This window comes from Chelon labrosus (assembly GCF_963514085.1).
Source record: "Chelon labrosus genome assembly, chromosome: 18".
Classification (NCBI taxonomy): domain Eukaryota; kingdom Metazoa; phylum Chordata; class Actinopteri; order Mugiliformes; family Mugilidae; genus Chelon; species Chelon labrosus.
In genome coordinates, this window is record NC_140351.1 from 8,375,606 (window position 1) to 8,427,303 (window position 51,698).

Genomic DNA, 51,698 nt, shown 5'->3' on the forward strand with positions numbered 1-51,698 from the left:
CCATCAAGGAGTGTCATTGCTATGGGGTGGGGGTGCCTGGTCTGGTCCAGGTGGGTGCTACATGTCTAAGTAACATCCACACGAATGAATGCCAGGTCTAAAAGTTTGAATTAGTCATTGACACCTCATGAGCTTAAGAAACCACAAATTCACATGTCCTGATTAACACAAGATAAGCAGGAAGTCATGTGAGATGTTGTCGCTGTACAACCAAACCAACTGTTCTCACAGTCTTAATATATAACGTCCGCCTTCTTTCAAAGTAGGTTTAACAGGGAAGTTGTTACTTGGTCTCTTTCTGATCTGCTCAAGCTCAAAACCACTGATATCAAAACGTTCTACAGTCTTTGTTTCACCTGCAGACTCATCTGGTAAGAAACATGTCACTGCTTTTTATATTTTAATGTTTTAACCTACAGGTTTGTTATTTTAACGCTTTTCTGCAACTCTTGTAAACGTGTGCTGTGGTTGGTTCAGATTGCGTAAGCCAACATTTTATTTCAAATATAGTGTAAATCATCACGTAATTATGTCAATTTCTATTTAACTGCAACTCTGCTGATGTTGTCAGATACAATTAATGATGTAGGACAGTCTGGTTGTTCATGAAGAGTTGAACATGCAAATTTCTGGAACCTCTTTGTTCTTTTTAAACAACATTAAACAACCTTTCAACTTAAATGAAAGCCCCTAAATGATGCCTTTATGGAAGCGTCTTTATCCATTTTAGCCTTTTGTCCCTGATTTAGATACATGTACACACACTTTTAGTCTGAGGCTGACAAAGCTGACAAGAGGATAGTCTTATATATGTTGGCTTTGCTTTGATATGTTTTCAGTGACAGGTGGGGGTCCCCTGGGGGGTCTCCTACAACTATTACGTAAAATAATTTCCACGAGAATCACATTAATTTATGTTTGCTAGCAGAGCAGTGAGCCCAGCTCTGTTGTCCGTTGATCAAGTCTGGAGGAGAAATGAACCAATTAACTCCAGAATCACCTCTGAAAACACAGATAAGAAAAGTATTTTGTTGTATTTAGGCGCAAGTGTCATCTTTAAGTCTCGGCTGGCACTGCAAAGAAAACAGAAAAAGTCACTAAATTAATAAACATCAATGAGTGAGAGATTTAATTAAAATGGTTAGGAGCTTGGTGCTGCTCATTATCTCCTCTGCAGAACACTTTCTGACCATCAACAGCTGCAGGAAGAAGAAGCTACCCATCTGTGAGCCACCCTGTGGTGAACAGTTTGCACAACTTCTTTACAATAAATAGTGCAAGTCATGTTTCCTGAACAATCTGTTTCTTACAACCCAATAAATATCTTTAAAATCCTCCTCCTCATCTTTAAAATAAGGTCAGCGTTAAAGCATACCTTCATGAGGGAACTCCTGTGTCCATAAACTCTGACTAAGACAATAATAATCTCCACATGTGTGTCTGCCAGTGAAAGGGAGACTGTGGTGGTGGCAGGATGAGACTGAAAGGCGCCAATCAAAAGAGAAAATCCAAGAATAATTTACAGAAAATGTCTCTATGTGTGACGACACTGACTGAAGGGAAGTTGAACACAGTTTACTTCTCCACATATAGCTGCCCTCAGTCGCTGCTGTTCCAACATGACTTCAGCTAAATATACAGGAAACTAAAATGTTATGATGGACTGGCAAATAGATATAATGCTTTGTAAAAGCATAAGGATAATACAAATAAAAATTAAAATAATAGAACATGTACCGATCAGCCAAAATATTATGACAGGTATTCAAATGTGTGGATCTTGTGAGAATGGAATATTCTGCTGGGAAACATTTGGACTTGGTATTCAAATGTGTGGATGTTACTTAGACATGTAGCACCCACCTAGACCAGACCAGGCACCCCAAGCCCATAGCAATGACACTCCTTGATGGCAGCAGCCATCCCCAGCAGGATGCAGCCTGACACAGACACACACACAAAAACAGTTTAGGAACAACTAAAAAAAAAAAAAATACGAAGAACAACACAAGATGTCAACCTGGCCTCCAAATTCACTAGATTCCAAACTGATCAAGTATCTGGGATGATCCACAGAGGACCCTCCCCTCAACATATATCAATAAAACAAACAACAGTGTAACTTGCCATAATTGCTGTTGTTAATGTATTGTGCAATTTCAAGAAACTATAAATAACTACAGGTCTGTTCACAGAGTCAAACAGGTGAAGAGATCTTGAATTATCAGAGGAAGACGTCCTGCATGAAGACGTCCACTTCTCTCAACAGAGACCTGAACCTTGCCCTGTCTCAGTGCAGGACAGAAAACAGCTTCACACAGACTGTTGATGGTCCTACACTCAAGTAAAGAAACACTTTTCACACCTTTACTGTGAGCTCATACAAGATGTTAGTTCATGTTAAAAGACACAGAGGCCTGGACGAGAATATGTTGCTTTTACTGATCACAGTTCAATGACAGGAAACTTAATTCTCCACATCCTGCAGCTCATATGTTTTTTCTCAGCCATGATGTTATCAAAGTTCTTCTTTGTGTTCTGCCTTATAAGTATATCATTGCTTCTACAGTAGATATAAATATTGAAAAGCTGTGATCGACAGTAAGTGACAGTTATGCGACAGTGAACGTAATCGGAAATGAATAAACCAATCACACCCTCATCAGCTCAAAATGACCATAAAAGGTGACTTCCTCATTCACAGTGATGAAGCAGGAAGGATGAAGAATTCTTGTATTTTTGCATTTATTCAGTGATAACTAGCAGAGGTAATGAAAAAAATAAGTCAAGTCTGGATGTTTCCTTTTACACCACGACAACTAAGCAGAGAAGTTGGTTATTTGATCTGCTGCTGATCAACTGAAATTCACAAATTACTGAATATTAAAACCATATTGTTTCTTTATTTTAACTGCAGATTTATTTGGTAAAAAAAAAAAATGTTACTGTTTTTTAAATTTAAATATTTTAACCTGAGAGGAATCACATGATATATTTTGGTTTTTGTCTTTGTTTCCAGTCTAGGAGATGAGTGTCATGGCAGCCCTGTGTGTGAACGTGGTGACAGTCAACATGTTACTGAGTGTCTTCTTTCTTTCAGGTCAGCTGTTTGTTCAGTCTCTTTTATTTGGAGACATTACTTGAATCATTTCTAGTTTGAAATATTTTCTACTGACATTGTTCAAAGGGTCTACATGTAACATGCTGCAGATGAACTGGAGTTTGTGTCTCGTCAACTTTCTCTTCAGGCAGATTTTCATCCACATGATGTTCATCATTAGTCTGGTTTTACAGGTGTTTGGGCTGATTGTCGTGAAAATTCAGCCCTCTTTATTACTGCACCAAAGAAGATGGAAGCACTGAGTGGATCTTGTTTGAAAATCCCATGTAACTATAGTGAGAAACCAGGAAAAGGGTTTAACAGCAGCAGAGAAACCTTCGGAGTGTGGATCAAAAATGACTCGAGATTTGGCCTAAATCCAAATAATGTAATCTTCAACAGTAGTGGGTCAGTTAACATCTATCCAATGAATATTACTGGAGACCTGAGACAGAAAAACTGCACCACTCTGTTTTTTAATTTAAACACAAGTCATTCAGACACATACTACTTCAGAATTGAGAACGGGCCGTTCCTGGCGACAGCTGATTGTGATCCTCTTCAAATAACAGTTAAAGGTAAGACAGGTTTATATTTTTGAATTTATAATATTATTGTTGAGACTGAAAAGTTTCACTTTACTTGTAAAAAATGTAGAGCACTTGTAGCTTAGTCCATAAACTCTGTGATGCCTCTGTACATTTGTTATGCTCAATAAGAAGGAAGAAAAATGAAAACAACAACAACAACAAAACTAATGTTAAATATTGCACAAAACCACAGATTCTCCTTGGAGACCCAGAATTAAAATCTCAGGTGATCTGAAGGAGAAGGAGTCTGTCACTATAACCTGCTCAGCTTTCACTCCCTGTCCACACTCCCCTCCTCAACTCACCTGGAATCTCCAACAAGACCCTCACAACAAAATAAAGAAAAACACAGATGGAACCTTTACAACTAAAATCAAGGAGACCATCACTCTGTCAGACACACATGATGGAAACAACATCAGCTGTTCTGTCAGATATCCTGTGAATGAAGGAAAAGACGTCAAGACAGCAGAGACACAAGAGACTCTCAGTGTTTCATGTAAGACAACCAGAGTTTTTTGATGGATCCTGTCAGCACATGATGATTCATGGGACGTCAGCTGTTTGTGATGAATAAAGTGTATCTCTCTCACATTTTCCTCAGATGCTCCTAAAGACACCTCTGCATCCATCAGTCCATCAGGTTTGGTGTCAGCAGGTAGCTGGGTGAACCTGACCTGCTCCAGCAGAGCCAAGCCTCCCGTCAGACGCTTCACCTGGTTCAAGAACAGCAAAGATGGACCCATGAATGTATCTGAAGGACACTTCTGCAGTTTCAATGTGACTGATGGAGGAGTTTATTACTGTGTGGCCTCAAATCAACTTGGTAACCAGACGTCACCATGGATTTATCTGAATGTTGAAGGTAAATATCATTCAGTATTCATTTTTCTGAATCCACTCAAACACAGTAAGAGTTATATCTGGTTTCATTATATCAATACGTCCACATTAAATCATGTCTTGTTTTAGGCTTCTCACACTGGGAACCAGTTCTTGGAGGAATCATTGGGATCATCGTACTCATCTGCTTGATCATCTTTGTTTTGTAAGTATCACATATCAAAGCAGCAAACATGACTCAGTTACTCTCGCTGACATTTTAGCTGCACATCCAAAAAGATCTGTTTCCCATCAGTCTTAACATTTTACTGTCAAATATATTGACCCTAAAACACAGTATAGTTCATCTAACAGCCTCTGATGTTTTCCAGGTGGTTAAAGTCAAGGCATCAAACTCAACAACAGACTCAGGTTCGTAATGACTAAACTTCTCTGTAGTCTACCTGACTCAGTGTTTAGTTACTTTATATATTACCTCTATCAGAGCAGTCTACTCAACGTATTCAAAAAGTAAAAGTAATGATTTAATAAGGAAGGATTCAGGTGAAGATCTTCCTCACTAAACATCACATGTGGTTCATTTCTTATAGAGTCAAAAAGGTGAAGATCTGGTTGTTGAAGAACCTGCAGGTGAAACAGAAGAAGAAGAAAACATCCATTATGGAGAGATCAACTTCTCCAAGCAGAGACGTGACCTGTCCTCTGTCTCAGTGCAGGACAGTGGACAGCAGCAGGACACGGTGTACGCACAGGTCAACATCAAGAAACCAGCTAAGAGATTAACACAGACTGCTAAGGACACAGATTATCTCTATGCTGAAGTCAAGAAAAAATGAGAAGTGTGTTTTGTTTGTGTCGACACTCATATTTAATGTGCTGCAAGTTTTATTCATGCAACTCATTTAAGAAGAAAAAAAGACAGGAAAATGTCTTTTGCCTTCCTGATTGTTGTTCAAATATTTCCAGCTTCTCGCTTTAATTCACTCCTGTTTCTGATAACATGTTAGGATTCATCTTTTCTTCTTATTGCTCAGTTTTATTCTGTGATGAATTTCACTCTAATCTTCATGGACATATTTTGTTGTTTGAGTTTTTTTTATAATAGAGGTAACGTCCAAAGGGTGTGAACCTGCAGTGAAGAAAAGGGAAGTTGAGGTATTTCCAAGTTGAACTACAAGTCCTCTGTCGTCCATTTCTGCACATACAGATGAATACAGCCTCTGACTGTGTTAACCAGCATGTCTTCATTCATTAAAATAGTGTTGAGATTATGTCTGGTTCATTTCTGTGTGAATGCATCTACTTCCTGTGTGAGAGCTCTGACTAACCAACTAACCTAAACCATAATAAATAATAAAACATGGAGCAGGAACAGAGCTTAGATCAGATGACGTAGTTAAAGTTCATTCAACAAGCTGTACAGAAACATAAACTTAACTGATAGACTGTAGACCCTGGTAGTAGTGGAGGAGGAGTGAAGAACGAGGAGGTGTGGATGCTGAGACATCAGTGAGGTGGAGGAGGGCTGAATGGATCTGACAGTGAAATGAGAACTGAGAGCAGCAGAGAAAGGAGGAGTTTTAAAATGACAGCAGACAAAACGATTGGCCCACATTTTTCAGGATGGTGAGCTCCCCCTTGTGGTGAGAGAAGGTGCAGCACAGACAGACAGTGCTAAGGTGCTGCTCAAACACCCTACAGTCATGTATTTATGTTCCTCAGAGGGTTACACCTCACATGTCTTCATTTTATTTCCTTGATTATTATACAAGTTTGACTGATTCAGAAAAGCTGCAGTGTTGAATTTCAGTTTCTATTTTGCCAATAACTCTTACAAAAGGATTTAGAAAAACACTTGCACACGTAACCAGTTTGAATCAGATGTTTCCAGGAAGCTTAATATAATAATAGTTGATCAACTATAAATGACCACTCATTTCAGACCTAAAACTTCTTGTAGAGTCCAAAGAACACGACCTACATTTTCTTTATCTTCAGGTTTACGTCCTTGAAACAATTCACCTGTTGACCTCAGGGGAGCCATGTCTACATGAAACTTCCTCTAAAGCAACAAACTCTACTCCATTAGACAATGAGGTTAACGCGAGTGTGGCTGAAGAACCACAGTGAGGTTTCCAGAGAGCAGTGGTGTGAGGTGAACAAAGAAACTGAAGTAAACTTTGTTCAAACAACAGAGAAAGAGGGAAGGACGTTAAACAAGTGACAGACTTCCTGATGTTCTCAGTTAGTTTGAGTCAGTCTGGTGTCAGGATGATCTTAAATCATCCTTCACTGTCTCGTTACTTTTAATCATTGAGGTGGACAAAAATAAAAAATAATATGTCCAAAACATGAAACATGGGCCTTCTGAGGGTGTCCTGTGGTGTCTGGCAACAGGATGTTGTTAATGGGGTCCTTTGGGTCCAGTGGGTTGAGGGGAGGGTCCTCTGTGGATCATCCCACAGACACTTGATCAGTTTGGGATCTAGTGAATTTGGAGGCCAGGTCAACATTGTGCTGTTTTTTTTAAGTTGTTCCTAAAGAGTTTTTGTGTGTGTGCCTGTGTCAGGCTGCATCCTGCTGGGGATGGCTGCTGCCATCAAGGAGTGTCATCGCTATGGGGTGGGGGTGTCTGGTCTGGTCTAGGTGGGTGGTACAAGTAACAAGTAGTGTCTAAGTAACATCCACATGAATGAATGCCAGGTCCAAAAGTTTGAATTAGTCATTGACACCTGAGGAGCTTCAGAGACCACAGATTCATATGTCCTAAATAACACAAAATAAGCAGGAAGTCATGTGATATGTTGTGGCTGTACAACCAAACCAACTGTTCTCACAGTCTTAATATATAACGTCCGCCTTCTTTCAAAGTAGGTTTAAAAGGGAAGTTGTTACTTGGTCTCTTTCTGATCTGCTCAAGTTCAAAACCACTGATATCAAAACGTTCCACAGTCTTTGTTTCACCTGCAGACTCATCTGGTAAGAAACATGTCACTACTTTTTATATTTTAATGTTTTAACCTACAGGTTTGTTATTTTACTGCTTTTCTGCAAGTCTTGGAAACGTGCGTTGCGATTGGTTTTGACTGCGATAGTCATCTTTTTATTTCAAATATAGTGTAAATCATCTCGTAATTGTGCCAATTTCATATTTAAATGCAACTCTGTTGATGTTGTCAGATACTATTTATGATGTAGGACAGTCTGGTTGTTCATGAAGAGTTGAACATGTGAATTTAAGGAACAACTTTGTTCTTTTAAAACAACATTAAACATCCTTTCAACTTAAATGAAAGCTCTAAATGATGCCTTTATGGAAAATGTAAAAAAAAAAAAAAAAAAAAAAGCTTCTTTTTTATCCATTTTAGCCTTTTAAACCTCTGTCCCCATAGAGATACATGTACACACACATTTAGTCTGAGGCTGACGAAGTCGACAAGAGGATAGTCATAGATATGTTGGCTTTGCTTTGATATGTTTTCAGTGACAGGTGGGGATCCCATGTAACTATAGAGAGACAACAGGAAACAAGTTTGACAGCAGCAGAGAAACCTTCGGAGTGTGGATTAAAAATGACTCGAGATTTGGACAAAATTCAGATAATGTAGTCTTCAACAGTAGTAAGTCAGTTAACATCTATTCAATGAATATTATTGGAAACCTGAGTCAAAAAAACTGCACCACCCTGTTTTCTAATTTAAAGACAAGTCATTCAGACACATACTACTTCAGAATTGAGAACGGGCCGTTCAAGGCAACAGCTGCTTGTGATCCTCTTCAAATAACAATTAAAGGTAGGACAGATTTTGTCATTTCACTTTACTTGAATAAAATGTGAAAGCAGTTGTAGCTTGGTCCATGAACTCTGTAACACTAAACATTCTCATTGAATTTGTTATGCTCAATACGTAGGAGGAAAAATGAAAACAACTAAAATTGATGTTCAATTTTGCACAAAATCACAGATTCTCCTTGGAGACCCAGAATTAATGTCTCAGGTGATCTGAAGGCGAAGGAGTCTGTCACTATAACCTGCTCAGCTTTCACTCCCTGTCCACACTCCCCTCCTCAACTCACCTGGAATCTCCAACAAGACCCTCACAACAAAATAGAGGAAAACAAAGATGGGACCTTCACAATTAAAATCCAGGAGACCATCACTCTGTCAGACACACATGATGGATACAACATCATCTGTTCTGTCAGATATCCTGTGAATGAAGGAAAAGACGTCAAGACAGCAGAGACACAAGAGACTCTTAGTGTTTCATGTAAGACAACCAGAGTTTGTTGTTGGATCCTGTCAGCACATGATGATTCATGGGATGCCAGCTGTTTGTGATGAATAAAGTGAATCTCTGTCACAATTTCCTCAGATGCTCCTAAAGACACCTCAGCATCCATCAGTCCATCAGGTTTGGTGTCAGCAGGTAGCTGGGTGAACCTGACCTGCTCCAGCAGAGCCAAGCCTCCCGTCAGACGCTTCACCTGGTTCAAGAACAGCACAGATGGACCCATGAACGTATCTGAAGGACACTTCTTCAGCTTCAATGTGACTGATGGAGGAGTTTATTACTGTGTGGCCTCAAATCAACTTGGTTACCAGACGTCACCATGGATTCATCTGAATGTTGAAGGTAAATGAAGAAATGAAGTCAGTCTGCTGTCGTCTTTTTTCACTCTTGTTTCTTTTCTGATGTTCTATGTCTACTTTAGTTTCACTTGGTTTTATTTTCTATGAACAGAGAGCTCGCAGATTTCAGTTACTGGGATTAATCTGACTGTTGAAGGTAAATATCATTCAGTATTTATTTTTCTGAATCCACTCAAACACAGTAAGAGTTATTTCTGGTTTCATTATATCAATACGTCCACATTAAATCATGTCTTGTTTTAGGCTCCTCACACTGGAAACCAGTTCTTGGAGGAATCATTGGGATCATCGTACTCATCTGCTTGATCATCTTTGTTTGGTAAGTATCACATATCAAAGCAGCAAACATGACTCAGTTACTGTCGCTGACATTTTAGCTGCACATCCAAAAATATCTGTTTCCCATCAGTCTTAACATTTTACTGTCAAATATATTGACCCTAAAACACAGTATAGTTCATCTAACAGCCTCTGATGTTTTCCAGGTGGTTAAAGTCAAGGCATCAAACTCAACAACAGACTCAGGTTTGCAATGACTAAACTTCTCTGTAGTCTACCTGACTCAGTGTTTAGTTACTTTATATATTACCTCTATCAGAGCAGTCTACTCAATGTATTCAAAAAGTAAAAGTAATGATTTAATAAGGAAGGATTCAGGTGAAGATCTTCCTCACTAAACGTCACATGTGGTTCATTTCTTATAGAGTCAAAGAGGTGAAGATCTGGTTGTTGAAGAAGCTGCAGGTGAAACACAAGAAGGAAAAAACATCCATTATGGAGAGATCAGTTTCTCCAAGCAGAGACGTGACCCGTCCTCTGTCTCAGTGCAGGACAGTGGACAGCAGCAGGACACGGTGTACGCACAGGTCAACATCAAGAAACCAGCAAGGAGATTAACACAGACTGCTAACGACACAGATTATCTCTATGCTGAAGTCAAGAAGAAATGAGAAGTTAGTTTTGTTTGTGTAGAGACTCATATTTAATGTGCTGCAAGTTTTTATTCATGCAACTCATTTAACAAAGAAAAAAAGACAGGAAAATGTCTTTTGCCTTCCTGATTGTTGTTCATATATTTCCAGCTTCTCGCTTTAATTCACTCCTGTTGTTAGGGCCAATTTAATCTTTATTTTTTATTTCATTGAAATTTACCTCCCCCTGCTGGCACTTTTATTTTGCCCAACGACACCACCAGGAACTGCTTATAGGTAGACAGGAAGTGAGGCCTGTGAGGTGACGACATGAGGAAAACGCGAGCCACAGTCGGGAGCGATATAGTTTTTTGACCACATATAATCACATATAACCACACACACATAGAGATAACTTTAGAACACGAAATACATTAGAAATTAGAAGCTTTTTGTTTACATTTACATTGATACACGCATACATCGTTTGAGATATTTCAGTTCAATTTTGAAGGATAGAAATCCTATTTTGGTTGGAATTATTTTAAGTTTGAACGTGCGTCCGAAATCCCCCCGCCTTGGCTCGCGCGGCGGCTTGATGGTAAGAGATGTTCACAAAGACAAGTTGCTGAAACACCTGTTTCTGATAACATGTTAAGATTCATCTTTTCTTCTTATTGCTCAGTTTTATTCTGTGATGAATTTGGCTCATCTTCATGGACATATTTTGTTGTTTGAGTTTTTTTCATAATAGAGGTAACATCTTGGAAAGTTCAAAGTGTGTGTACCTGCAGTAAAAAAAATATTTGTAAGTTGAACTACAATTCCTCTGTTGTCCATTTCTGCATATACAGATGAATACAGCCTCTTACTGTGTTAACCAGCATGTCTGCATTCATTAAAATAGTGCTGAGATTATGTCTGGTTCATTTCTGTGTGAATGCATCTACTTCCTGTGTGAGAGCTCTGACTAACCAACTAACCTAAACCATAATAAATAATAAAACATGGAGCAGGAACAGAGCTTAGATCAGCTGATGTTGTTAAAGTTCATTCAACAAGCTGTACAGAAACATAAACTTAACTGACAGAGTGTAGACCCTGGTAGTAGTGGAGGAGGAGTGAAGAACGAGGAGGTGTGGATGCTGAGACATCAGTGAGGTGGAGGAGGGCTGAATGGATCTGACAGTGAAATGAGAACTGAGAGCAGCAGAGAAAGGAGGAGTTTTTAAAATGACAGCGGACAAAATGATTGGCCCACAGACAGAGGTTGTGATTGGTTAAAGTGAGGAAGGAACACCATACTGTACATGTAAATAGTGTGATGTATATTTCAGGACGGTGAGCTCCCCCTTGTGGTGAGAGAAGGTGCAGCACAGACAGACAGTGCTAAGGTGCTGCTCAAACATCCTACAGTCATGTATTTATGTTCCTCAGGGGGGTTTACCTCACATGTCTTCTTTTTATTTCTTTGATTATTCTACAAATTTGATGTCATCTGAATGTTAGGTAAATGCAGAAGCGAACTGAGTCTCCTCTTGTCTTTTTTCTTTCATTTCGTTTCTGATGGTCTCTGTCTACCTTAGTGCCACTTGATTTTATTTTCTATGAACAGAGAGCTCTTAGCAGACTTCAGGTACTGCAGTGATCATTGTCATCGTTCTCTTCTGCCTGGACATCTCTGTTACAGATTTTTTTTTCTTATGCACATCACTCAAAGTTTGTTTTATTACTTTAACCTTTAACAGTTCTCTAATGTCTTCCAGATGTTTTAAGACGAAACATCTAACTGCACGATATACAGAGGTGGGAATATACTAATCTTTCTTTGTGTGTGCGTGTGTGTGTGTGTGCGGGGGGGCTTTGTCACTTATACTATCATAGTTCCTCTTCATGTGTTATTTGCTGTGTCAAAAGTTATCTACATATCACACACTGCTGAGAGGAAATCATAAAGGCCACAAATCTACATCCATTTGTGATTTTCAGTTCATACTTATTGAAAATAAATGGATGAATCATGACATTTTAATTCACTGACTGGTTGGTTCCAAGACATAAAATAGACTACCCAGACAGTACCTTTTTTCCACGTTACATTTTAAAGGGAACTACTATTGTTGGGGAAGCAGCACACAGTTCTGGTGGGACAACAACATCCATACAGAAATTGATGTCGTCAGTGGTGCATCCAGTGATCCCCTTCAGAGCTGCCTCTGCGTCAGGCGACCATTTCCTGAAGAAGCGTTTTGTGGTGGGTTTCCTTGCAACCAATGGCTTGTAGTGAAGTTGTAGCAGGATCAGATTGTGGTCTGATTTCACCAGAGGTGATTCCCACCAAGCTATTAAAAAGTGGACTCATGTTAGAAGACAGATTATAGAAAGTTAATTTCTACAATCCCTAACTAACTGCAGTTGATATGTCTGACCTGTTGCTGTTGAGGTGTTGTAACGTTGTCTAAAAGTCCTGATAGTGTCACTGCAGACAGCAGAGAGAAATGGTTTAGACACAGGTCAAAGAGTCTTAGCCAGAAAACAGCTTCACACAGACTGCTGACAGTACACTCAAGTGAAGAAAAAATGAGTTCACACCTTTACTGTGTGCTCATACAACATGAAACTGCATGTTAAAAGACACAGAGGCCTGGACAAAAATACTGTATGTGGTGTTTACTGACAGGAAACTGCCTGCAGCTCTCATAGTTTTCTCAGCTCTTCTCAGGTTTTCACTAAGCACCAAGACACTGGCAGCAGATCAGAGGTGGGACTTGCTCACTTCTGATAAAAAAACGTACCATCCCAACTTTGGACAGGCACCGATAATATTGTAAGACATTATTTAATGACAGTTCAGTTGTTTAATTTACAGATAACTGGTTAATATATTTTGTTTTATTTAGTGCTCATGCATTATGTACACGTATGTGGCTAAAGTTCAGAGAAGAAGAGCGACCTCCGTTTGTTTTGTTTTGGGGGCGGAACCCGGAAGGAGAGGAGGTTTTTTTCGGTTTTGGGCTTGGTTGTTTGGTTTTGGATGAAAATGGTCGGCACTAAAAAAAAGTTATGAGAAAGAGCTCCTGTGTCTGTCTTTCCTAAAGAGTACATGCTATACCCACGACGCTTACAATATAATCAATACTGTCCACTTTGCCCTGTCAGTAATTTTAATATGGTTTTAATTTTAATATATGTTTGTGTCTGATGGAGAAGAGTGAGTGTAACAGTGAGTAGTGGTGTGATGTCAAAAAGTTCTCACTCAACCACTCTTATTAAAATATTCTCAACTTATTAAACGTGTAAATATTCAAACTATTGTTCAGAGTCACGCCCTCATGAGGTCAAGCTGCTAAGACTTTATTCCTCTTTCTCAGGTCAAAGCAGGAAGGATGAAGTCTTTTTAAAACAGCTTCTGAACAGAGACGTTGGTTATTTGATCTGCTGATGATCAACTGAAATTCACAACTTACTGGATTTTAAAACTGTATTTTTTCTCTGTTGCAGATTCATTTGGTAAGATCAATGTTTGTTCTTTTATATATTTTTAAATTTTCACTTTTTAACCTGAGAGAAAACACATGGCATGTTTTATGAGTTGGTTTTGATGAAACCAGTCAGAAAGAAATGAGAACATGAAGTCTTGTTGTATTATTTAGATTTTATCTTCAACATGTTTTCAAAGTGGGTGGCAAAGTGGCGTAGTGGTTAGCACTGCTGCCTCACAGCAAGAAGGTTCCGGGTTCAAATCCATGGGCCTTTCTGTGTAGTTTGCATGTTCTCCCTATGTCTTCGTGGGTTCTCTAAGGGTACTCCGACTTCCTAAGACATGCTCTTTAGGTTAATTGGTGGTTCTAAATTGGCCGTAGGTGTGAGTGTGAATGGTTGTCTGTCTCTCTGTGTTAGCCCTGTGATAGACTGGAGACCACTCCAGGGTGTACCTCGCCTCTCACACAATGACAGCTGGCATAAGCTCCAACCCTTTAAAAATGGGCTTTAAAAATGTACACTGTGTTAAAAAGGCTGTTTTGATTTAAATATGTAAAAGCAACATACGGTAGTTTTTGTCTTTGTTTCCAGTCTAGGAGATGAGTGTCATGGCAGCCCTGTGTGTGAACGTGGTGACAGTCAACATGTTACTGAGTGTCTTCTTTCTTTCAGGTCAGCTGTTTGTTCAGTCTCTTTTATTTGGAGACATTACTTGAATCATTTCTAGTCTGAAATATTTTCTACTGACATTGTTCAAAGAGTCTACATGTAACATGCTGCAGATGAACTGGAATTTGTGTCTCATCAACTTTCTCTTCAGGCAGATTTTGATGCACATGATGTTCATCATTAGTCTGGTTTTACAGGTGTTTGGGCTGATTGTCATTCAGTCCTCTTCATTACTGCACCAAAGAACATGGAAGCACTGAGTGGATCTTGTTTGAATATCCCATGTAACTATAGAGAGAAACCAGGAAACAAGTTTGACAGCAGCAGAGAAACCTTCGGAGTGTGGATTAAAAATGACTCGAGATTTGGACAAAATTCAGATAATGTAGTCTTCAACAGTAGTAAGTCAGTTAACATCTATCCAATGAATATTATTGGAGACCTGAGTCAGAAAAACTGCACCACTGTGTTTTCTAATTTAAAGACAAGTCATTCAGACACATACTACTTCAGAATTGAGAACTGGTCGTTCAATGGAACAGCTTCTTGTGATCCTCTTCAAATAACAGTTAAAGGTAAGACAGGTTTTGATATTTGTTATTTTTATTCATTTAATCTTTTCAGATTATTTAAATATGAAGTCTGTTTCAGCTTCAGGAAACCAACTCTCCAACTCTAACCTTCTCTGTAAAACATATTATCTACATTACATAAAAGTGGAAAGATTCAATACAACAGTAAAAACTGAGCCGTACTAACAATAAAGTAAATTTTGTAGTTCAATGCAATAATGTCTGTTTGATGTTAAACCACAGATTCTCCTTGGAGACCCAGAATTAATATCTCAGGTGATGTGAAGGAGAAGGAGTCTGTCACTATAACCTGCTCAGCTTTCACTCCCTGTCCACACTCCCCTCCTCAACTCACCTGGAATCTCCAACAAGACCCTCACAACAAAACAGAGGAAATCACAGATGGGACCTTTACAACTAAAATTCACGAGACCATCACTCTGTCAGACACACATGATGGATACAACATCAACTGTTCTGTCAGATATCCTGTGAATGAAGGAAAAGACGTCAAGACAGCAGAGACACAAGAGACTCTCAATGTTTCATGTAAGACAACCAGAGTTTGTTGTTGGATCCTGTAAGCACATGATGATTCATGGGATGTCAGCTGTTTGTGATGAATAAAGTCAATCTCTGTCACATTTTCCTCAGATGCTCCTAAAGACACCTCAGCATCCATCAGTCCATCAGGTTTGGTGTCAGCACTGCCCTACAAAGGCTAAGAGCAGTATCAGCAAAAAGGCCAAACTGAGAAAAACAGCTTTTTGTGTTTTTCTTACACCAAGTATAAGAATCAAAATATATTTAACAACAAGTGGTATAATTAGATAGATCAAAGTGAGGTGAATATCAAACATTTTGTTTTTTGACATTTAGGCAAAATTTTATAGTTTTATAGGCTATACTGCGCTTTGCCTTTGCATTACTGCTTATACTTAGACGACCATACAATAACACTTTGCAGTAAGTGTAGCAAATTATCATAATCACTCAGTTTTTATATTAATTGAGGAGGCACTTACTACATTTTTTAGTGAAGATATGCTGCTTGATGCCTTAACAGTGGCATAACTCTGTCATTTATAAACATTTATGTAAAAATGGAAAATCAATCGGGTACTCTTGTAGACTTTCATGTCAAGCAATATTGCATTGCTGCACATCAAATCCTCACCTTTGGACACTGCTGCTTATATTTGTCAAAGTATATGTTAATTATCACCAAACTATTACCATTATTTGTGCTATATTATGCAATCACTATATACTATGTTGTTTTTGTTGACTGTTTTCTCCGTCTTCATACGTTCTGCTAAACTGGTACAGGTGACTTTCCATCCGCTTTTGGCATTATAATCATATTTTACAAAAACAAACAACTCACCAAACTCTGAGATCCATGTCTTTATGGACCTTCCTTTGTGCACTGGTGCACAGTCATGTTGAAAAAGCAAGGTCCATAAAGACATGGATGACAGAGTTTGGTGTGGATAAACTTGACTGGCCTGCACAGAGTCCTGACCTCAACCCAACAGAACACCTTTGAGATGAATTAGAGCCCAGACTGAGAGCCAGTCTCCTCGTCCAACATCAGTGTGTGACCTCACAAATGTATGAGGGGCCGTTAGGGACATTATTCAGAATTAGCCTCTCACATACACACGTCAAACGCAAAACTCTTACACACACACGTCAAACGCTCTCACATGCACACGTCAAACGCTCTCACATATACACGTCAAATGCAAAACACTCACATACACACGTCAAATGCTCTCACATTAACACGTCAAACGCCCTCACATTTATATGTCAAATGCTCTCACATATACACGTCAAAATGCTCTCACATATACATGTCAAAATGCTCTCACATTAACACGTCAAATGCTCTCACATTAACATGTCAAACGCTCTCACATTTATACGTCAAATGCTCTCACATATACATGTCAAAATGCTCTCACATATACATGTCAAAATGCTCTCACATTAACACGTCAAACGCTCTCACATTAACATGTCAAATGCTCTCACATACGTCAAATGCTCTCACATATACACGTCAAACGCTCTCACATTAACATGTCAAATGCTCTCACATTTATACGTCAAATGCTCTCACATATACACGTCAAAATGCTCTCACATATACACGTCAAAATGCTCTCACATTAACATGTCAAAATGCTCTCACATTAACATGTCAAAATGCTCTCACATATATACGTCAAAATGCTCTCACATTAACATGTCAAAATGCTCTCACATTAACATGTCAAAATGCTCTCACATTAACATGTCAAAATTGAATAAAAACGGAAGGCATTTGAGTAGGAAAGGAAGTTGTTGAAAGAGGCGAAAAAAGAACAGACGCATGCGCAAAACGGCTTAACTAACTGAAACTGTACTGGTGGTTTGCAGTCACGTGATTCCAATGACGCGGAAATGATGGGGGCAGGAAGTGGAGAACGGTAATTAGAAATGATGGAAACTCGAGTAGGGTGAGCCTGCACGTAGCAGGTATTATTAAGAAGTAGAAAAATATGTAGGATATGACCCATACACACTAAGTAAAGGTGATTTTTCGTACCTGTTGTCGGACTTGCCTCGTTTGGAGGCCATCGACATCACAAATTATTCATCCTCCCGACCTCCTACACCGCTAGCCAAATGAAGGCATACAAGTGATTGGGTCAGCGGCCTCGGATCCAAAGCAGCACTGAATGACTCCTGTCATATTTTTGTCCGGGTGAGTAAATGTAATTCACTCTCTTTACATTGCTGTTTCAACTTTAATGTAACGTTACATGAATGCACCACTGGCACCAGGCTACAAGCTAACTGGCTACCTGTAGCTAACTGGTTTCTACCTAATGTTTCTAGGTCAACCATTGTCAGAGGTCTACTGAGACACCGTTGAAAACGTGGGTCGTGGCTAAGGACAACGGAGAAGTTGTTACAGCACATTGCAATTGTAGTGGTTGGGTACGTCATAATAAATGAACACCAAATCAACATGTAAACAGTCAAAATTAGACCACCTTTATTCCTGCTTTAGTAATTTGTCCAGTTGTTTGAACATGACAATGTGACAGCATCATATCATAGAGGACTGTCTGGTGTTTAAGAGTAAGTTCAGAAAGCAGAGAAGCACAACTAAATTAGGTTCTCAGCAACGTAAACAAAGCAGTCTGTTAGTTGTTTGTTACTTAATAGTATCACTGTGCATGTCACTGTGAAAAACAGATTTGATCTGTAAATGCATAATTCCTTTTCTCTGTCCCTTTTACCAACAGATTGTCAGAATCCTGCTCACATGTTGGAGCAGTTCTATGTGCCATTGAAGCTGGTGTTAAAATGAAAGAGTGAATCTTGTACTATGGAAAAGTGCAAGTGGATATCTAACTATTATCACCCACTCTCCAACACTGTCAAAATGAATCAAATGTTTATATGTTCTCATGTCTATACATGTATGTCCATAGGTTTTCATAGAATGTGACCATAATGGGTCAAAATCTTATCTATCACTAAAAAAATAAATGAGTTTCCGAAATATGCCAAGGCCACTTTGTGATGTCAATTTAAATGACTTTTATGAATTAAGTATGGCAGGGTGATAACTCAATATTGTCTATCATCTTTAGCTGGAAGTAAGTACATCAGGATGATTTTGGGATATTATGACACAGTTTCTAGACAAAGTATGAAATATTTTTAATACCTATCTGTAAGAAAACAAATATAAAAACACGTTAAATATACAGAGGAGCCCAAAGTACACATCTTTACTCAATTGGAAGAACAGATACTTGTGTAAAAACAGCCTCACAAAGGTAACTCAATTGATTCAAATTAATTTACTCAAGTAATAGCATTAAAACATTTTAGGAGTTTCATATATAGAATATATTTGGCAAGAGGATGAGAGGGAGTAAGATAGGTTAGTTGTATAATTTACAAATTGTATTCATCAAGGTGGTGGTAATTGTTTAGGATGAATTCTGAGGTAAACAAATACATGGGTATGATACATAGTTATCAAAACAGTTAATGTAACATGGCTACATGCAACCTCCATGCATTATTCTGTATTTCACGGAGGTGGAGCAATGCATCTGTGGTGTCGGTGCACGTCGCTTCTACATCAGTGTTGGTCAGATCAGCTTTTCTGGCCCTCAATCTTTCATGTTGACGTGATGCCTCTGTCACTGGTTTACCTCTCTGGTAGCCAGGATGAACCGTACATCTGTGACAGCACTTGGGCAGCCTAGATAAAATAAATGTGATTAACACCATGCACTGAGAGTAAGGAGGGAGAACTGCAGTTTACATCATGTTATTAGTCTATGAAATAATTCTCCACCGTTTTCATATTAAGTCTATAGGGCCATCTCAATCTCAATCTATCTCTGTACACTGTACAGAGATAGACAATGTCATCAATTTGAGAACAACTGGTTGCGATAGCTAACGTTAGCTAGAAATGCTAAAAACAAAGACACTGGAGATCGCCACATAGCTTAACGTTAGAACTCCAGAGGGTTATCAGAAATGTATAGCTATGTTGTAATATTATAATACCCTGCTCTGTATTTTTGACAGTTTTAGCCAGCTCTGTAAGTAGCTTAATCACTGTAGCCTTACCTTTCACGAAGTGGTCACTGCAGACACAGGCGTTGTCGGACTCCGGTCTCTCTGACCGAAGACGTGGACCGAAGAAGTTTTTCAGTCACGTCCGTCGCCGTTTTTGGTCATTTTTTTAAATTGATCCCCTTTGTGGGTTACCACTTTGGGAATTCTAAAGACACTTTTTTTGTTTTCCCCGGTTAGTACAGCCATATACTACACAAAACTTGAACATTTTCCTGCCGTTGTCCTGCCGGTATCCTGCCTGCAAGACACTTCCCGCCCCCCCATCTGAAATTTGCGCGTCATTGGAATCACGTGACTGCAAACCACCAATACAGTTTCAGTTTACTCGAACACCTTCCTTTTCTACTCAAACACCTTCCTTTTCTACTCAAACGCCTTCCGTTTTTATTCAATTTTGACATGTTAATGTGAGAGCATTTTGACGTGTATATGTGAGAGCATTTTGACATGTTAATGTGAGAGCATTTTGACATGTTAATGTGAGAGCATTTGACATATAAATGTGAGAGCATTTTGACGTGTTAATGTGAGAGCATTTGACGTGTTAATGTGAGAGCATTTTGACATGTATATGTGAGAGCATTTTGACGTGTTAATGTGAGAGCATTTGACGTGTTAATGTGAGAGCATTTTGACATGTATATGTGAGAGCATTTTGACGTGTATATGTGAGAGCATTTGACATATAAATGTGAGGGCGTTTGACGTGTTAATGTGAGAGCATTTGACGTGTTAATGTGAGAGCATTTTGACATGTATATGTGAGAGCATTTTGACGTGTATATGCGAGAGCATTTGACATATAAATGTGAGGGCGTTTGACGTGTTAATGTGAGAGCATTTGACGTGTGTATGTGAGTGTTTTGCATTTGACGTGTGTATGTGAGAGCGTTTGACGTGTGCATGTGAGAGCGTTTGACGTGTGTGTGTAAGAGTTTTGCGTTTGACGTGTGTATGTGAGAGGCTAATTCTGAATAATGTCCCTAACGGCCCCTCATACAAATGCGCTTCTGGAAGAATGGTCAAAAATGTCCATAAACACACTCCTAAACCTTGTGGAAAGCCTTCCCAGAAGAGTTGAAGCTGTTATAGCTACAAAGAGTGGACCAACATCATATTAAACCTATGGATTAAGAATAGGATGCGACTGAAGTTCATATGGGGGTCAAGACAGGTGACTCAATACTTTTGCCAATATACGTAGTGTATACACACACACACACAAACACACACACAAGAACAACGCACGCACGCTCGCAGATACCCTCACTCACACAAACACGCGCGTGCACGTGTGCACACACACACGCACGCACGCACACACACACACAGTTTAGCGGCTAGGTGCAATAATAGCATGTACTGTATTAAAATAGTAGGGGTCGGCTTTAAAAAAATGTTTCTTTAAAAGTCTGAGTTACTTTACAGCTCAATAATCAATAACCTGTGACTTTTCAACCAAATCAACTGACACTTGTCACCACTGATCTATAAAGAACATGTGTGATCAGTGATACTCTGACACATTTCCAATTCTGGAGTGGAACTTGTGTGTGTGGCAATGGCATGGTTAGCCAGCTAGGCTACATTAGCTGAGATGATAGATAAGTTTCTAAGAGAAAGTCTTCCACTAAACTTCCTTTCAAACCTTTACTTAGGATTCAATGTAAAACTAAGCAGACAAACAGAGCACATGTTATTTCCTTCAGTGTTTTGTTTAAGAGCAATCATGGAGGCTAGAATACAAACTAATGTAATGAGAAATCCCAAAGAGATGCTAACCGTTAGCATCGGGATGCTAACGGTTAGCATTAGAGTTCAACTATTTACAACTGACTATTTAAATACTCAAAGGCTAATGTTTTCGGTCTATTAAATACCATGTTGGAAAAATTTTGACTGTTTTTCTCATCTCTAAGCCACTTAAAAGAAGTAGCCACACAAAATAAACATAAGGCGTGCGTGTGACAATTTGGACCCACTAGCGATCATGACTTGCTTTGCTGCAGCCACCTCCTGATTAGTGTCAATGCATAACTTTGAGAGTTTTTTTCCCTGAAGTAATTTAAATACTTGATAAAGATAGAGGTTTGAAACTTACCACTTTTGGGTCGCACCAGCATCTTTCCCCGTGACAGTGAATCCATGTTTTCCACCTTTCTTCTCGTTTTATAGCATTTTCAAACCAGTAAATTCTGCTAACTGTTAGCAACAATGTTCATGACACAACTGCAGTATTATACTGACACCAAGGCAGACTGCAGTAATGGCAAGTGACACCAAGGCAGAGTGCAGTAAGGGCATGTACTGCGCTCTGCCTTGGTTTTACTCTACTTTTCTGTACAAACTGCAAACTAAAAATGTAAATTTATATAAGAAATGTATTAGATAGCCATATGAAATTTTAACAGATTGAAGAGCAGATCCTGCAGTTTTTATTTGTGCAAAAAATTTTTTTTTGAAAAAGTGGTGATACTGCTCTTAGCCTTTGTAGGGCAGCGCAGGTAGCTGGGTGAAGCTGACCTGCTCCAGCAGAGCCAAGCCTCCCGTCAGACGCTTCACCTGGTTCAAGAACAGCACAGATGGACCCATGATCGTATCTGAAGGACACTTCTACAGCTTCAATGTGACTGATGGAGGAGTTTATTACTGTGTGGCCTCAAATCAACTTGGTTACCAGACGTCACCATGGATTAATCTGAATGTTGAAGGTAAATGAAGAAATGAAGTCAGTCTGCTGTCGTCTTTTTTCACTCTTGTTTCTTTTCTGATGTTCTATGTCTACTTTAGTTTCACTTGGTTTTATTTTCTATGAACAGAGAGCTCGCAGACTTCAGTTACTGGGATTAATCTGACTGTTGAAGGTAAATATCATTCAGTATTTATATTTCTGAATCCACTCAAACACAGTAAGAGTTATATCTGGTTTCATTATATCAGTACATCCACATTAAATCATGTCTTGTTTTAGGCTCCTCACACTGGGAACCAGTTCTTGGAGGAATCATTGGGATCATCGTACTCATCTGCTTGATCATCTTTGTTTGGTAAGTATCACATATCAAAGCAGCAAACATGACTCAGTTACTGTCGCTGACATTTTAGCTGCACATCCAAAAACATCAGTTTCCCATCAGTCTTAACATTTTACTGTCAAATATATTGACCCTAAAACACAGTATAGTTCATCTAACAGCCTCTGATGTTTTCCAGGTGGTTAAAGTCAAGGCATCAAACTCAACAACAGACTCAGGTTTGTAATGACTAAACTTCTCTGTAGTCTACCTGACTCAGTGTTTAGTTACTTTATATATTACCTCCATCAGAGCAGTCTACTCAACGTATTCAAAAAGTAAAAGTAATGATTTAATAAGGAAGGATTCAGCTGAAGATCTTCCTCACTAAACATCACATGTGGTTCATTTCTTATAGAGTCAAAGAGGTGAAGATCTGGTTATTGAAGAACCTGCAGGTGAAACAGAAGAAGGAGAAAACATCCATTATGGAGAGATCAACTTCTCCAAGCAGAGACGTGATCCATCCTCTGTCTCAGTGCAGGACAGTGGACAGCAGCAGGACACGATGTACGCACAGGTCAACATCAACAAACCAGCAAAGAGATTAACACATATTGCTAACGACACAGATTATCTCTATGCTGAAGTCAAGAAAAAATGAGATCAATTTTGTTTGTGAAGAGACTCAGACTTAATGTGCTGCAAGTTTTATTCATGCAACTCATTTAACAAAGAAAAAAAGACAGGAAAATGTCTTTTGCCTTCCTGATTGTTGTTCATATATTTCCAGCTTCTCGATTTAATTCACTCCTGTTTCTGATAACATGTTAGGATTCATCTTTTCTTCTTATTGCTGAGTTTTATTCTGTGATGAATTTGGCTCTAATCTTCATGGACATATTTTTTTGTTTTGATTTTTGTTTTCATAATACAGGTAACATCTTGCAAAGTTCAAAGTGTGTGAACCTGCAGTCAATAAAAAAAAAGGAAGTTGAGGTATTTCCAAGTTGAACTACAAGTCCTCTGTAGTCCATTTCTGCACATAGAGATGAATACAGCCTCTTACTCTTTTAACCAGCATGTCTGCATTCATTAAAATAGTGTTGAGATTATGTCTGGTTCATTTCTGTGTGAATGCATCTACTTCCTGTGTGAGAGCTCTGACTAACCAACTAACCTAAACCATAATAAATAATAAAACATGGAGCAGGAACAGAGCTTAGATCAGCTGATGTAGTTGAAGTTCATTCAACAAGCTGTACAGAAACATAAACTTAACTGATAGAGTGTAGACCCTGGTAGTAGTGGAGGAGGAGTGAAGAACGAGGAGGTGTGGATGCTGAGACATCAGTGAGGTGGAGGAGGGCTGAATGGATCTGACAGTGAAATGAGAACTGAGAGCAGCAGAGAAAGGAGGAGTTTTAAAATGACAGGAGACAAAATGATTGGCCCACAGACAGAGGTTGTGATTGGTTAAAGTGAGGAAGGAACACCATACTGTACATGTAAATAGTGTGATGTATATTTCAGGACGGTGAGCTCCCCCTTGTGGTGAGAGAAGGTGCAGCACAGACAGACAGTGCTAAGGTGCTGCTCAAACATCCTACAGTCATGTATTTATGTTCCTCAGAGGGTTTTACCTCACATGTCTTCTTTTAATTTCTTTGATTTTCTACAAATTTGACTGATTCAGAAAAGCTGCACTGTTGAATTTCAGTTTCTGTTTCACCAATAACTCCTAAAAAAGGATTTAGAAAAACACTTGAACACTTAATCAATTTTAATCAAATATTTCCAGGAAGCTTAAAATAATAATAAAAGTTGATCTGTTGATTGATGACCACTCATATCAGACCTAAAACTTCTTGTAGAGTCCAAAGAACACGATTTGCTTTATCTTCAGGTTTATATGCTTGAAACAATTCACCTGTTCACCTCAGAGGAGCCGTGTCTACATGTACTGATAGATTCATATGTGAATATTTACATTTGACAGAGTGTGTTTTATAGAACAGAAAACTTCCTCTAAAACAACAAACTCTACTCCATTAGACAATGAGGTTAACGCGAGTGTGGCTGAAGAACCACAGTGAGGTTTCCAGAGAGCAGTGGTGTGAGGTGAACAGAGAAAATGAAGCATACTTTGTTCAAACAACAGAGAAAGAGGGAAGGACGTCAAACAAGTGACAGACTTCCTTTATGTTCTTAGATAGTTTGGGTCAGTCTGGTGTCAGGATGATCTCAAATCATCCTTCTCTGTCTTGTTACTTTTAATCATTGAGGTGGAGAAAAATAAAAAATAATATGTGCAAAACATGAAACATGGGCCTTCTGAGGGTGTCCTGTGGTGTCTGGAAACAGGATGTTGTAAGTGGGGCTCTTTGGGTCCTGTGTGTTGAGGGAAGGGGCCTCAGTGGATCATCCCACAGATACTTGATCAGTTTGGGTTCTAGTGAATTTGGAGGCCAGGACAACACCTTGTGCGGTTCTTCATGTTTTTTTAGTTGTTCCTAAACCGTTTTTGTGTGTGTGCCTGTGTCAGGCTGCGTCCGGATGGCTGCTACCATCAAGGAGTGTCATTGCTATGGGGTGGGGGTGCCTGGTCTGGTCTAGGGGGGTGCTCCATGTCTAAAGGCGTATTCACACCAGGAAGGTCCGTTAGTTCACTTGTTTGGTCCGGACCAATTTTTTTTTTCTTTATTTTTTTTTTGTGCGGTTCGCTTTCACACTGTGATTAATTGCAACCGGACCAGAATTTATAAACAAAAACACATGTGCTAAGGTCGTTCAGCCATTGGCTGGTAAACGTATAGGCGGGGTAAAGAAGGAAGCCAAATGTCCCACGTAAATAGGCTACACCCACTAAACATTAGACGTCTGATTGACGTGCAGATCATGTCTATATTGCGTCCGTCCGTCCATGACCAATTCTGAACGTCTACACGACGTGCAAACTAGGTCCGCTATTTCGACGTCTAACCATGACCCCATTTAGACCTCAATATGCCGTTCAACATTTGATCGTCAGACGTGATAACTTTTCTGGAGGTCATATGGACGTCTAAGACAGGTGCAGGAAATTGACGAATGTATTTTTTTTTATTTAAGATAAATATCAAACTTCTTGTTATCAACATGATTAATCAATATGAATGATTAATAATTTATATTCATATTCATTGTTGATTGTTGATTTGCGATTAAAAAATATTTATTATTTATTTATTGTATAGGCTACATAATATTTTGTTATTTTACATTTTCTTATTTTTCCTACTGGTTTATTTAAGGGGACCGTAGTTTGTGCAACTAATCCGGTCTGGCTAAATTTAACTGAGTTCTGCGCCTCAGTCATATCGGGTGAAATGTGTGCGAATTCGCGACTCTAACTGGCTGAGGCATTGTGTCATCACATACACCGTAAGAGCCACTCTGATTGGCCCAGGTGTTCCTCTTCTGTGGAAGCAATGGCCGAGTCTGCACCGTAGGCTACAGCTGGTCTAAATCATCGTTCACTAAATTGCAGGTAAGTTCGGTCAACCCATACTGCCTAGTTAACTTTATGTTCATTTATAGTGTTTGCTGTTTTAGCTTTGTCGTATTAATCTAAGCAGTTGTTGCTACAGTTAGCATTGCATCTTTTCCCATCAGCTGGTTAGCTTTTGAACACAACCACCGTGCTAACGTTTACAGACGCTTTAACGTGAACAATTGTACACATTAAAGCGTTTATTAGACGTCGAAATGTTTGCAGGGAACACTGCAAACAACAGTTGCTCGGTCGCTATCATTATGAGAGCGATAGTAGTTATTCCTGTGTGAGACTTTGGCTGGCCGCCATTGTTGGGATAACTGTTCTTGTTGTTGTTTTTCCGGCAATACAGACGCATTCTAAAGAAGCTGCTGGCGGTGTTAACTGGCGTTTCGATCGCTAATCATTTGTCTTTTTCTACTTGTGCAGATGGAGTCATCCTGTTTGATAATCGGGCAACTGAGGACTTCATAAGGGCACTTTTTTTTTTTACTTTTATTTTTATTATTATGTTATTGTTCTATTTGTATTATATTTGTAGGCTATTGTTACATTTTTATTCACAGACCGAAGGTAATTTTATTTATTGTATTTTACCATTTTTTCACAAATTGTACTGCATTTTATGCTGCCTAAGACTGACGTTTGCAATAAAGATTGGGGAAAAAACTGTCGGGATTGGATTGTGATTTATTGTAGACCAGACTGTAGTCTAACACTATTTTAATGAATGCAGACATGCTGGTTAACACAGTCAGAGGCTGTATTCATCTGTATGTGCAGAAATGGACTACTGAGAATTTGTAGTTAAACTTAGAAATACCTCAACTTCACTGCAGGTTCACACACTTTGCAGGACATTACCAACAACAAAATATGTCCATGAAGATTAGAGCCAAATGCATCACAGAATAAAACTGAGCAACAAGAAGAAAAGATGAATCTTAACATGTTATCAGAAAAAGGATTGAATTAAAGCGAGAAGCTGGAAATATATGAACAACAATCAGGAAGGCAAAATAAAATTATTGTAATGTCGTCTTATACAGATTATTGATGAAGCTGTATTTGATTCAGCGTTTCCTCCGTAGAAAAAACAAAACATCAACACTGAAGGTCGTCTGAATACAAATTTATATTCAATTCTTCATCTTCCACAAAACAACATTATTTTACATGTACAGACCTGGATGATGCTACGATCCACAAAAAAAATAAAAAAAAAATAAAATAAAAAAATATCACATTTCACTAAATAAGTAACACATGTGCAGGTATACACAAGGAATCAGAAATAATAAATCATTCCACTGACAATGAACTTGACATCTTCCTCCTCTCCTTGTGGCTCATGAAGCATGAACCTCAATCACTCTGTTGACATCGTCTTCTTCTCCTGTGTCCTGTGGAAATGGAACAACACAGAGAGAGGTCAGCTCAATATGTGATGATGATTTATGGCTTAACTTCAGGTAGTACAGTTGTTTAGATAATTATTATAATAATAACAGCAACAAACTCAGCTTTCTTACCTTCTCTGGTTTGTTGGAGAATCTGGATCTAAACCAGCTGAAAGAAAAAGAGAAGATGAATAAATATTAACAGATGTTAAACACTGAACATTTAAAAGAGAACAAATGATCTCCAGCTGCAAAGTATCATATCAGAGAAAAGTTTGTCTCACCACTCAAAGATGATGATTGTACTGTAGAGAATTAAGATTCCCAGGATTGTAACTGGAACGTGGACATCAACCCCAAACTCTGGATCATCAGAAACAAGACAGCATGGTTACCATGTTGTATATTATGAAACACAATCTTACTCACTTCAGTATTTCTTCACAAACCAAAATGAAATATGAAACAAGGAACATCAAGAGTCAAACTGACTCAGTTGAAATGTTTCCATCAACGATATTTACCTTCAACATTCAGAAGAATCCATGGTGACGTCTGGTAACCAAGTTGATTTGAGGCCACACAATAATAACCTCCTCCATCAGTCACATTGAAGCTAAAGAAGTGTCCTTCAGATACGATCATGGGTCCATCTTTGCTGTTCTTGAACCAGGTGAAGCGTCTGACGGAAGGCTTGGCTCTGCTGGAGCAGGTCAGGTTCACCCAGCTACCTGCTGACACCAAACCTGATGGACTGATGGATGCTGAGGTGTCTTTAGGAGCATCTGAGGAAAATGTGACAGAGATTGACTTTATTCATCACAAACAGCTGACATCCCATGAATCATCATGTGCTGACAGGATCCAACAACAAACTCTGGTTGTCTTACATGAAATATTGAGAGTCTCTTGTGTCTCTGCTGTCTTGACATCTTTTCCTTCATTCACAGGATATCTGACAGAACAGCTGATGTTGTATCCATCATGTGTGTCTGACAGAGTGATGGTCTCCTGGATTTTAGTTGTAAAGGTCCCATCTGTGTTTTCCTTTGTTTTGTTGTGAGGGTCTTGTTGGAGATTCCAGGTGAGTTGAGGAGGGGAGTGTGGACAGGGAGTGAAAGCTGAGCAGGTTATAGTGACAGACTCCTTCTCCTTCAGATCACCTGAGATATTAATTCTGGGTCTCCAAGGAGAATCTGTGGTTTTGTGCAAAATTTCACATCAGTTTTAGTTGTTTTAATTTTTCCTCCTACATACTGAGCATAACAAATTTACTGAGAAGGTTTAGCATTAGAGTTTATGGAACAAGGTAGAACTGCTTTCACATTTTATTCAAGTAAAGTGAAATTATAAAACCTGTCTTACCTTTAACTGTTATTTGAAGAGGATCACAATCAGCTGTTGACCTGAACGGCCAGTTCTCAATTCTGAAGTAGTATGTGTCTGAATGACTTATCTTTAAATCAGAAAACAGAGTGGTGCAGTTTTTCTGACTCAGGTCTCCAGTAATATTCATTGGATAGATGTTAACTGACTTTCTGCTGTTGAAGACTACATTATCTGGATATTGGTATAATTTTGAGTTATTTTTAATCCACACTCCGAATGTTTTTCTGCTGCTGTTAAACCCTTTTCCTGGTTCCTCTCTATAGTTACATGGGATTTTCAAACAAGATCCACTCAGTGCTTCCATCTCCTTTGGCGCAGTAATGAAGAGGTCTGAATCCTTATCACAACCAGCCCAAACACCTGTAAAACCAGACTAATGATGAACATCATGTGGATCAAAATCTGCCTGAAGAGAAAGTTGATGAGACACAAACTCCAGTTCATCTGCAGCATGTTACATGTAGACCCTTTGAACAATGTCAGTAGAAAATATTTCAGACTAGAAATGATTGAAGTAATGTCTCCAAATAAAAGAGACTGAACAAACAGCTGACCTGAAAGAAAGAAGACACTCAGTAACATGTTGACTGTCACCATGTTCACACACAGGGCTGCCATGACACCCATCTCCTAGACTGGAAACAAAGACAAAAACCAAAATATATCATGTGATTGCTCTCAGGTTAAAATATTTAAATTTAAAAAACAGTAACATTTTTTTTTTTTTTTTTTACCAAATAAATCTGCAGTTAAAAGAAAGAAACTATATGGTTTTAATATTCAGTAATTTGTGAATTTCAGTTGATCAGCAGCAGATCAAATAACCAACTTCTCTGTTTAGTTGTCGTGGTGTAAAAGGAAACATCCAGACTTGACTTATTTTTTTCATCACTTCTGCTAGTTATCACTGAATAAATGCAAAAATACAAGAAGTCTTCATCCTTCCTGCTTCATCACTGTGAATGAGGAAGTCACCTTTTATGGTCATTTTGAGCTGATCAGGGTGTGGATGGTTTATTAATTTCCGATTACGTTCACTGTCTCACAACTGTCATCACTTACTGTCGATCACAGCTTTTCAATATTTATATCTACTGTCGAAGCAATGATAAACTGATGAGGCAGAACACAAAGAAGAACTTTGATAACATCATGACTGAGAAAAAACATATGAGCTGCAGGATGTGGAGAATTAAGTTTCCTGTCATTGTACTGTGGTCAGTGAAAGCAACATATTCTCGTTCAGGCCTCTGTGTCTTTTAACATGAACTAACATCTTGTATGAGCTCACAGTAAAGGTGTGAAAAGTGTTTCTTTACTTGAGTGTAGAGATCCTCTGGACCGTCAACAGTCTGTGTGAAGCTATTTTCTGTCCTGCACTGAGACGGAGGAAGGTTCAGGTCTCTGCTGAGAGAAGTGGACGTCTTCATGCAGGGTGTCTTCCTCTGATAATTGAATGGAGTTTGATAATTCACCTGTTTGAATCTGTGAACAGACCTGTAGTTATTTATAGTTTCTTGAAATTGCACAATCTATTAACAACAGCAATGGTGGCAAGTTACACTGTTGTTTGTTATATTGATATATGTTGAGGGGAGGGTCCTCTCTGGATCATCCCACAGAGACTTGATCAGTTTGGGATCTAGTGAATTTGGAGGCCAGATCAACAGCTTGTGCTGTTCTTCATGTTTTTTTTTTAGTTGTTCCTAAAGCGTTTTTGTGTGTGTGTCTGTGTCAGGCTGCGTCCTGCTGGGGATGGCTGCTGCCATCAAGGAGTGTCATTTCTATGGGGTGGGGGTGCCTGGTCTGGTCTAGGTGCGTGCTACATGTCTAAGTAACATCTACACGAATGAATAGCAGGTCCACAAGTTTCCCAGCAGAACTCTGAATTGTCACAAGATGGTCAATGTTATTTACTTCTCCTATCAGTGGTCATGATATTTCGGCTGATCTGTGTATGATCTCCTATTATTTTAGTTTTTTTTGGTTATATTATCTCTGATCCTTTAACAAAGCAGTAAATCTATTTGCCAGTCCATCATTACATTTTAGTTTGCCGTATATTTAGCTGAAGTCATGAAGCGACTGAGGGCAGCTATATGTGGAGATGTAAACTGGGTTCAACTTCCCTTCAGTCAGTGTCGTCACACACAGAGACATTTTCTGTTAATTATTCTTGGATTTCCTCTTTTGATTGGCGCCTTTCAGTCTCCGCGGAGGTTGGCCACGGCCTATTCTTTTGGACCAAAGCAAATTCCTTGTATGTGTAAACATGCTTGGCCAATAAAGTCTGATTCTGATTCTGATTCTGATCATGCCACCATCACAGTCTCCCTTTCACTGGCAGACACATACACTATATTACCAAAAGTATTCGCTCACCCATTCAAATGATCAGAATCAGGTGTTCTAATCACTTGGCCTGGCCCCAGGTGTATAAATTCAAGCACTCAGGCATGCAGACTGTGAAACAAGACATTTGTGAAAGAATGGGCCGCTCTCAGGAGCTCAGTGAATTCCAGCGTGGAACTGTCATAGGATGCCACTTGTGCAACAAATCCAGTCGTGAAATTTCCTCGCTCCTAAATATTCCACAGTCAACTGTCAGCTCTATTATAACAAAATGGAAGCGTTTGGGAAAAACAGCAACTCAGCCACGAAGTGGTAGGCCACGTAAAGTGACGGAGAGGGGTCAGCGGATGCTGAAGCGCATAGTGCAAAGAGGTCGCCGACTTTCTGCACAGTCAATTGCTACAGACCTACAAACTTCATGTGACCTTCAGATTAGCCCAAGTACAGTACGCAGAGAGCTTCATGGAATGGGTTTCCATGGCCGAGCAGCTGCAGCCAAGCCACACATCACCAAGTGCAATGCAAGGCGTCGGATGCAATGGTGTAAAGCACGCCGCCACTGGCCTCTAGAGCAGTGGAGACGCGTTCTCTGGAGTGATGAATCACGCTTTACCATCTGGCAATCTGATGGACGAGTCTGGGTTTGGAGGTTGCCAGGAGAACGGTACATTTCAGATTGCATTGTGCCAACTGTGAAATTTGGTGGAGGAGGAATTATGGTATGGGGTTGTTTTTCAGGAGCTGGGCTTGGCCCCTTAGTTCCAGTGAAAGGAACATTGAATGCTTCAGGATACCAAAACATTTTGGACAATTCCATGCTCCCAACCTTGTGGGAACAGTTTGGAGCGGGCCCCTTCCTCTTCCAACATGACTGTGCACCAGTGCACAAAGCAAGGTCCATAAAGACGTGGATGACAGAGTCTGGTGTGGATGAACTTGACTGGCCTGCACAGAGTCCTGACCTGAACCCGATAGAACACCTTTGGGATGAATTAGAGCGGAGACTGAGAGCCAGGCCTTCTCGACCAACATCAGTGTGTGACCTCACCAATGCGCTTTTGGAAGAATGGTCAAAAATTCCTATAAACACTCTCCTCAACCTTGTGGACAGTCTTCCCAGAAGAGTTGAAGCTGTAATAGCTGCAAAAGGTGGACCGACATCATATTGAATTCTATGAGTTAGGAATGGGATGGCACTTCAGTTCATAGAATGAGTAAAGGCAGGTGAGCGAATACTTTTGGTAATATAGTGTATGTGGAGATTATTATTGTCTTATTAAGAGTTTATGGAGACAGGAGTTCCCTCATGAAGGTATGCTTTAACACTGACCTTATATCTATGACTGTCCTCTTGTCGACTTTGTCAGCCTCAGACTAAATGTGTGTGTACATGTATCTCTATAGGGGACAGAGGTTTAAAAGGCTAAAATGATTAAAGAAGCTTTTTTTTTTTTTTTACATTTTACATAAAGGCATCATTTAGAGCTTTCATTTAAGTTGAAAGGATGCTTAATGTTGTTTTCAGAGAATAAAGTTGTTCCTTAAATTCACATGTTCAACTCTTCATGAACAACCAGACTGTCCTACATCATAAATAGTATCTGACAACATCAGTAGAGTTGCATTTAAATAGAAATTTACATAATTATGTGATGATTTACACTATATATGAAATAAAGTGTTGGCTTACGCAGTCCGAACCAACAACACAAGTTTCCAAGAGTTGCAGAAAAGCGTTAAAATAACAAACCTGTAGGTTAAAACATTAAAATATAAAAAGCAGTGACATGTTTCTTACCGAGTCTGCAGGTGAAACAAAGACTGTAGAACGTTTTGATATCAGTGGTTTTGAGCTTGAGCAGATCAGAAAGAGACCAAGTAACAACTTCCCTGTTAAACCTACTTTGAAAGAAGGTGGACGTTATACATTAAGACTGTGAGCACAGTTGGTTTGGTTGTACAGCCACAACATATCACATGACTTCCTGCTTATCTTGTGTTAGGACATGTTAATATGTGGACTCTTAAGTTCATCAGGCGTTAATGACTAATTGAAACTTTTGGACCTGTCATTCTTTCATGTGGATGTTACTTAGGGTGTATTCACACCTGCCTTGTTTAGTTCGATTAAAACGAACTCAAGTTCGTTTCCTTGCTTGGTTCGGACCTTTTTGACTGGTGTGAATACAATCACTCGAACTCTGGTGCGGACCAAACAAGCGGACCGAGACCCAGCTGAGGAGGTGGTCTCGGAGCGGTTCCTACCGAACCCTGGTGCGGTTCCTTTATGGTGTGAAAGCAGCCCGACCTCGATCCGACCCAAGTTGCAAAAATCTACCTTTTTGGATTTGACGAGCTCCCGTAGTTTTCGCGCATCTATCAAGAAGCGTCTGTGTGTCTGTCTGTCTGTGGCACGCATATGTCGCGAACCGTTGGCCCGATTGATTTGAAACTGGGCAGGTGTCACGACAATGGTCACAACTGAAAAATCTTCTTCAGCTCCCACTATAGGAATACATACTTCCGACGGGCACTGCACTAGTTATGGGAAATGTAGGATAGCCCAGTGACACACACAACAGAGAGAGACACGTGAAGCAAACAAACGCAGGTAGGTTAGGTAGAGATGAGCCGTGGCTTAACCGAGCTCTGAGGAGACACGCTGCCTCCTAGATATCTGGGCAGATGTCCAGATATCTCAAATGCTGAAGAAAACACATAAAAATGCAGAAGTATATAAGATTTTTAGTAAACAAATGAGAGAGAGGGGATTCCAGCGCTCAGTTTATAAACCATATTGCTAGCATAATAACAAGTAGACCTACAGTAGTACGCAAAGTCTCCATTGCCCACTGCGCAAAGACACGTTCAAATAACGTCTTTTCAACGTCGTTTTTGCACGTCGAAGTTTGGTCCTCTGAAGGTGCAGACTGTTACGACGACGTCTTTTCCCGACGTCGAGTGAACGTCCGTTACCGACGTCCACAGGACCTCTGTATAGGAGCCAGTTGTAGTCCGAATGTGGTCTTCTAGACGTCGTTTCTACTTTAAACTTAAACTCATTTTAGACCAGGGGCGGATGGTGTATAGGGGCGATTTGGGCGACGCCCTACCAGCTGGGAGAAAGAGGATTTTTTTTTTTTACAAATTCTATCACAGCAAAAGTAGTTTTCAGTGTTCTAGACATATTATCTGTCATCAGAATCGTCAGGTTCAAGTCGCGTTTCAAATGGTCCCGCCTCTCTGGGCGAATTCATCAGCGTGGAAAATCGCCCCAGCTTCTCCCATTGACTCTCCCCACTGCGCAAAGACACGTTCAAATAACGTCTTTTCAACGTCGTTTTTGCACGTCGAAGTTTGGTCCTCTGAAGGTGCAGACTGTTACAACAGACGACGTCTTTTCCCGACGTCGAGTGAACGTCCGTTACCGACGTCCACAGGACCTCTGTATAGGAGCCAGTTGTAGTCCGAATGTGGTCTTCTAGACGTCGTTTCTACGTTAAACTTAAACTCATTTTAGACTACAGTCAGGTCTACAATAAATCACAATCCAATCCCGACAGTTTTTTCCCCAATCTTTATTGCAAACGTCAGTCTTAGGCAGCATAAAATGCAGTACAATTTGTGAAAAAGTGATAAAATACAATAAATAAAATTACCTTCGGTCTGTGAATAAAAATGTAACAATAGCCTACAAATATAATAGAACAATAACATAATAATAACATAACATAATAATAAAAATAAAAGTAAAAAAAAAGTGCCCTTATGAAGTCCTCAGTTGCCCGATTATCAAACAGGATGACTCCATCTGCACAAGTAAAAAAAGACAAATGATTAGCGATCGAAACGCCAGTTAACACCGCCAGCAGCTTCTTTAGAATGCGTCTGTATTGCCGGAAAAAAACAACAACAAGAACAGTTATCCCAACAATGGCGGCCAGCCAAAGTCTCACACAGGAATAACTACTATCGCTCTGATAATGATAGCGACCGAGCAACTGTTGTTTGCAGTGTTCCCTGCAAACATTTCGACGTCTAATAAACGCTTTAATGTGTACAATTGTTCACGTTAAAGCGTCTGTAGCACGTTAGCACGGTGGTTGTGTTCAAAAGCTAACCAGCTGATGGGAAAAGATGCAATGCTAACTGTAGCAACAACTGCTTAGATTAATACGACAAAGCTAAAACAGCAAACACTATAAATGAACATAAAGTTAACTAGGCAGTATGGGTTGACCGAACTTACCTGCAATTTAGTGAACGATGATTTAGACCAGCTGTAGCCTACGGTGCAGACTCGGCCATTGCTTCCACAGAAGAGGAACACCTGGGCCAATCAGAGTGGCTCTTACGGTGTATGTGATGACACAATGCCTCAGCCAGTTAGAGTCGCGAATTCGCACACATTTCACCCGATATGACTGAGGCGCAGAACTCAGTTAAATTTAGCCAGACCGGATTAGTTGCACAAACTACGGTCCCCTTAAATAAACCAGTAGGAAAAATAAGAAAATGTAAAATAACAAAATATTATGTAGCCTATACAATAAATAAATAATAAATATTTTTTAATCGCAAATCAACAATCAACAATGAATATGAATATAAATTATTAATCATTCATATTGATTAATCATGTTGATAACAAGAAGTTTGATATTTATCTTAAATAAAAAAAAATACATTCGTCAATTTCCTGCACCTGTCTTAGACGTCCATATGACCTCCAGAAAAGTTATCACGTCTGACGATCAAATGTTGAACGGCATATTGAGGTCTAAATGGGGTCATGGTTAGACGTCGAAATAGCGGACCTAGTTTGCACGTCGTGTAGACGTTCAGAATTGGTCATGGACGGACGGACGCAATATAGACCTGATCTGCACGTCAATCAGACGTCTAATGTTTAGTGGGTGTAGCCTATTTACGTGGGACATTTGGCTTCCTTCTTTACCCCGCCTATACGTTTACCAGCCAATGGCTGAACGACCTTAGCACATGTGTTTTTGTTTATAAATTCTGGTCCGGTTGCAATTAATCACAGTGTGAAAGCGAACCGCACTAAAAAAAAATAAAGAAAAAAAAAATTGGTCCGGACCAAACAAGTGAACTAACGGACCTTCCTGGTGTGAATACGCCTTTAGACATGGAGCACCCCCCTAGACCAGACCAGGCACCCCCACCCCATAGCAATGACACTCCTTGATGGTAGCAGCCATCCGGACGCAGCCTGACACAGGCACACACACAAAAACGGTTTAGGAACAACTAAAAAAACATGAAGAACAGCACAAGGTGTTGTCCTGGCCTCCAAATTCACTAGAACCCAAACTGATCAAGTATCTGTGGGATGATCCACTGAGGCCCCTTCCCTCAACACACAGGACCCAAAGAGCCCCACTTACAACATCCTGTTGCCAGACACCACAGGACACCCTCAGAAGGCCCATGTTTCATGTTTTGCACATATTATTTTTTATTTTTCTCCACCTCAATGATTAAAAGTAACAAGACAGAGAAGGATGATTTGAGATCATCCTGACACCAGACTGACCCAAACTATCTAAGAACATAAAGGAAGTCTGTCACTTGTTTGACGTCCTTCCCTCTTTCTCTGTTGTTTGAACAAAGTATGCTTCATTTTCTCTGTTCACCTCACACCACTGCTCTCTGGAAACCTCACTGTGGTTCTTCAGCCACACTCGCGTTAACCTCATTGTCTAATGGAGTAGAGTTTGTTGTTTTAGAGGAAGTTTTCTGTTCTATAAAACACACTCTGTCAAATGTAAATATTCACATATGAATCTATCAGTACATGTAGACACGGCTCCTCTGAGGTGAACAGGTGAATTGTTTCAAGCATATAAACCTGAAGATAAAGCAAATCGTGTTCTTTGGACTCTACAAGAAGTTTTAGGTCTGATATGAGTGGTCATCAATCAACAGATCAACTTTTATTATTATTTTAAGCTTCCTGGAAATATTTGATTAAAATTGATTAAGTGTTCAAGTGTTTTTCTAAATCCTTTTTTAGGAGTTATTGGTGAAACAGAAACTGAAATTCAACAGTGCAGCTTTTCTGAATCAGTCAAATTTGTAGAAAATCAAAGAAATTAAAAGAAGACATGTGAGGTAAAACCCTCTGAGGAACATAAATACATGACTGTAGGATGTTTGAGCAGCACCTTAGCACTGTCTGTCTGTGCTGCACCTTCTCTCACCACAAGGGGGAGCTCACCGTCCTGAAATATACATCACACTATTTACATGTACAGTATGGTGTTCCTTCCTCACTTTAACCAATCACAACCTCTGTCTGTGGGCCAATCATTTTGTCTCCTGTCATTTTAAAACTCCTCCTTTCTCTGCTGCTCTCAGTTCTCATTTCACTGTCAGATCCATTCAGCCCTCCTCCACCTCACTGATGTCTCAGCATCCACACCTCCTCGTTCTTCACTCCTCCTCCACTACTACCAGGGTCTACACTCTATCAGTTAAGTTTATGTTTCTGTACAGCTTGTTGAATGAACTTCAACTACATCAGCTGATCTAAGCTCTGTTCCTGCTCCATGTTTTATTATTTATTATGGTTTAGGTTAGTTGGTTAGTCAGAGCTCTCACACAGGAAGTAGATGCATTCACACAGAATTGAACCAGACATAATCTCAACACTATTTTAATGAATGCAGACATGCTGGTTAAAAGAGTAAGAGGCTGTATTCATCTCTATGTGCAGAAATGGACTACAGAGGACTTGTAGTTCAACTTGGAAATACCTCAACTTCCTTTTTTTTTTTATTGACTGCAGGTTCACACACTTTGAACTTTGCAAGATGTTACCTGTATTATGAAAACAAAAATCAAAACAAAAAAATATGTCCATGAAGATTAGAGCCAAATTCATCACAGAATAAAACTCAGCAATAAGAAGAAAAGATGAATCCTAACATGTTATCAGAAACAGGAGTGAATTAAATCGAGAAGCTGGAAATATATGAACAACAATCAGGAAGGCAAAAGACATTTTCCTGTCTTTTTTTCTTTGTTAAATGAGTTGCATGAATAAAACTTGCAGCACATTAAGTCTGAGTCTCTTCACAAACAAAATTGATCTAATTTTTTCTTGACTTCAGCATAGAGATAATCTGTGTCGTTAGCAATATGTGTTAATCTCTTTGCTGGTTTGTTGATGTTGACCTGTGCGTACATCGTGTCCTGCTGCTGTCCACTGTCCTGCACTGAGACAGAGGATGGATCACGTCTCTGCTTGGAGAAGTTGATCTCTCCATAATGGATGTTTTCTCCTTCTTCTGTTTCACCTGCAGGTTCTTCAATAACCAGATCTTCACCTCTTTGACTCTATAAGAAATGAACCACATGTGATGTTTAGTGAGGAAGATCTTCACCTGAATCCTTCCTTATTAAATCATTACTTTTACTTTTTGAATACGTTGAGTAGACTGCTCTGATAGAGGTAATATATAAAGTAACTAAACACTGAGTCAGGTAGACTACAGAGAAGTTTAGTCATTACAAACCTGAGTCTGTTGTTGAGTTTGATGCCTTGACTTTAACCACCTGGAAAACATCAGAGGCTGTTAGATGAACTATACTGTGTTTTAGGGTCAATATATTTGACAGTAAAATGTTAAGACTGATGGGAAACAGATGTTTTTGGATGTGCAGCTAAAATGTCAGCGACAGTAACTGAGTCATGTTTGCTGCTTTGATATGTGATACTTACCAAACAAAGATGATCAAGCAGATGAGTACGATGATCCCAATGATTCCTCCAAGAACTGGTTCCCAGTGTGAGGAGCCTAAAACAAGACATGATTTAATGTGGATGTACTGATATAATGAAACCAGATATAACTCTTACTGTGTTTGAGTGGATTCAGAAATATAAATGCTGAATGATATTTACCTTCAGCAGTGAGATTAATCCCAGTAACTGTAGTCTGAGAGCTCTCTGTTCATAGAAAATAAAACAAAGTGAAACTAAAATAGACAGAGAACATCAGAAAAGAAACAAGAGAAATAACACGAGAGCTGACTGAATTCACTTCTGCATTTACCTGTAACATTCAGATGAATCCATGGTGACGTCTGGTTACCAAGTTGATTTGAGGCCACACAGTAATAAACTCCTCCATCAGTCACATTGAAGCTGTAGAAGTGTCCTTCAGATACATTCATGGGTCCATCTTTGCTGTTCTTGAACCAGGTGAAGCGTCTGACGGGAGGCTTGGCTCTGCTGGAGCAGGTCAGGTTCACCCAGCTACCTGCTGACACCAAACCTGATGGACTGATGGATGCTGAGGTGTCTTTAGGAGCATCTGAGGAAAATGATAAATTGTCTGTATTAATCAAAACACATGATATCGCACATATACTCATATGCAACATTGCAACAAACTCTGGTTGTCTTACATGAAACACTGAGAGTCTCTTGTGTCTCTGCTGTCTTGACGTGTTTTCCTTCATTCACAGGATATCTGACAGAACAGTTGATGTTGTATCCATCATGTGTGTCTGACAGAGTGATGGTCTCCTGGATTTTAGTTGTAAAGGTCCCATCTGTGTTTTCCTCTATTTTGTTGTGAGGGTCTTGTTGGAGATTCCAGGTGAGTTGAGGAGGGGAGTGTGGACAGGGAGTGAAAGCTGAGCAGGTTATAGTGACGGACTCCTTCTCCTTCACATCACCTGAGATATTAATTTTGGGTCTCCAAGGAGAATCTGTGGTTTTGTGCAAAATTTAACATCAGTTTTTGTTGTTTTGTTTTTTTTCCATTTTTCCTCCTACGTATTGAGCATAGGAAATTTTTTGAGAAGGTTTAGCATTACACAGTTTATGGACTCAGGTACAATTCCTTTCACATTTTATTCAAGTAAAGTGAAATTATAAAACCTGTCTTACCTTTAATTGTTATTTGAAGAGGATCACAATCAGCTGTTGCCATGAACGGCCAGTTCTCAATTCTGAAGTAGTATGTGTCTGAATGACTTGTGTTTATATTAGAAAACAGAGTGGTGCAGTTTTTCTGACTCAGGTCTCCAGTAATATTCATTGGATAGATTTTAACTGACTTACTACTGTTGAAGACTACATTATTTGGATATGGGCCAAATCTCAAGTCATTTTTAATCCACACTCCGAAGGTTTCTCTGCTGCTGTCAAACCCTTTATATGGTGTCTCTCTATAGTTACATGGGATTTTCAAACAAGATCCACTCAGTGCTTCCATCTTCTTTGGTGCAGTAATGAAGAGGACTGGTGTTAGATTACAATCAGCCCAAACACCTGTAAAACCAGACTAATGATGAACATCATGTGGATGAAAATCTGCCTGAAGAGAAAGTTGACGAGACACAAACTCCAGTTCATCTGCAGCATGTTACATGTAGACCCTTTGAACAATGTCAGTAGAAAATATTTCAGACTAGAAATGATTCAAGTAATGTCTCCAAATAAAAGAGACTGAACAAACAGCTGACCTGAAAGAAAGAAGACACTGAGTAACATGTTGACTGTCACCACGTTCACTCACAGGGCTGCCATGACTCTCATCTCCTAGACTGGAAACAAAGATGACTATTAAAATATATCATGTGCTTCCTCACTGGTTAAAAAGTGGAAATTTAAAAAACAGTAATAGTTTTCTTACCAAATAAATCTGCAGTTAAAAAGAAAGAAACAATATTGTTTTAATATCCAGTCATTTGTGAATTTCAGTAGATCAGCAGCAGATCAAATAACCAACTTCTCTGTTTAGTTGTCGTGGTGTAAAAGTAAACACCCAGACTTGAATTTTTTTTTTGTACTTCATCCTTCCTGCTTCATCTCTGTGAATGAGGAAGTCACCTTTTATGGTCATTTTGAGCTGATGAGGGTGTGAATGGTTTATTAATTTCCAATTACGTTCACTGTCTCACAACTGTCACTTACTGTCGATCACAGCTTTTCAATATTTATATCTACTGTAGATGCAATGATATACTTATAAGGCAGAACACAAAGAGGAACTTTGATAACATCATGGCTGAGAAAAAACATATGAGCTGCAGGCTGTGGAGAATTAAGTTTCCTGTCATTGAACTGTGATCAGTAAACGCAACATATTTTCATCCAGGCCTCTGTGTCTTTTAACATGAACTAACATCTTGTACAGTGGGTACGGAAAGTATTCAGACCCCTTTAAATTTTTCACTCTTTGTTTCATTGCAGCCATTTGCTAAAATCAAAAAAGTTCATTTTATTTCTCATTAATGTACACTCAGCACCCCATCTTGACAGAAAAGTAGAAATTTTTGCAAATTTATTAAAAAGAAAAACTGAAATATCACATGGTCATAAGTATTCAGACCCTTTGCTGTTACACTCATATTTAACTCACATGCTGTCCATTTCTTCAGATCCTCCTTAAGATGGTTCTGCTCCTTCATTGGAGTCCAGCTGTGTTTAATTAGGTCATTGGACTTGATTAGGAAAGGCACACACCTGTCTGTGTAAGACCTTACAGCTCACAGTGCATGTCAGAGCAAATGAGAATCATGAGGTCGAAGGAACTGCCCAAAGAGCTCAGAGACAGAATTGTGGCAAGGCACAGATCTGGCCAAGGTTACAAAAGAATTTCTGCAGCACTCAAGGTTTCGAAGAGCACAGTGGCCTCCATAATCCTTAAATGGAAGAAGTTTGGGACGACCAGAACTCTTCCTAGACCTGGCCGTCCAGCCAAACTGAGCAATCGTGGGAGAAGAGCCTTGGTGAGAGAGGTAAAGAAGAACCAAAAGATCACTGTGGCTGAGCTCCAGAGATGCAGTAGGGAGATGGGAGAAAGTTCCACAAAGTCAACTTTCACTGCAACCCTCCACCAGTCGGGGCTTTATGGCCGAGTGGCCGATGGAAGCTTCTCCTCAGCATAGAGTTTGCCAAAAAACACATGAAGGACTCCCAGACTATGAGAAATAAGATTCTTTGGTGTGATGAGACCAAGATTTAACTTTTTGGCATTAATTCTAAGCGGTATGTGTGGAGAAAACCAGGCACTGCTCATCACCTGCCCAATACAATCCCAACAGTGAAACATGGCGGTGGCAGCATCATACTATGGGGGTGTTTTTCAGCTGCAGGGACAGGACGACTGGTTGCAACTGAAGGAAAGATGAATGTGGCCAAGTACAGAGATATCCTGGAAGAAAACCTCTTCCAGAGTGCTCAGGACCTCAGACTGGGCCAAAGGTTCACCTTCCAACAAGACAATGACCCTAAGCACACAGCTAAAATAACGAAGGAGTGGCTTCAGAACAACTCTGTGACCATTCTTGACTGGCCCAGCCAGAGCCCTGACCTAAACCCAATTGGGCATCTCTGGAGAGACCTGAAAATGGCTGTCCACCAACGTTCACCATCCAACCTGACATACATGGAGAGGATCTGCAAGGAAGAATGGCAGAGGATGCCCAAATCCAGGTGTGAAAAACTTGTTGCATCATTCCCAAGAAGACTCATGGCTGTACTAGCTCAAAAGGGTGCTTCTACTCAATACTGAGCAAAGGGTCTGAATACTTATGATCATGTGATATTTCAGTTTTTCTTTTTTAATAAATTTGCAAAAAATTCTACATTTCTGTTTTTTTCTGTCAAGATGGGGTGCTGAGTGCACATTAATGAGAAATAAAATGAACTTTTTTGATTTTAGCAAATGGCTGCAATGAAAGAAAGAGTGAAAATTTTAAAGGGGTCTGAATACTTTCCGTACCCACTGTATGAGCTCACAGTGAAGGTGTGAACTCAATGTTTCTTTACTTGAGTGTCGAGATCCTCTGGACCATCAACAGTCTGTGTGAAGCTGTTTTCTATCCTGCACTGAGACGGAGGAAGGTCCAGGTCTCTGTTGAGAGAAGTGGACGTCTTCATGCAGGACTTCGTCCTCTGGCATTATAAGTTCTCTTCACCTGTTTGACTCTGTGAACAGACCTGTAGTTATTTATAATTTGTTTACACAATTCACTAACAACAACAACAACCACTGAAACAGTGAGATTTTTACATCATTAACAATCAAGGGACCATATCCCACACCCACAAAATACACAACCTAAACTATGTCAATAATAAACTAAATTAAACATTATGGCAAGATACACTTTTATTTGTTATACTGATATATGTTGAGGGGAGGGTCCTCTGTGGATCATCCCACAGATACTTTATCAGTTTTGCATCTAGTGAATTTGGAGGCCAGGTCAACACCTTGTGCTGTTCTTCATGTTTTTTTTAGTTGTTCCTAAACAGTTTTTGTGTGTGTCAGGCTGCATCCTGCTGGGGATGACTGCTGCCATCAAGGAGTGTCATTGCTATGGGGTGGGGGTGCCTGGTCTGGTCTAGGTGGGTGCTACATGTCTAAGTAACATCCACATGAATGGATGCCAGGTCCAACATTTTTCAGGCAGAACTTTGAATTCTCACAAGATCCACACATTTGAATACCTGTCATAATACTTTGGCTGATCGGTACATGTTCTCCTGATGTTTTTATAAAGCACTAAACCTTTATTTAGCTGAAGTCGTGTTGGAACAGAAGCGACTGAGGGCAGCTATATATGGAGATGTAAACTGGGTTCAACTTCCCTTCAGTCAGTGTCGTCACACACAGAGACATTTTCTGTTAATTATTTTTGGATTTCCTCTTTTGATTGGCGCCTTTCAGTCTCATCATGCCACCACCACAGTCTCCCTCTCAATGGCAGACACACATGTGGAGATTATTATTGTCTTATTAAGAGTTTATGGACACAGGAGTTCCCTCATGAAGGTACGCTTTAACATTGACCTTATTTTAAACATGATGAAGAGGATTTTAAAGACATTTATTGGGTTGTAATAAAGAGACCGTTCAGGAAACATCACTTGCACCATTTATTGTGAAGAACTTGTGCAAACTGTTCACCACAGGGTGGCTTACAGATGGGTGGCTCCTCCTTCCTGCAGCTGTTGACGGTCAGAAAGTGTTCGGCAGAGGAGAGATTGAGCAGCACCAAGCTCCTAACCATTTTAAATAAATGTCTCACTCATAGATGTTCATTAATTTAGTGACTTTTTCTGTTTTCTTTGCAGTGCCAGCTGAGACTTAAAGATGACACTCACACCTAAATACAACAAAATGCTTTTCTTATCTGTGTTTTCACAGGTGATTCTGGAGTTAATTGGTTCATTTCTCCTCTAGACTTGATCAACAGACAACAGAGCTGGACTCACTGCTCTGCTAGCAAACAGAAACTAATGTGACTTTAGCGGAAGTTATTTTAGGTAATAGTTGTAGGAGACACCACAGGGGACCCCCACCTGTCACTGAAAACATATCAAAGCAAATCCAACATATCTGTGACTGTCCTCTTGTCGACTTTGTCAGCCTCAGACTAAATGTGTGTGTACATGTATCTCTATAGGGGACAGAGGTTTAAAAGGCTAAAATAGATAAAGAAGCTTTTGTTTTTACATTTTCCATAAAGGCATCATTTAGAGCTTTTATTTAAGTTGAAAGGATCTTTAATGATGTTTTAAAAGAACAAAGCTGTTCCTTAAATTCACATGTTCAACTCTTCATGAACAACCAGACTGTCCCACATCATAAATAGTATCTGACAACATGAACCAACCACAACACATTTTTCCAAGAGTTGCAGAAAAAATAACAAACCTGTAGGTTAAAACATTAAAATATAAAAAGCAGTGACATGTTTCTTACCAGATGAGTCTGCAGGTGAAACAAAGACTGTAGAACGTTTTGATATCAGTGGTTTTGAAATTGAGCAGATCAGAAAGAGACCAAGTAACAACTTCCCTGTTAAACCTACTTTGGTGAAAGAAGGTGGACGTTATATATTAAGACTGAGATCACAGTTGGTTTGGTTGTACAGCCACAACATATCACATGACTTCCTGCTTATGTTGTGTTAGACAGGACATATGAATTTGTGGACTCTTAAGATCATCAGGTGTCAATGACTAATTCAAACTTTTGGACCTGGCATTCATTCATGTGGATGTTACTTAGACACTACTTGTTACTTGTACCACCCACCTAGACCAGACCAGACACCCCCACCCCATAGCGATGACACTCCTTGATGGCAGCAGCCATCCCCAGCAGCATGCAGCCTGACACAGGCACACAAACAAAAACTCTTTAGGAATAACTTAAAAAAAAAACATGAAGAACAGCACAATGTTGACCTGGCCTCCAAATTCACTAGATCCCAAACTGATCAAGTGTCTGTGGGATGGTCCACAGAGGACCCTCCCCTCAACCCACTGGACCCAAAGGCCCCCATTAACAACATCCTGTTGCCAGACACCACAGGACACCCTCAGAAGCCCCATGTTTCATGTTTTGGACATATTATTTTTTATTTTTGTCCACCTCAATGATTAAAAGTAACGAGACAGTGAAGGATGATTTAAGATCATCCTGACACCAGACTGACTCAAACTAACTGAGAACATCAGGAAGTCTGTCACTTGTTTAACGTCCTTCCCTCTTTCTCTGTTGTTTGAACAGAGTTTACTTCAGTTTCTTTGTTCACCTCACACCACTGCTCTCTGGAAACCTCACTGTGGTTCTTCAGCCACACTCGCGTTAACCTCATTGTCTAATGGAGTAGAGTTTGTTGCTTTAGAGGAAGTTTCATGTAGACATGGCTCCTCTGAGGTCAACAGGTGAATTGTTTCAAGGACGTAAACCTGAAGATAAAGCAAATGTAGGTCGTGTTCTTTGGACTCTACAAGAAGTTTTAGGTCTGAAATGAGTGGTCATTTATAGTTGATCAACTATTATTATATTAAGCTTCCTGGAAACATCTGATTCAAACTGGTTACGTGTGCAAGTGTTTTTCTAAATCCTTTTGTAAGAGTTATTGGCAAAATAGAAACTGAAATTCAACACTGCAGCTTTTCTGAATCAGTTAAACTTGTAGAATAATCAAGGAAATAAAATGAAGACATGTGAGGTGTAACCCTCTGAGGAACATAAATACATGACTGTAGGATGTTTGAGCAGCACCTTAGCACTGTCTGTCTGTGCTGCACCTTCTCTCACCACAAGGGGGAGCTCACCATCCTGAAAAATGTGGGCCAATCGTTTTGTCTGCTGTCATTTTAAAAACTCCTCCTTTCTCTGCTGCTCTCAGTTCTCATTTCACTGTCAGATTCATTCAGCCCTCCTCCACCTCACTGATGTCTCAGCATCCACACCTCCTCGTTCTTCACTCCTCCTCCACTACTACCAGGGTCTACACTCTATCAGTTAAGTTTATGTTTCTGTACAGCTTGTTGAATGAACTTTAACTACATCATCTGATCTGAGCTCTGTTCCTGCTCCATGTTTTATTATTTATTATGGTTTAGGTTAGTTGGTTAGTCAGAGCTCTCACACAGGAAGTAGATGCATTCACATAGAAATGAACCAGATATAATCTCAACACTATTTTAATGAATGCAGACATGCTGGTTAACACAGTCAGAGGCTGTATTCATCTGTATGTGCAGAAATGGACTACAGATGATTTGTAGTTAAACTTAGAAATACCTCAACTTCCTTTTTTCTTTTATTCTTTTTTTACTGCAGGTTCACACACTTTGCACTTTGCAGGACGTTACCTTCATTATGAAAAAAAAATCAAACAACAAAATATGTCCATGAACATTAGAGTGAAATGCACACAATAAAACTGAGCAATAAGAAGAAAAGATGAATCCTAACATGTTATCAGAAACATAAGTGAATTAAAGCGAGAAGCTGGAAATATATGAACAACAATCAGGAAGGCAAAAGACATTTCCCTGTCTTTTTTTCTTTGTTAAATGAGTTGCATGAATAAAAACTTGCAGCACATTAAATCTGAGTCTCTACACAAACAAAACACACTTCTCATTTTTTCTTGACTTCAGCATAGAGATAATCTGTGTCGTTAGCAGTCTGTGTTAATCTCTTTGCTGGTTTCTTGATGTTGACCTGCGCGTACATCGTGTCCTGCTGCTGTCCACTGTCCTGCACTGAGACAGAGGACGGGTCACGTCTCTGCTTGGAGAAGTTGATCTCTCCATAATGGATGTTTTCTTCTTCTTCTGTTTCACCTGCAGGTTCTTCAACAACCAGATCTTCACCTCTTTGACTCTATAAGAAATGAACCACATGTGATGTTTAGTGAGGAAGATCTTCACCTGAATCCTTCCTTATTAAATCATTACTTTTACTTTTTGAATACGTTGAGTAGACTGCTCTGATAGAGATAATATATAAAGTAACTAAACACTGAGTCAGGTAGACTACAGAGAAGTTTAGTCATTACAAACCTGAGTCTGTTGTTGAGTTTGATGCCTTGACTTTAACCACCTGGAAAACATCAGAGGCTGTTAGATGAACTATACTGTGTTTTAGGGTCAATATATTTGACAGTAAAATGTTGAGACTGATGGGAAACAGATGTTTTTGGATGTGCAGCTAAAATGTCAGCGACAGTAACTGAGTCATGTTTGCTGCTTTGATATGTGATACTTACCAAACAAAGATGATCAAGCAGATGAGTACGATGATCCCAATGATTCCTCCAAGAACTGGTTCCCAGTGTGAGGAGACTAAAACAAGACATGATTTAATGTGGACGTATTGATATAATGAAACCAGATATAACTCTTACTGTGTTTGAGTGGATTCAGAAAAATGAATACTGAATGATATTTACCTTCAACATTCAGATGAATCCATGGTGACGTCTGGTTACCAAGTTGATTTGAGGCCACACAGTAATAAACTCCTCCATCAGTCACATTGAAGCTGTAGAAGTGTCCTTCAGATACGATCATGTGTCCATCTTTGCTGTTCTTGAACCAGGTGAAGCGTCTGATGGGAGGCTTGGCTCTGCTGGAGCAGGTCAGGTTCACCCAGCTACCTGCTGACACCAAACCTGATGGACTGATGGATGCTGAGGTGTCTTTAGGAGCATCTGAGGAAAACGTGAAATTAGCTGTATTAATCAAAACAAATCATTCCATGAATCATCATGTGCTGATAGGATCCAACAACGAACGATTCATGTATTGAAGTTCTGAAACGAGATGAGTCTGTTGTCAAGGAAACAACAATGATCTATTGAAAGATCTGCAGCAGCATCAATTTAAAATCATGCAATTCGCTTAATAAAGGTCAAGAGATCTTTTGCAAAAACACAATTGTGCTTTTTTACGGCTGAGTCAAGGATGAAATTTAGTCTCTGATTTCTGTACAACAATATTAGACAAAGACAGAAGTCTTACATGAAACACTGAGAGTCTCTTGTGTCTCTGCTGTCTTGACGTCTTTTCCTTCATTCACAGGATATCTGACAGAACAGCTGATGTTGTATCCATCATGTGTGTGTGACAGAGTGATGGTCTCCTGGATTTTAGTTGTAAAGGTCCCATCTGTGTTTTCCTCTATTTTGTTGTGAGGGTCTTGTTGGAGATTCCAGGTGAGTTGAGGAGGGGAGTGTGGACAGGGAGTGAAAGCTGAGCAGGTTATAGTGACAGACTCCTTCTCCTTCACATCACCTGAGATATTAATTCTGGGTCTCCAAGGAGAATCTGTGGTTTTGTGCAAAATTTAACATCAATTTTGTTGATGTTGTTGTTTTTGTTTTCATTTTTCTTTCTACTTATTGAGCATAACAAATTTATCGAGGCGTCACAGAGTTATGGACGAAGCTACAATTGCGCCGCATTTTTTACAAGTAAAGTGAAATTATAAAACCTGTCTTACCTTTAACTGTTATTCGAAAAGGATCACAAGCAGCTGTTGCCTTGAACGACCAGTTCTCAACTCTGAAGTAGTATGTGTCTGAATGACTTGTGTTTAAATTAGAAAACAGAGTGGTGCAGTTTTTCTGACTCAGGTCTCCAATAATATTCATTGGATAGATGTTAACTGACTTACTGCTGTTGAAGACTACATTATGTGGATATGAGCCAAAATATAGGTTATTTTTAATCCACACTCCAAAGGTTTCTCTGCTGCTGTCAAACTTATTTCCTTGTTTCTCACTATAGTTACATGGGATTTTCAAACAAGATCCACTCAGTGCTTCCATCTTCTTTGGTGTAGTAATGAAGAGGTTTGAATAGTAATCACAATCAGCCCAAACACCTGTAAAACCAGACTAATGATGAACATCATGTGGATCAAAATGTGCCTGAAGAGAAAGTTGATGAGACACAAACTCCAGTTCATCTGCAGCATGTTACATGTAGACCCTTTGAACAATGTCAGTAGAAAATATTTCAGACTAGAAATGATTCAAGTAATGTCTCCAAATAAAAGAGACTGAACAAACAGCTGACCTGAAAGAAAGAAGACACTCAGTAACATGTTGACTGTCACCACGTTCACACACAGGGCTGCCATGACACTCATCTCCTAGACTGGAAACAAAAACAACAGTTAAAAAATATGTCATTTCTTTTCTCTCAGGTTAAAATATTTAAATTTAAAAAATAGTAATAGTTTTCTTACCAAATAAATCTGCAGTTAAAAATAAATAAACAAAATGGTTTTAATATCCAGTTATTTTAGTCGATCAGCAGCAGACTAAATAACCAACTTCTCTGTTCAGTTGTCATGATGTAAAAGGAAACATCCAGACTTGACTTAGTTTTTTGTACTTTTGCTCATTATCACTGAATAAATGCAAAAAAAGAAGAAGTCTTCATCCTTCCTGCTTCATCTCTATGAATGAGGAAGTCACCTTTTATGGTCATTTTGAGCTGATGAGGGCGTGAATGGTTTATTAATTTATGAATCATGATATTTTGGGTGATCGGTAGATGTTCTCCTGTTATTTTAATTTTTATTTATATTATCTCTGATGCTTTAACAAAGCATTAAATCTATTTGCCAGTCCATCATGACATTTTAGTTTGCCGTACATTTAGCTGAAGTCCTGTTGGAACAGAAGCGACTGAGGGCAGCTATATGTGGAGATGTAAACTGGGTTCAACTTCCCTTCAGTCAGTGTCGGCGCACAGAGACGTCTTCTGTAAATTATTTTTGGATTTCCTCTTTTGATAGGCAGCCTCTTAATGCCACCATCAGAGTCTCCCTCTCACTGGCAGACACACATGTGGAGATTATTTATTGTTTATTAATCCTACGTATGGGAAATTACCTTGTCAGAGTAGTGCGGGAATTTGGCAAAAAATATATACAAAAACAATAACGACTTCGACTTCAACAAGGGAAATTACCAAAAAAACACAAGTACTAATTTGAAAAACATATACAAAAAATAACACTTTGAAAAATATGGAGAGAAATATAAAGACATTCTGTATATACAGTGTGGTGGTGGAATAAACTTTACAAATAAATAACTGCTAAAACTTTAAAAAACTACAAGATGGTGAGGTAGTGGTTTGTGGAAAAAGGCAGTGCAAAAAAGAAGATTTATTTGTGCAAAATGACAGTTATTATTGGCTCAGGCTGGTGTTGTACAGCCTGATGGAAGTTGGGATGAAGGACCTGCGGTGGCGTTCCTTCTTGCAGCGTGGATGCAGCAGTCTGCTGCTGAAGGAGCTGCTTAGGTCTCCTACACTCTGATGCAGTGGGTGAGAGGGGTTGACCATGATTGATGTCAGCTTGGCTAACATCCTCCTCTCACCCACCTCCTCGAAGGAGTCCAAAGAGCAGTCCAGGACAGAGCTCGCCTGTCTGACCAGCTTGTTCAGTCTCTTCCTGTCCCTCTCTGAGCTCCCACTGCACCAGCAGACAACTGCATACAAGATGGCGGAAGCCGGGTGCAGCCTGACACAGACACACACACAAAAACGCTTTAGGAAATAAAATAAAACTGATTGATTTCCGCGACCCTTCACAGGACAAGCGGTGACAGAAGATAAATGAATGAATGAATGATTTCACAGCTCTGTGGAGGAAGCTGTCTCTCAGTCTGTTGGTTCTGATGTTTCTGTACTTTTTCCATGAAGGAAGAGGCACAAACAGTCCATGGCCCAAAACTGGGAGAGGACCCCCACAATCCCCTGTGCAGTTCTTAACACCCAATCTAAGTCCCTCCTGTCCTGTGCTGTGCAGCTCCCATACCACACTGTCACACCGAGACAGAGGATGGGTTCTATTGTGGTCCTGTAGAAGTTTGTCAGTAGTTTACAGGAGAGTCCAGCCCTCTTCAGCTTTCTGAGGAAGAAAAGTATCTGTTGGGCCTTCTTCACCATGTGTGGAGTGTTCACAGACCAGGTCAGGTCAGGTCAGATGTGATGTGGTTGCCCAGGAATTTGATGTCATTGACCCGCTCGACCACCTCCCCTTATATGAGGAGAGGAGCATGCTCTGTCTTCCTTGACCACCTGTAGTCCACAGTGACCTCCTTGGTCTTGCTGGTGTTCAGAACAAGGTTGTTGTCTGAGCTGGGATGGATGGTAGAACAGTCATGTGTGAAGAGTGTGAAGAGAACTTGGATGAGCACACAGCCC

At 39.6% G+C, this 51,698-nt stretch overlaps 6 protein-coding genes across 6 annotated transcripts; 3 read left to right on the top strand and 3 right to left on the bottom strand.

The window, feature by feature from the left end:
* Positions 1 to 1,137: 1,137 nt before the first annotated feature.
* On the top strand, positions 1,138 to 5,369 carry LOC311503723 (sialic acid-binding Ig-like lectin 13; the record flags this gene model as incomplete). The annotated part of the gene is made up of 7 exons (XM_084566597.1): positions 1,138 to 1,225; positions 3,325 to 3,678; positions 3,884 to 4,189; positions 4,295 to 4,555; positions 4,663 to 4,738; positions 4,905 to 4,944; positions 5,124 to 5,369. The coding sequence occupies 7 exons, from the start codon at positions 1,138 to 1,140 to the stop codon at positions 5,367 to 5,369; spliced, it is 1,371 nt and encodes a 456-aa protein (XP_084422723.1).
* A 1,256-nt stretch (positions 5,370 to 6,625) lies between these two features.
* On the top strand, positions 6,626 to 9,462 carry LOC311503724 (cell adhesion molecule 3-like; the record flags this gene model as incomplete). The annotated part of the gene is made up of 4 exons (XM_084566598.1): positions 6,626 to 6,688; positions 8,024 to 8,327; positions 8,499 to 8,804; positions 8,910 to 9,462. The coding sequence occupies 4 exons, from the start codon at positions 6,626 to 6,628 to the stop codon at positions 9,176 to 9,178; spliced, it is 942 nt and encodes a 313-aa protein (XP_084422724.1). The 3' UTR covers positions 9,179 to 9,462.
* A 3,837-nt stretch (positions 9,463 to 13,299) lies between these two features.
* LOC311503725 (cell adhesion molecule 3-like) lies at positions 13,300 to 23,162 on the top strand (the record flags this gene model as incomplete). The annotated part of the gene is made up of 9 exons (XM_084566599.1): positions 13,300 to 13,321; positions 13,600 to 13,608; positions 14,472 to 14,825; positions 15,066 to 15,371; positions 15,477 to 15,520; positions 21,979 to 22,195; positions 22,456 to 22,531; positions 22,698 to 22,737; positions 22,917 to 23,162. 9 exons carry the CDS (start codon positions 13,300 to 13,302, stop codon positions 23,160 to 23,162), a joined length of 1,314 nt encoding a protein of 437 aa, XP_084422725.1.
* Positions 23,163 to 27,382: 4,220 nt separating this feature from the next.
* LOC311503726 (myeloid cell surface antigen CD33-like) lies at positions 27,383 to 29,810 on the bottom strand (the record flags this gene model as incomplete). Its single annotated transcript, XM_084566600.1, has 7 exons — positions 27,383 to 27,436; positions 27,566 to 27,602; positions 27,718 to 27,796; positions 27,958 to 28,218; positions 28,324 to 28,629; positions 28,799 to 29,182; positions 29,798 to 29,810. The coding sequence occupies 7 exons, from the start codon at positions 29,808 to 29,810 to the stop codon at positions 27,383 to 27,385; spliced, it is 1,134 nt and encodes a 377-aa protein (XP_084422726.1).
* An 8,462-nt stretch (positions 29,811 to 38,272) lies between these two features.
* On the bottom strand, positions 38,273 to 41,623 carry LOC311503727 (sialic acid-binding Ig-like lectin 13; the record flags this gene model as incomplete). Its single annotated transcript, XM_084566601.1, has 7 exons — positions 38,273 to 38,536; positions 38,716 to 38,755; positions 38,922 to 38,997; positions 39,256 to 39,516; positions 39,611 to 39,916; positions 40,098 to 40,481; positions 41,575 to 41,623. The coding sequence occupies 7 exons, from the start codon at positions 41,621 to 41,623 to the stop codon at positions 38,273 to 38,275; spliced, it is 1,380 nt and encodes a 459-aa protein (XP_084422727.1).
* A 5,486-nt stretch (positions 41,624 to 47,109) lies between these two features.
* LOC311503728 (myelin-associated glycoprotein-like) lies at positions 47,110 to 51,440 on the bottom strand (the record flags this gene model as incomplete). The annotated part of the gene is made up of 7 exons (XM_084566602.1): positions 47,110 to 47,355; positions 47,535 to 47,574; positions 47,741 to 47,816; positions 47,924 to 48,184; positions 48,495 to 48,800; positions 48,976 to 49,359; positions 51,323 to 51,440. The coding sequence occupies 7 exons, from the start codon at positions 51,438 to 51,440 to the stop codon at positions 47,110 to 47,112; spliced, it is 1,431 nt and encodes a 476-aa protein (XP_084422728.1).
* Between the last annotated feature and the right edge of the window lie 258 nt (positions 51,441 to 51,698).